A 70,963-nucleotide genomic window follows, 5' to 3' on the forward strand; every position below is an offset into this window, starting at 1 on the left:
TTAACTATAAAAATTTCCTTATTACTTTTGTCCATTGAACAATAAATACTAGGAAATTTATTATCCATTGGGTAATAAGGTTAGTCTTTCAAACTAAGTACTAGGGTTTAATAAACAAGTCATTTTCTAAATCCCCATGTGATGTTGTACCTATATTATATTATGTATGTACTTATTGGATTTAAAGCCTAAGATCTACTAGGTACCTTGGTATTATTTTTATATTGGGGTTTTGTATCCAATTGGATTAATTTAATGGGGAGTTGATTTACCTAGATTACATTAGAACCTATGTAAATATAATATATGTACTTGGATGACTAAAGAAATGACTTAGTACACATGTGTTAATTAAATTATTTAATAGGAAAATCTTAGCCTTTAAAATCTCCTTGACTCAAGTACCGAAAGTACCTATTATTTTATGTGTTCTTGTACATTATATGTATATATGTGTGTGTGTGTGTGTGTGTGTGTGTGTGTATACTAGTGCAAGGGAGAGAGAGGAAGAGAGAGATGACGGCCGAGAGAGAGTGGGCTGAGAGGGAGAGAGAGAGAGAGAGGAGGAGAAAGAGGGGAGATTTGGTTGTACCTTGACTTGATCACCATGATCTTCTTACATCCTTTCAAATCCTTGGTTGTATATTCTTCCAAGCAAAAATCTAACCTCCATTGTCCTATTTTGTACATTTATCAATTTTAAACTATGTACAAACTCTCCTTTCTTACACAAATCTTCCAAGATCAAATCCAAGGACTAAACCTAGCCATGCAACCCTAGAAACTAGACTTTGATCTTCCAAGAAAGCTTGATTTTTGGAATAAAAAAATGAGATATGGAGAGAGAGAGGGGGCCGGCCTTGAGAGGGAGAGGGTGAGCCTTGCCTATAAATAGCGAGCTCACTTCAAGCTTGAACTCACACCTTCATACTTTGCTCCAACTTCTCTCTAGAAATTCTAAGTGTTCTTGGTTCAAAGTTCTAGTTTTCTTAAGTTTCTTGAGAGTTCTTGAGAGAAACCACCAAACCACTTCCAAAACCACCACTAGATATCTAAAAGTAGCTTAGTTTAGTTAGCAAGTTGTTTCTAGGAAGAGAAAAGTCCATCTCTCTTCCTTTCGAAGCAATCCGGAGCCGTTACGCCGCCGAATCACAAAATCGACAACCAATTCACCGTAGCTGACCACCGCCAAGAAGGAAGGTAGGAATCCTAGTCCACCAACTCTATGTATTGTATAAGATCGTATGTTGGAGAATAGAACGTCATTAAGAAGTAAACTTTGATCATTCTTTCTAAAGTAGATAAGGTTATCTTAAAATGTTAGAAATGCATGATTTATGTTCGCTCATGGTGATTTAAGCATGCTAAGTAGTTTGGAGTTGGATGATCTTGTTAGAATAGTTTTGAATGCTTGTTTATGTGGAAGTCCTACCGCGAAAGTCTATGCATGAAAACGAGACACCTAAACCAAGAAAGTTAGAGACATGACGCTTAGGGTGAGGTTAACGAGGAAGAAAATGTGTTTTCCGAGGAAGGAAATATTTTTGAAACTACATAATGACCATTTCGAGGGCATTATGTGAGATGTGTGTGAGTGTGCCAATGGGAATCCGGCGCGGCGGAACCATTGTGAGGATACTCGGGAGACTGGCGCGGCGGAACCGAGGTTGGGTGTGTGGCTTGGTTATCCATGGAGAGGAGCCAATGCAATCGTGTGCCAATGGGAATCCGGTGCGGCGGAACCATTGTGAGGTTACTTGGGAACCGAGGTTGGGTGAGTTAGAAAGGTGTTTTGGAAAAAGAAAAGTGGAAATAACGACACGGTCTACGATGAGTCAGAAAAGTCAACACTAACGTTAGTTTGAATAAGGAATGTGGATTTGATTAACCGTTCGTCAATATGCATGATTTATCTAGAATCGTTGTTATTATGATCTCTTGTTCATAAGTTAAGGGTTAGTAAGTAGGATTATACTATTGAGCCTTTATAGCTCATGGTGTTACCTTTTGGTGCCCCTGACATATTATATGGGTGACGACGCCGGTATAATATGTCAGATCTGATAGATGAACAGGGCGAAATCTTCACTTTGGAGGCGTTCGGAGCCGAAGAACTCGCTAGGATGGAGGATCAAGCGGAACAGTAGTTAGAAACCCTAGTTTCCTATTTTGTGTTTAAAATACTCTTACGAGAGTTAGTTGTAATAATGAGCAGTGACTCTCTATAAGTTCTGTAATAAATTATCACTTTAACGTACCTAAAATTAGGAGCGTTACACATTGGGAGTATGATGCTCCCATTCCACTTGGGAGCATCACAGAATTTTTGTATTTAGAGAGAAAAATACACATGTGAGTCTCACAATCACCCGCCCCCCCGCCCCCCCCCCCCTTTCACTTGTAAGTTGTACCCTAACAAAGTTTGACTAATTTCATATTCCAAAATCACAATTCTTTTCCTCATTTGTTCTTGTTCGGTTTCTGATTCGTCTAAACTAAACCCTAAAAACTGATTTCAATCATGTTTCACCCAAATTTCAAGAATTGGTAGTTGACCCGGGCTTTGTTTGAAACTTATGGAAAGAAAAGGAAAAGAAAAAATATTAAAAAAATTTCCCTTTCATTGTTTGGTTGGAAGAGAAAGAAAAAAATAAAATAAAAATTTTAAGTTCGGTGAATAGTAAATTTTTCCTCCTATTTTTCTCCTTTTTTCTTTTTTTTTTCTTTTCTATAAATTCCAAACAGAGCTTAAGAGATGGGTTGTTGAATTTGGTGTGAATCCTTATATAATAGGTTTAGTTTGGACCATTTATTGGGTACCAAGATTGGTGGCTCTAACTTTCACAGCTCCGGCCGCCGCCAGTGCGGCCGATCTCCTTAGCTATGCAAAGACTTCCAATGTCACACCCCAAAATGAGAAGTGACCGGCCGTGAACCACAAGGCCAATTCATGGAACACACAGCGTAAAATAAAATAAGTCGTCGAACAATAAATATATATTTTTTTTTGTTATTAAATAAATCCCAATCATAAGCATGGGGCACAAACATCCCATGAATCAAACAATCTCAAAAAGATCCAAACACCTGACAAAATGTTTCAATTGCGGAAGCGATACATAAAATACTAAATTATGATGAGACACCCTAAGGAGGTCAAACAAAAGAACACCCCGAGATACTGCCAGAGTCCTCCTAACTGCCCAACTTGCCTGAAAAAGAAGTTTGAATAATTCCGTCAGCTGACGAGCTCAGTGAGTAGCAAAGCATGTATATTAAATACAGTTCTAAAACAGGGATCAAAATAATTTACCATGACAATATAAATTTGGCATAGAGGTGAACAATAAAATAATCAATTAATCCAACAAACGATTCATCCGATAAATCTTAATGGTGTTCTCAATCCAATCTCCAACAACAATGGGGAACCACAACCAAAATCAATAGTACCAAGTGCCAGTGAATAAATATCTCAAAATTGGATCCAATATCGAATCTTAGGGTCACCACGAGTAGGCAGCCCGTGGAACTTTTCCCAAAGAACGATCCGGTCAATAACAACCGTTGAGCATAGGGTCACCGGCCTAATCCGGTCTCTTCCCAGATGGCCAGAGTCACCCGCACACAGAGGATTAATTTCCCTGGACTTCAAAAATATGTTCCCATCGAATTCCACCAAGTTCTCACCAAAAGATTATTCGAACAACAAATGGTTTCACCAATACCGCATGCCAATTTAATATAATCAAACATAAACAATTGTGTGTTTCCGATTTCAATCATAAATTTTCCAAAACAACAATTTAAGGGACGCGGGGAAGTTTGAAAGTACATAACATGCTTAACCACTCACCTGGATCCAAAAGTAATGCAATCGAACACGCAAAAGAACGCTAACCTGAACAAAAGAGCAAAGCACGAAATGACTAACTATGCAAACACACGCTGAGTAAATACAGAATACCAATTTCTCTCCTATTAAAATTAACCTAACCTAATCCTAATTACTACCACCAGTAACCACCAACAATACAAAACCCAACTCATGCCTCCAATTCCACGTGCAATTCATCACCCGAACCATATAACCTAGGCTTGAATAATATTAATTAGGTTTTATATACTATATACATTATAATAAGCAATACAAAATCCACCACCACAACAACACCCTTACTCTCTCGGCCATTCCCACCAAAATCTCCCTTCCCCACACTCACGCACAAACCGACACGGCACCCGTACGACCATCTTCCCTCTCGCCTTGCCACAATCCAACACATCCAATAATTTTACGAGAAGCAGAACTAGGTGTAGACTAAAACATATAAGTAGATTAGGAGGCAACCAAATCAATATAAGGAGTACAGTACCTATTTTAGGGAAATCAAGAGCACCAATTGGAGAATTCTTGAACTCGAAGACCTTCGAAGCTGCCCCTTTTTTCTTTCCTCAGAACAATACGTCTAACCTAATAGAAACCCTACTCAACTTATAACTATAGCCTTAGGTAGTTCCCACTAATAACGAACACCCACAATTATAGCCATCTAGTTTAACAAAATATCTAATATTCTAACTGAGATAAAAACTAAATTATTATGGTTAATTAAACTCATACCCTTGTAGTTATAATAACGACAATTGTATCCGTTGTGTACGCAAAAATAATTAATCAAGACCCAATCATAACACTCAATTAAATAATGGCCAAAATGATTAATAAAATAAATTAAAATTCTAGGCCATAACATCCAATATAAGAGTTTGTCCACGCGGGTGTTGGAAGGGTTCTTGTAGTCTCAGATTTCAGAATTTGAAAATGTGAATGAAAAAATAGAAAATTGAATCAAGCACCTATACATATCGGATTGAACTAATTGAGCTCAAAGCCTACTCAATTTTTTTTTAAATTATTAAACAGCTCAGATCATCCGTGCAAAACCAAAAGTGGGCCATGGCCGCCATTGGTTCCCACCGTCGGTCTCCGTAGCAAGTTTGAAAGGGTGAAGTGATTCTATCTATCAGTGCAACCGGAAGGCCTCAGCTTATGCCATGTGGCCCATGCCAATGGCAATGGCAAATAAAGGCTTTGACATTGTTTGTTTGGTAACTTTGGGTATTTAATAGTGGGTGGAGAGAGAAATATGGTAATGATGGGAGGAAAGGTAATGAGTGGAGAGAGATAGAGAGAGAAATGAAATTAATAATTTGAGAAATAGGGTAATTATTAGAAAAATATCTAGGATAATGATTGGAGAAAAATATAGGGTAATGATTGAAAAACAAAGCAAATATGAGAAACGAACAAGGCCAAAGTTCCTTTCGCATTTTAACTTTGTTTTACTTTTATTTTCTAATCATTAGTCTATTACTTTCTCTAATTACTTATCTTATTTTTCGAATTGTTACTTTCATTTATTTTTCTATCTCTCTTTACTCGTTACTTCTCTCTCCAATTATTACCATATTTCCTTTTCCACCCCGTTACCAAAACTATAATCCCCAAAACTAGCAAATGGACATGGCCAAAACCTCTTTAACAGTCAGGCATCACCGTTAATGTCCATGTTACCATTTTCCATTTTCAATTCAATTCCACGGAAGTGGACGACGGAGGTTAATTTAATAACGGAAGCGTAGTTTGGGAGTATAGATATCTGCAAAGCTTAGGAGATATTTGAATTTTGCCCTATTGTTAATGCGATTGAGGACTTGGTCGTTGCCAACTACTACAAGCAGGACCACATATTTGCGGTAAGAACTACACCCTTTGATCTCTGGTCTTCTCTCTTGCTGATTTTCCACCAAATCGTTTCTGTTCAGCCCCAATTCAGTTTTTAGACAGAAAAACATGGCTGCAAGTTCTGCAGCTGCCATCCTGATCCCTGCTGCTCAGACAATCCTGGGTGGCTTGATTCCACTTGTAACCCAGCAGATTAACCTGGCATGGGGTTTCAAAGAAGACCTCAGAAAGCTCCAAAGAAGATTGGAGAACATCGAAGCTCTGCTGCGTGATGCTGAGAAAGGGAGAATACCATCAGAAGCCCTGAAAAAGTGGCTGAAAAGTCTCAAGTCGGTAACCTGCGATGTGGAGAATGTGCTGGGTGAGTTTGCGTACGAAGCTCTTCGAAAGAAATTGGAGGTAGGAAGCCGGAAGAGGCACAAGGTACGCAACTTCTTCTCGCCCTCTAATCCGCTGGCATTTCGTCTCAAGATGGCCAATAGGGTGAACAATATCAATTTTCAATTGGACGAGATTTGTAAGGAAGCACGTGATATGGGTCTTAGACCTGCGGAGCAACTCATGAGTGCTTCTGTTCGGCCTAGTGAGCATAGGCCAACTACACCTTTTGTAGACAAATCACATTGCGTGGGGAGGGATGGTGATGTGGTAGTAGTAAGAGACATGTTACTTGGCTCTAAAGATGATTTATCTGTCATTGCTATCGTAGGAATGCCTGGGCTTGGGAAAACAACACTGGCCCAGTTAGTTTACCATGATAAGAAGGTTGTGGAGTTTTTTGGTGATAACAGAATATGGATTTGTGTGTCTAATGATTTCACAGAAGAAAGGTTATTGAATGAGATGGGGCAATATCTTTTTGGGATGGAATCTAAGATAACAAATATTGGAGCAATAGTAAAAAAGCTTGGAGAAAAACTGAAGGAAAAGAAATACTTACTCGTACTAGACGATGTTTGGAATAGGATTCCAGAAATATGGGAAGAATTTAGAAGTTCTTTGACAGGTATAGAGGGCTCCAACGAAAGCAAAATTATAGTTACTACCCGTAGTGTGGATGTGGTATACGCAATGCGGGTGCCCCAATCTCTTACCCATGCTTTGCAAAAACTGTCAGCTAATGATAGTTGGACCATGTTTAGGGAAAGGGCATTTGCAAGTGGAGGACCGATAGATACTCAAACTCTAGTAGAAATTGGTGGAAGAATGGTAGAAAAGTGTATGGGTGTGCCTTTGGCAATAAAGTCATTAGGAGGTTTATTGTATGACAAGAAATCTCTAACAGAATGGGAGTTCATTGAGGAGAGTGAAATATGGAGAAGTGAGGGTGCAATTCTTCCAGCATTAAGGCTTAGTTTCTACCATTTACCCTTCCCAAGTTTGAAACAATGTTTTGCTTATTGTTCTATTTTTCCAAAGGACCAATTGCTGAAAAAGGATGTCCTGATTCAGCTTTGGGCGAGTCTAGGTTATCTTCAGTCTCCTCCAAACAGAAATTTGGAAATGGAAGATGTAGGCCATGAATATTTTGATATCTTGTTGCGCAATTCATTATTTCAAGATGTTGTGTTGGATGAGAATAAGGATATTATTGCTTGCAAGATGCATGATCTCGTACATGATCTTGCTCTAGATGTTTCAGAGGGTAGTTTTTTGACTTTGGAAGCTAGTGAGGTTAAAGACCATCCCGAGGTTCAACATTTGTCATTGTGTCTCAAGGAAGAATCAAGGTTAGAATTTTCAAACGGAACTATTGGGAAACTGAGGTCACTATTTGTAACTGGAAATCTCCCCCCAAATAATGGAGATCTCAAATCTATCCGTGCCCTGAGTATAGTAGAATCTGATGGCAAAGAGTTGCCGAGTTCTATATGCAAGTTCATACATCTAAAATATCTTGACCTCTCAAAGTCTTCTTTTGAAAAAGTGCCCAATTCTATCACCAAGCTCTATAATTTGGAAACACTGAGGTTGCCACCGTCTTCAAATATTTTAGAAGAGATTCAAACAGAATTTCATAAGTTGGTTAGCTTGAGACATCTTTGCATGAAAGATGGACAAGCTAGCAGGAAAATTATTCCAAGCATGATAGGCCGTTTGACTTCTTTGCAGACATTACCATTCTTTTTTGTGGGTGAGGACAACGGCCATAAAATTGAAGAGCTGGGAAGCTTAAGCAAGCTAAGAGGTAGATTACGTGTCTATGATCTCCAACATGTGAAAGACAAGGAAGAAGCAGAAAGAGCTAAAATGTCTGAAAAATCAAAAGTTACAGAGTTGGAATTTCATTGGGATAGGAACCCTGGAATGTCGGACATGAACTACGGGGATGTGTTGGAAGGACTTAAACCTCACAAGAATCTTAAGAGTTTAATTCTCAGAGATTTCAGAGGAAGAAGATTGGCATCATGGATGAGGAGTAGAGATGATCAGTTGCTTCATAATTTAGTGAAGATCGAATTAATTGGCTGCAAATCATGTGAAGATATCCCAATACTCGGACACCTTCCGAACCTTGAAGTCGTTGTAATGGAAAAATTGGATAACGTGGAGATCATTGGTCCTGAATTCTATGGATTGGATGAACGAATTGTTGGTGGTAGTAGTAGTAGTAGTACTGTGGCTGCACCAGCACCAGCAGTATTTCCGGCATTGAAAAAACTCACTATTTGTGGTATGCGGAAGCTAAAAGAGTGGTCAGATGTATCGTCATTGCCTCCTGCTACCACAAGTATAATAGACTTCTTTCCTCGTCTCGAGGAGTTGCATATCTGGGAATGCCCTAACTTGATCACCATTCCAGGTCATGTGTTATGCATTCAAAATTTAGGTATTGGTACGGAAAGGATCTCCTTTGATTTTGTGAAAATTGTGAATGGACTCACTATGACCATAGTGGTAGATCCGGATTCGAAAAATGTCACTACTCTGATTGAACATTTGCTAGAAACAAGCAGCAAGTCCCTAAGAAGTCTGGGAATAGCGGATTTGAAGGAGTTGTGTTATTTACCAAAGCAACTACTAAAAGCTTCCCTTGAGTTTTTAGAAATAATTGTGTGCCCTAAACTGATGTACATAGGCGAAGAAACAGGAGGGGAATTCAAGAGCTGCCTAACATCCCTTGAAGAGCTTTCAATTCGAACGTGCATTCAGTTGAGATGCTTGCCAAAGGGGTTGCTACAACCAACCCTTGTAAGATTACACCTATGTTGGTCTTCCAATTTATTGGAGGCCAGCCCAGATGAATTGTGCAACCTCACGTCCCTTCAGGATCTGGAATTGGTCAGCTGTAACTCACGATGGGTGAGGTGTTGGGAGGAGGGGCAATTCTGTTTGACCAGTCTTCGTATGTTGGATATAGGTACCTTCTCAGAAGAGCTGGGTTATTTCCCCTGGCCAAAGGTTGAGTTGGCCAAAGCTCAAAAGCCGCAACATTACCCATTCATGTTCCTAGAATCTCTTAAGTTAAGGGGATGGCCAAAGCTCAAGTGCCTTCCCGATCAACTTCGGCTCCTCACTTCCTTAAGAAAGTTGGTAGTTGATAAATTTGGTGGGTTGGAAGCTCTACCGGAGTGGTTGGGTAACTTTTCATCTCTTGAATCATTGAAGCTCCTGGAATGCCCTAATCTGACAAGGTTACCCTCACTGGGAAATTTTCAACTTCTCAAGAATTTACAATCTCTGAAGATATACTATTGTTCCCTTCTAACAGAAAGGTGCAAAGAAGGGGGAGAAGAGTGGCACAAGATTGCTCATATTCAGAAGCTCGTGATACGCGGTAACTTCTCCAATTGCTCATTTTCGTGATTTTCTTCTCTCTTTCTCTATCCCTTTCTCTCAGTTTTGGATTTGTACTAGTCATTTTTCATGTGGATTTTTGGAAAATACACGGAAATGTCATCTAACCTGACTTAGTGGTCACGAAATCAGAGCTAATATTAAACGACATTTGTTTGGATTCACTGAATATGTTAGGGTTCCCAAAAACACAGTTTGGTAGCTGGATCAAAAAAGGAAAAAGATCTGGTCTTTCTCAATCTCACTCTCTCGCGTGATACAGACTCGCAACGCCTTCAACGAATCTTCACCTTGAATCTCCTCTGTTGACCAGCTTGGCTAGTTAGGTTTTTGTGTGTAATGTTTGTGGTTGTTCATCCATTAACATTCCTTAACACCTTCTTCTCAATCTATTATTGTCTCAGAGCCCTGGAGAATACTCGGTTATGGACTTGGTTTCTCAATCAGAAACCAATCTTCATCGTAAATTGGAGCTTGATTAGAAATTTCCCCTATTTTATTCATCTACTAGTTAAATTAGGTTTTCTTCTTTGCTGCGAAGGTATATAGAAGTCAAGCCAGGTTGATATGAGCAAAAGTCTTGGGTTAAATTCCTACACACACCCCAACAGAACCCATATAGTCCCTAATCATTGGGGGTATGGGCGGGAGAGGAATGGAGACAAACCTAACCTTCGGCAATATGCACAAAGTGGCTGCTCTCGGAATAACACTGAAACAGTTGCCCCCTATACCTGTTTTGTTGCGGAACCATGCCCCCAAATCAAAGCCAAATGGCATCAATAAGAGAGGGCAAGCTTAGAGACCCAATTCAATTTCTATGCACATTCTCATGCTTCCTTTATTGATAGTCCAAAGCATTGGTATGCACAATGGAAACAAAAATGTCTGGGCAAAAAACTTAGCTGGCTGATTTGTAATCAAAATGCATGCGTGAGTGTATGTGTGTGTTGTGGTTGCAGATTATGAGTTTCTTATAGCCTGAACCTTCCTTAAGTTGTCTTAAAACTCAAGGGTTTCCACTCTTAATTAATTGCCATTGTTTTGTAGATGATTAAATGCCTATCTAATATTTGACAAAATGCCTCATTATATCTTGTGTTTATATCCTATTAAATATCAATGTTAGTCATTATGCAAAATCCGTTGCTTTACTCATCTTAGTTTTTGTTTTTCCCATATTAACCCAATGCATTTATTTGTGTTTTTGTTGCTCCATTAATTAAACATGTGGATCCATTAGCTAGATTAACACTATAGGATTCTATGCTTGTTTATTTGTATCTGCTTTGATATTTAGTCATGCTTGGTTTCCAAATCAGGACTTTAGTTCATGGATAATGTCTGACGATTAGCTAGGTATATAGGGGTATATATAATCCTGGAGGATGTCGATGATTTACCCAATAGCTTGGAGAGAGAGCATTTGTGGAACTTTGATATACATCATTGCTTTACACTTTAGTTCTTTCAAATTATTGCTGTATGCAATTAGTAACTTGCATTTTGTACCTTGTTTTACAGATTCTGATTCAGATTGATTGGTTTAATCATGGCTCCTGGGAAAAAGGCAATGACATCAGTTAGGAGATCCTCTACCCTTTCACCATCACAATCGAGCCCAACATAAATTGCTGCACCATCTCAACCCCAGGATCTTCCACCACAGAATACTGATGCTTTGGGTGATGCATCATTTTCTGCACAGTCTAATGGCACAGGTAAGCTTCGACTGGCTTAGAAAGCTAGTCTATTTAGTCATACCAATTAACTTGAGATGTGCATTCTGTTTATTATGCAGTTTCTAATGTGCAATATGTAGTCTGTAAATGCACTCTGCTTATGGGTTCTGCAATATGGACTTTGTTTAAGCTATCATAAATAGTCCATCATTAACTCATGGGAGGGGGTGTGTCTGGTTCTGTTTATTTTTTGGTTGGGCCCTTGTTATTTGGTTCTTCCAAGTTGGGTTGGACTTTGGGGTTTTTTGTTTGGTTATTGGTCTTTTGGTAATCTCTGGTGACAGTTTCTACTGCTGCTCATCATGCTTTGGTGCCTTTTCAAGTTTTGCATGCATTGTGCCTGCTTTTCTTGTTAAGTTGCGAGTTGGATGTTCAGTTTTTTTGCTCTTTCGTTGTCCTTCCTGATCTAGTTTCTGGCCTTGTATTGTACCTTTTTTCCTATTTTTGTTTTGGTTTGGATCTAGTTCAGAGGAATTGTATGTTTGGTTATTTACACAATTGCAGGTAGAGATGCTGCATGTGTGAGGAAAATCTTCTCAGTCCGGTGTGCCAGTTGACGGTGGAGGAGATGTCTAGAGAGGTGCTTGGGAAGAGGAGGGAAACAAACAAACACATACTTCATTTATCCATCGTGGCAGATACATATCTTTGACGGTTGGTCGACTCTCTCGTGGTAAGTATGCTTACCTACTTATTGTTGTGGTATCGCATTGCACCCATCAGATTAGAAGTGAAAACAGATATAGCTCACAACATTTTGCATGATTTATACCTAAATACCATCAAGTATCGAGATGTCCCTACTGTACACTAATGGTTTTCAAGTATGGCACAGCATGCCTTGAGAATTTGGCAGGTCCCTTTGTTTTTATTGTTTGGTCAGATCCTGTAAGATTTTTCTGGACTGAACCCTTTTGTTGTTTTTTGCTGATGTATGGGACTATTTTTTCCAATAAAGCCAAACAAATCGCAAAAAGATGGTGAGTTTGACTGCTTAATTTTCCGGAAAAAATAATTTTATAGGCCCTATGGGCTTATTTTATGTTTTGGCTATGCGCAAGCATCTGACTTGTTATTCCTTTCATTTTCCTAGATGGTGATGTATGGCCTCCTTTTTTTTTCTCTCTATGGTACGTTGTGTTACCACTTCCGTAATGCTAGATTACTATCTCTCTCTCTCTCTCTCTCTCTCTCTCTCTCTCTCCAATTAGTCAGTGGGTTGAATATCTACGAAGTTATTCCTCATTGGAGATTCCCACTGTTTTACTACACTACTGCTTACACGTTAGGTCTCCTTACATATCTGCAGAAGAAAAACTTGTTCTCTTTGTCAGAATTGATCAAGAGGCTCAGAATTGATCAAGAGGCTCCCAATGGGATAAAATGGCTTCCATAATTGTCCAGTGGCACATGTTCAGCAGGTAAGAGGTTATTGGCACGTACTACATTTTATCATTTACACCGGAAACCTATGTAAGTAGATGAAAGACCATACTTTGTACCTTTTCTCTCTCACATCTTCCAGGATCTTTGCCTTGTCCTTTTCTCCCATGAATGTTCTGTAATTTTTTGGCTCGTTTTGGACTTCTCGGCCTCCATGGTCCGGACTAGCGCTTGTAGGCAGTTTCTGGAGCGATCTAATTTTTTGGTCCGGACCAGCGCACACTTGGTCCGGACCAGCATGCACGTTTCAGCCGATTTTGGTTATATTATGGACTTCCTAAAGAATGATTTTGGAGTTTCTTTTTTGGTTTTAGTCTCTATATGCAAAGGAAATATAATCTGGCAAGGATTCTGGCTTTAGGAAGCAATCTGTGGCTATAAATATAGCTTTGCTCTCTCATTAGGATTTGGACTTCTTGAGTGAATCCCTTTGAGAGGCCCCTAGGGGGTCTCATCGGTAGAACCTTAGGGTTCGTCTGGAAGATCTTCATCTGTTTCTGGTTGCCCCTTCTTTGGTGGGTTCTGTAGGTCTCCGGCCGTCTGGAAGATCATCTGTTTCGGCGATTCTTTCTGGTTGAAACCGTAGGGTTTCTTGAGAATCACTTGTTTCTGTGTGGCATCCGGTCACATCTGTGGAACTTTGTTCCGTCTGTGTCTCTTGGTTAAAAAACCTAGGGGTTTTGTGAGACTTGATGAGAGAGAATCTATATTTGGTGAGAGATTCTAATCTGGTTTTTTATTTGGTGAAAGAACTTGTATTTTGGAGTTGGAATCGTCTCTCGTTCGCTTGCCCGTGGAGTAGGTTTACAGCCGTAAACCGAACCACGTATACCCTGGTCTCTCTTATTTGTTTTTTTTTTTGTTTGGTTTGGTTTCTCTGTTGATTTTCGCATATGTTTTGTTTGGTTATTTTCAATATCATAAACATCAATAATCGTCGGGTTGCGGTTGGGTTCAAGGGGGGCTCGCTGCACAACAAACTGGTATCAGAGCTTAGGTTCTGACCTAGGCATCCGTTTCGTTCCGCTGCTAAGTTTTGGTAGATTATTGGTGGTTTATGGATATTTGGGAGAAGTTGGTTTCGGTGGAGAAACTTGGAGATGAAGATTCTTGGTTTTATGTTTTTGGGCTCATCATCAGTCTGCCGTTCAAATGAACGGATTGGAATTTTGGGATTTGACTATGAAGATGTTCTTATGGGTACTGGCCAGGCTTATGAGATGTTGGAGATAGGAAAATTCTTTTGGAGTTGGATGATGCAACCGTCCGTGTTCGATGATTATCGGACTTGGTGGAGAATCTCATCAATTTGGAAGGTAATTTGGTTTATTCGTTTTGGATTTATCTCTTTGGTTATTAGTTTTGGAAATTTGCACGGGCTTGTGAATTTGGTGGAGATAAATCACTTGGATATGTTTTTTGGTACTGCTGATAGTTTAGTAATTAGTTTGAGCGCCTTGGGCGTTTTGTGGCATCCTTTCAAAGACGATTTGGTTTCATTACTTTTGGGTGTCTTGGGTTTGCTGTCTGGATTGTTGGGTTTTGGGCATCTTGTAGTATCACTCGAAGATGTTTTGGAATTAGATTATATGACTGGAACTTGTCTGCCACTTTCGAATTTGGTTGCGCACTTATTTTTGGGATTGGTTTGTATTTTGAAGTTTGCTCGATTCTTCAAAATTTGACTCTTTTAGGTTAAACTGAAGTTATGTTCCAGTACTTCAGAATTTGGTTAGAGCTTGTTTGATCAGCAGTTAATCTGGTTTGGTTTGTAGAGAGCTTGATTAGGGTTTTTTGGCTCGCTCTCTAGCCCGTGGTTTGTTTTGGTTGGAAGCTCGGTTCATGATTTTGTTCGCTCTCTAAGTTTGGGTATTTGTTTGGCTCTTTCTGTGTGACTCGAGCTTTGGATGAAGAGCACTCTGTTTGGTTGGTAGAATCTGGTTTTGGCTCGATATATCTCAAGCGTTTGTTTGTTTGGTGAAAGCTTGGTTGCTTCCGTATCTGAAGATTGGTTTGGGTTGGCTCGATGCATCTTGGGCATTGGATTTGAGTACTTGACTTTGGTTTGATATGTCTCAAGCATTCGGCTTGGGTTGTGTGGATTGGTTCATGTGACTCGATCACTTGGTTGTTTTGCAATTCACTTGTCTTCGGTTAATCGGCTTTGTTGGAGCTTAGAGTTTGATTATCGAGCATTTGTTTCGCGTGCAATTTGTTGGTATTGTTTTGGATTCGCATGGGGATTGGACATCTTGCCAAGGTGGAGATTTGTGGGATTTCGATTGGTATGCTATTATTGGTACGGTACCTGGATATCTCGCCAAGGTGGAGATTTGTAATTTTTTGGCTCGTCTTGGACTTCTCGGCCTCCATGGTCCGGACCAGCGCTTGTAGGCGGTTTCTGGAGCGATCTAATTTTTTGGTCCGGACCAGCATGCGCATTTAAGCCGATTTTGGTTATATTATGGACTTCCTAAAGAATGATTTTGGAGTTTCCTTTTTGGTTTTAGTCTCTATATGCAAAGGAAATATAATCTGGCAAGGATTCTGGCTTTAGGAAGCAATCTGTGGCTATAAATATAGTCTTGCTCTCTCATTAGGATTTGGACTTCTTGAGTGAATCCCTTTGAGAGGCCCCTAGGGGGTCTCATCTGTAGAACCTTAGGGTTCGTCTGGAAGATCTTCATATGTTTCTGGTTGCCCCTTCTTTGGTGGGTTCTGTAGGTCTCTAGCCGTCTGGAAGATCATCTGTTACGGCGATTCTTTCTGGTTGAAACTGTAGGGTTTCTTAAGAATCATTTGTTTCTGTGTGGCATCCGGTCACATCTGTGGACCTTTGTTCCGTCTGTCTCTTGGTTAAAAAACCGAGGGGTTTTGTGAGACTTAATGAGAGAGAATCTGTATTTGGTGAGAGATTCCAATCGGGTATTTTATTTGGTGAGAGAACTTGTATTTTGGAGTTGGAATCGCTTCTCGTTCGCTTGCCCGTGGAGCAGGTTTATAGCCGTAAACCGAACCACGTATATCCTGGTCTGTCTTTTTTTTTTTTGTTTGGTTTGGTTTCTTTGTTGATTTTCGCATATGTTTTGTTTGGTTATTTTCAATATCATGAACATCAATAATCGTCAGGTTGCGGTTGGGTCCTAGGGGGGCTTGCCGCACAACATGTTCTGGTTTTCTTTGAATGACTATTTGCATTCGATGTCATTTGTAGGCTCAATAAATTCTTGTTGTGCTGCCATACATGTTTCCTGAGCTTGAAGCTCCGGTTCCAGGCAGCATCGCAGATTGCAATTGTAGGGCAATCCAAGCCATCTTCCAAATTAACTAGGAAGCAATCCATATTCTAATATCATTGATTGCTGTGGTCAATAATGAAATCCACGCGTTTCAATTTTCCGTATCTTCCCAATTGTTGTGATCACCAAGGGTGCAATAACCTGACAAGGGTTCTCTGTTTATATTCTCGTGTCCAAAGAAACGATGCAAAGAAGAAAGGGAAAAAGAGTGGTACGAGATTGCTCACATTCCATCGCTCAAAATATCCGGTAACTTATCCAATTGCCCATTTTCATGATTTTCTTCTTCTACTACTTCTTGCTCTCTCTCTCTCTCTCTCTCTCTCTCTCTCACACACACACACACACACACACACACACACACATGTTTGAGTTTCCATTTGTGTCATTTTTCATGTATACAGATAAATGTCAACACATGATGCGTTGGGCTTTCAGATCTCGCTACCTGTGCAACGGTTCCCTCCCTCTGCAACTCTGTTGTGTCAAGATAACCGTTAAAAGCGTCCTGCCAACCATGTAATCACTCACTTTCTGCATTTTCTTTATTTTGCAGTTTTTGATTAATATCCCTGGCCAATATAAATAATTAGTTTGATAAACTCGTTGAAATTCCATATCCAGCTGTTTGATTTATGGCACATCTGATGACAATGGAAGGAAAATGGTTCTGAAACCACGTGAAATAACTCCGTCAAAGAAAAAGGTATGTGAATGGTAGTCTGTTTATCGATCTCTTTAAATACTTGAAGTGGTCTATACTTGAGAATGTGTCTTCTGTTGACACTCAGTGTACAAACTGGAAAGGATAAGGTTCAATGCACGATGGCAAGTACGAAATTAGATTGCAGTTGCTCCTCTTTGCATAATTTATAAGACTGGCCAACTAACTCAATGTGCACCATTTTTGTTTTCTGTTTTGAACCCTTTCCAAAGCGTTTTTTTTTTTGCAGAATGTTTGGAATGCAAAGCTAAAAATGTGGAATTCACGACATCATTTAGGTTCTCAAAAGGCTTGGTCTACATTTTTCTGCGCAAAGATTTTTCGTTAGCCCTGAATTCCATCCCGGCTTGGTTCAAATTGTTTAGCAGTTTTTCCCTTCTGCTTTACTTTAAATTTTCCAGAGATAATAATCTTGCAACGTCAGTGTGCAGTTGTTTGCTCAACTGGAAGTTGATCAGAAACGATTTTGCAAAAAGGTAGAGATTTTGGTCCAGGACTTCAATGTCTAATCTCCCCCTAATGAGGCAGCGAATATTGCATTATAGCAGGTTTTTGGTTCCAGTTCCAACTAATTTGTGTTTATTCTTGTTCCTTATATGAATGCTCGTCTTCATTCATGACATAAATATAATTTATATATGGTTATGTCTTATTACTTGCACATTTACTCGGAAACAACCTCTTCGCATGCAGGGATAAAGGACCCATACATCTGAAGTTAACATTGCAGAGGAGCCTACGGACTCTCACATGTTAGGCTTTGAAAGCTTTCATAGAGATTATGAAGCAAAACCTGGCAACTCAGCTTCATATCATTCAAGAGTCCAGAAGATATTTCGGATAGCCTAAGGAAACTTGATTGGTTGATAGAGAAAAGCAGCGGCTACAGATTTTTCTGTTTCCAGCTTGCTTACGCACCGTACTTTACTCCTTTCCCCACAACAAGCAGAATCGGGGAATTATCAGGGGATTACAACCATAGCACCTCAGAAATAGAGTTGAGTCATGTGTACATCCTAGCATTTTGTTTTCGATCGGAAACCTTTAACGTGGTAGAGATCTTGTACGTGCACCAGTTACATTTTCTTTTGGGTGGAATTTCTCTCTCAATTTAGCATTCTCAAATTCTGTCCATACAAAACACTTTCGATGTACACATTGTATTCGCTGAATAGGGCTCCAAGTGCATTTTTTGAGTATCGCTGGTATACCGTTATTTTAACGTAATCGCAATAAACCAAAAACCAGGAAGGGACTTGTTCAGATACGGATGACCACCCTAACCGGGAAGAGAGTCATCAGTTAAATAAAATGAAAGAGATTAATTTGGTCTGAATGAAAACAGTAGAATATTTCAAGTTCCAACCATATTACTCTATCTAAAACTACACCTGAGTATTTGTGGCCAAATTGTTAAACCACTTTTAAAGCAAACAAGGTAAAAGAAATGATTACATGTCTGCATCAGGTTTGCAAGTGTGGAACCGAGAGTTTTTCTTGCAATGACGCAAATGAACATTACTGTATCGGTGTCGGATTCATGAGTGTATGATATGATATCTCTTAGGTTTATGACGGTATGATGTCACTATGATCCGTTACCATCACTCTCTCTGGGCCGAGACATTAAGGCTTTCTGTGCGAAATACAGTCCAGTTACCATCCAAGATACTAAGCAAAAGGTACAAAATAGAGCTAAGGGATGTCCATCTACCGTTATCTCAGGCTGCTTTTCTAAGCATAACCAAAGCCAGCACTTGACGCGGATGTTTGACCGCAACGCAATGGCGCTGGCTGAGAAGGCGCCGTGTACTACTCCCCTCTTTTTGTTCTCGAATCCAATCCCGTGTGAAAATGATCACTTGGTGACATCTCTTTTCCATAGATTGAAAAGTGCTTCTAGTCGTCGAAGAGGAAATTACAAGTGGAGGAAAGTTCGTAAAAAGTCACCCGCGTATAAATAAATGATTAAAATCCTTCCATTTATTTTACTAACTTATTCAGTAGGAGCAAATCTAGCAAAGGCCACAATATCATTACAATTTACAAACCCATGTCTAACGGCATACACATGAATTTAAAGCTTTCATAGACATTATGAAGCTGGCAACTCAGCTTCGTATCATTCGAGAGTCCAGAAGATATTTCGTATAGCCTAAGTAAACTTGATCGGTTGATAGAGAAAAGCGGCGGGCTACAGATTCTTCAGTTTCCAGCTTGCTTGTGGACTGTACTTTTAAACGTTTCTCCACAACAAACAGAGGCAGCATTGCAGAATGCAGTTGCAGAGCAATTCAAGCCATCTTCTAAGTCATCTTGCAAGAATCGAGGAATTATCAGGGGAATACAACCATAGTTCTTCAGAAATAGAGTTGAGTCATATGTACATCCTAGCAGCATTTTGTTTTAAGATCAGAAACCTTTAATGTGGTAGAGATCTTGTACATGCACTATTTACATTTTCTTTGGGGTGGAATTTCTCTCACAATTTAGCATTCTCATCCATACGCATTTTATTCGCTGAATAGGGCTCCAAGTGCATTTTGTGAATATAGCTGGTATACCGTTATTTTAATGGAATCGCATTAAACCAAAATCCAGGAAGAGACTTGTTCAGATACGGATGGCCATCGAAACCAGGAAGAGAGTCATCAGTTAAATAAAAAAAAGAGATAATTTGGTGTGAAAACTGCGAATGAAAAATGTAGCAAGGTAGATCAAAACAAAATAGAAGAATATTTCAAGTTCCAACCGTATTATTGTGGTAAACCACTTTTAAAGCGAACAAAGGTAAAAGAAATGATTACATGTCTGTATCAGGTGTGCAAGTGAGGAACTGAGAGTTCTTCTTTCAGAGACAGACTCATGAGTGTATGATCTGATATCTCGTAGGTTTATAACGGTATCCATTACCATCACTCTCTTTGGGCCTAGACAGTAAGGCTTTCTGAGTGAAATACAGCCCTGTGACCATCCAAGTTCTAAGCAAAAGGTACAAAATAGAGCCAAGGGGTGTTATCTCAGGCTGCTTTTCTAAGCATAACCAAAGCCAGCACTTTACGGCAGATGCTTGATCGCCACGCAATGGCGCTGGCGGAGAAGGCGCGTGAACTACTACGTACCCCATTACGTGAATTTCCTGCAATCAATGTGTTCCACGAAACAAGATGTCTCTTTGGCATGATTTCAAAAACTTTTCTAATATCCAATGTGCAAAGCCCCGTTTTCTCCATTCCTTCTCGATACTTCACTACTCATCCCTCCTGAATAACCAAAATCCTCTGCTTGTGAGTTACTTTGACGTGATGACGCGGAACATAGATCATTTTCTTTGAGTAACCCATAAGGTCACCACCCGCGTTGCGTTTTTCGAATTTATGGATCAATAAGTTCTTCCAACTAGTACTACCATAACTCTCACCACTAGGTGCTTCTCTCTCCGAATTCCTACCAAATTCCATCAGTTGTAACCTCGTAACGCATGTCATTGCCAACAATTTCGTTATCATCCAGCAAACAATTCCTACATTGAACAGTTTTTGTTAGTTCAGTCATATATTTAATGAAACAATTGACCAGCAAAACCACTCAACCCACCATTTCCACCCAAACTTCCCAACTTCAAGTACATGGCCATGAATGCATTGCCCATGTTCAAATCCGAATTGACACCAACCTAGAAATTTGTATGATTGACAGAATATGGAGAAAATAGAGTATTTCATTTAATGATATATTTTGAAATTTTGAAGGGGCATTTTTTCAAACAAAAGGGCATAACATTCCATTCATAATGACATGCCCAAAAGGAACAACAATGTTGTTTTATACCTATCTTTTTCTTCAATTGATTTGCCAATATCCAGATTTCAAATAAGATTTGGAGAAAAACCGACGCTGGATCGCAATCTATCTAGTTGGTTTTTTCTATTTGGAATAGGGCATCTCATCCATTTTAGAGACAGACTCATGAGTGCATGAACTGATATCTCGTAGGTTTATAACGGTATATATCCATTACCATCACTCTCTTTGGGCCAAGACAGTAAGAATTTCTGAGCGAAATACAGCCCTGTTACAATCCAAGATGGAGTACTAAGCAAAAGGTACAAAATAGAGCTAAGGGGTGTTCATCTACCGTTATCTCACCTCAGGCTGCTTTTCTAAGCATAACCAAAGCCAGCACTCAACGGCGGATGCTTGATCGCCACGCATTGGCGCTGGCTGAGAAGTCACGTGTACGACTACACCATTATGTGAATTTCCTGCAATCAATGTGTTCCATGAAACAAGATGTCTCTTTGGCATGATTTCAAAAACATTTTAAGACATCATATAGAGGCTTACAATTAATGACAAGTATGGAAACGCCTCGCTCTTTCTCAGCATTTTATTCACAGAAAAAGCAGTGCAATAAAAGCTACGAAAGGTGGTTGAGGAAGACTTGCCATGATGCAATATCATTTTAGCAAAGACAGCTTTTGCAATAGGTGGCAGAAAAGGGATTTTATAAAGAAAATTTTATATCAAGATGAGGAATTTTTTTTCAAAAATAAGATTATAAAACAGAAAGATCGAAAAAATAAAAAAGTAAAAGGCCTTGTATGACTCCACAATAACTGGGACACGTGGCTTCCAGACCTAAAGCATAAAATCTAGATTCCGTTACAATAGTTTCCTGTTTAAAGCTCCAGTACGCCAGTATGAGGTAGAACTCCAGAATCTCCTTATGCTTTTTCTATTCTTTTCCTCCACTTCTCTTCATTATAGAGATTAATGAAAATTTTTTGCCTTTCAAAAAAAAAGTTTCTTTCCGAAGAATAATACAACAGAGTTGATAAATCTAGTTGTAGCTATTTTACCTAGCCAAAATGCATGTTCTCCAACAACATCAATAGAGGCTAGATAAAATACAGTACCTCTCCAAATAATATGCGTAGTTACTATTCGCAAGGCATTGTTTTTCTATTACTTTCTTCGAAGAAAAATAAAAAGTAAGAACGAGAAAATGCAAAAGAAAAAAAAGAAACAAAAACAATACATAGTTTAATATAGAGAATAACTTCTTCTTTTTTTGTAATGATAGAGAATAACTTATTCACAGATGAAACAACGGTTGAGATATGTTTTTAAATTTTAACCGGCAATAAATATTTCTAACCGATAATAATTCGTTTTTAATTCAGATCGTTCAAAACACTTTTGAACACACGATATTGAACTTCGTAAAACTTAATTTACGAAGCCTTCGTAATAAGTTTTTCTCTTTAATATATAATAGATGATAGGTAAAATATAGCAGTAATTGTTGGAGTTTGGAAAATAAAAAATGTGACTAGTTAAGCCCCCTTCTGCATCTTGTTCAAATGGGTGACTAATTAAACTTTAAAAAAGCATTTTTTTGACTACTAAAAATACCGCGTAGTCAAAGTAGTCAAAGTCTCTGTAGTAGTTGGCAACGACCAAGACCTCAATAATCACATTAAGATTAGAATTGGAAAATTTCAAGATGCCGCCCAAACTTTACACTCAATGTTTGATATACTCTCAAACTTTAACAAACTTTAATTTTACTCCCAAACCACGCTTCCGTTATTCAATTAATTCCCAGCCGTCCACTTCTATCAAATTGAAAGCGGAAAATGGAGACATGAACATTAAAGGTGAAGGAGAACTGTTAGATGACATATTTGGATAGGAAATTACACCTTTGAGTGAGTGTTAGGGTTGTAAATGAATCGAGCAGCTCGCGAACTCGGCTCGTTAAGGCTCGGTTCGACTCGGTTCGTTTAGTAAACGAGCTGAACTCGAGCTCCAGTATTCGGCTTGTTTACTAAACGAGCCAAGTAGAGCTCGGCTCGTTGAGAGAGACTCAACTCAATTAAAGAGACTTGTTTAGTAAATAACTAAGATCGGCTCGTTAAAACTCAAGCTCGAGCTTTTGACTCGTTAAATAAACAAGCCGAAGCTCGGTTAGGCTCGACTCGTTTACACCCCTACAACAGTGAGTCTCACACCCCACACTTTTCACTTGTACCCCAACAAAGTTTAACTAGTAACTTCATATTCCACCATCAGAATTCTTTTCCTCATTTCTTCTTGTTCGGTTTATGATACCTCTAAACTAAACCCTAAAATCTGATTTCAATTGTGTTTCACCCTGATTTCAAGAGCTGACAGTTGACCCCTAAGAGATGGGATGTTGAATCTAGTGTGGATCCTTATAATTGGTTTAGTTTGGACCATTTATTGGGTACCAAGATCGGAGGCTCCACCTTTGGCAGCTCCGGCCGCCGCCACAGTGCGGCTGATCTCCTTGGCTATGCCAAAACTTTCAATACAAGAGTTGTTGTCCACGTGAGTGTCGAGATGGTTCTTGTAGCCTTAGATTCGGCTCATGCCATGTGACCATTTTCCGTTTTTTAAAAGTCGGGTATCACCATTAATGTTCATGTCATCATTTTCTGTTTTCAATTTAACAGGAGTGGATGACAGAGGTTAATTGAATAACGGAAGTGTAGTTTGAGAATAAAATTGAAGTTTGTTAAAGTTTAAAAATCTATTAGATATTGAATGCAAAATTTGAGAGGTATTTTGAAATTTTCCCTATTCATAATGTGATTGAGGTCTTGGTCGTTGCCAGCTACTACAAGCAGGACCACATGTATTTGTAGTAGTGTCCTCTTTCTCATTCTGTGGTAACTGGTAAGCACTACACCCTTCTCTTCTCTTGTCTTCCACCATTTCATTTCTGTTTAGCCCCAAATTCAGTTTTTAGACGGAAAAACATGGCTGAGAGTCTTGCAGCTGCCATCCTGATCCCTGCTGCTCAGACAATCCTGGATGCCTTGATTCCACTTGTAACCCAGCAGATTAACCTGGCATGGACTTTCAAACAAGACCTCCGAAAGCTCCAAAGAAGATTGGAGAACATCGAAGCTCTACTGCGTGATGCTGAGAAAGGGAAAATACCATCAGAAGCCCTGAAAAAGTGGCTAAAGAGTCTCAAGTCGGTGACCTGCGATGCGGAGAATGTGCTGGGTGAGTTTGCATATGAAGCTCTTCGAAAGAAGTTGGAGGTAGGAAACCGGATGAGGCACAAGGTACGCAACTTCTTCTCGCCCTCTAATCCGTTGGCATTTCGTATCAAGATGGCTAATAGGGTGAACAATATCAATGGATTATTGGACGAGATTAGTAAAGAAGCACGTGATATGGGTCTTACACCTGCGGACCAGCTCACCGGTGCTTTTGTTCCGCCTAGTGAGCATAGGCCAACTACACCTTTTGTAGACAAATCACGTTGTGTGGGGAGGGATCATGATGTCGTAGTAGTAAGAAACATGTTACTTGGCTCTAAAGATGATTTATCTGTCATTGCTATTGTAGGAATGCCTGGGCTTGGGAAAACAACACTGGCCCAGTTAGTTTACCATGATAAGGAGGTTGTGGGGCATTTTAGCGGTTACAAAATGTGGATTTGTGTCTCTGATGATTTCAGGGTTGAAAGGTTATTGAATGAGATGGTGGAATGTCTTTTTAAGGGGGAATCCAAGATGTCAAATATTGGAGCAATAGTAGAAAAGCTTGGAGAAAAACTGAAAGGAAAGAGATACTTACTCGTGTTAGACGATGTTTGGAATACGAATACACAAATATGGGAACAATTGATAAGTTCTTTGAAAGGTATAGAGGGCACCAACGGGGGCAAAATTATAGTTACAACTCGTACTGAGGAGGTGGTAAACGCAATGAGGGTGCCCCAATCTCTTACCCATCCTTTGCATAAACTGTCAGATAAAGATAGTTGGACCATGTTTAGGGAAAGAGCATTTGCAAATAGAGAACCAAGAGAAATTCAAACTCTAGAAGAAATTGGTAGAAGAATGGTAGAAAAGTGTAAGGGTGTGCCATTGGCGATAAAGTCATTAGGAGGCTTATTGTACGACAAGAAACTTCTATCAGAGTGGGAGTCCATTGAGGAGAGTGAATTATGGAGAGTTAAGGGTGAAATTCTTCCAGCGTTAAGGCTTAGTTTCCATCACCTACCCTTCCCAAGTTTGAAACAATGTTTTGCTTATTGTTCAATTTTTCCAAAGGACCAATTACTGATAAAGGATGTCCTGATTCAGCTTTGGATGAGTCTAGGTTATCTTCAGTCTCTTCCAGGGAAAAATATGGAAATGGAAGATGTAGGCAATGAATATTTTGATATCTTGTTGCGCAATTCACTATTACAAGATGCTGTCTTGGATGAGAATAACGATATTATTGCTTGCAAGATGCATGATCTCGTACATGATCTTGCTCTTGATGTCTCAGAGGGTAGTTGTTTGACTTTGGAAGCTAGTAAGGTTAAAGACCATCCCGAGGTTCAACACTTGTCATTGTGTCTCAACGAAGAAACAAGGTTAGAATTTTCAGACAGAACTGTTGGGAAGCTAAGGTCAGTATTTTTAACTGGAAATCTCCCCCAAAATATTGAACATGTCAAATCTATCCGTGCCTTGAGTATAGTAGAATATGATGGGAAAGAGTTGTCGAGTTCTATATGCAAGTTCATACATCTAAAATATCTTGACCTCTCGAAGTCTTCTTTTGAAAAAGTGCCCAATTCTATCACCCAGCTCTACAATTTGGAAACACTGAGGTTGCCACCGTTTTCAAATATTTTAGAAGAGATTCAGACAGAGTTCCATAAGTTGGTTAGCTTGAGACATATTTGTGTGGAAGATACAGAAAATAGTAGCAAAATGATTCCAACCATGATAGGGCATTTGACTTCTTTGCAAACATTACCATTCTTTTTTGTGGGTAAGGATCAAGGCCATAAAATTGAAGAGCTGGGAAGTTTAAGCAACCTAAGAGGTAGATTAATTGTTTACGATCTCCAGCACGTGAAAGACCAGGAAGAAGCAAATAGAGCCAACATGTCCGGAAAAACAAAAATTACAGAGTTGAGATTTCATTGGGATACGGACTATGAAAACTCGAACATTGAGTACAATGATGTCTTGGAAGGACTTAAACCTCACAAGAATCTTAGGCGTTTAATGGTTAAAGATTTCGGAGGGCGAAGATTGGCATCATGGATGAGGAGTAGAGATGATCAGTCGCTTCAAAATTTGGTGAAGATTGAACTAATTGGCTGCAAAGTTTGTGAAGATATCCCAATACTTGGACACCTTCCGCACCTTGAAGTTGTTGAAATGGTAGAATTGGATAATGTGGAAATCATTGGTCCTGATTTCTATGGATTTGATGAACGAACTGTTGCTGGTAGAAGTACTACTGTGGCTGCACCAACACAAGTAGTATTTCCGGCATTGAGGAAACTCACTATTCGTGGTATGCAGAAGCTAAAAGAGTGGTCGGATGTATCGTCATTGTCTCTTGCAACCACGAGTATGATGGAGTTCTTCCCTCGTCTCGAGGATTTGTATATCTCTGAATGCCCTAACTTGATTACCATTCCAGGTCATTTGTTATGCATTCAAGATTTACATATTGTTTCGGACGAGGGGTTTTCAGATTTAAGGGCAAGGGTCTATAAGTATAGACCCGGTTCGACCATAGTGGTAGATCGGGATGCGAAAAATATTGGAACTCTAATTGAACATTTGCTGGGAAAGAGCAGCAAGTTCCTAAGACATCTGGTAATAGCGGAATTGAAGGAGTTGTGTTGTTTACCAAAACAACTACTAAACCTAGCTTCCCTTGAGCTTTTAAAAATAACACGGTGCCCCAATCTGATGTACATAGGCGAAGAAGAAACAGGAGCGGAATTCAACAGCTGCCTAACGTCCCTTCAAGAGCTTTCAATTAGGTCGTGCTCAAAGTTGAGATACTTGCCAAAGGGGTTGCTACAACCGACCCTCGTAAGATTGGATATGTATGCGTGTCACAATTTAATGGAGGCCAGCCCTGATGAATTGCACAACCTCACGTCCCTTGAGGAGCTGGACTTGAAAAACTGTAACTCACGGTGGGAGAGGTGTTGGGGTGAGGGGCAGTTCTGTTTGACCAGCCTTCGAAAGTTGGATATTGGTTACTTCTCAGAGCAGCTAGATTATTTCCCCTGGCCAGAGGTTGAGATAGCCAAAGCTCAAAACCCGCAACATTACCCATTCATGTTCCTAGAATCTCTGGAGATATGGGGATGGCGAAAGCTCAAGTTCCTTCCCGATCATCTTCAGCACCTCACTTCCTTAAGAAAGCTGCGAATTTGTGGTTTCGATGGGTTGAAAGCTCTACCAGAGTGGTTGGGTAACTTTTCATCTCTTCAATCATTGACTCTCCAGTGGTGCAGTAAACTGAAGAGTTTGCCCTCACTGGGAAAATTTCGGCTTCTCAAGAATTTAAAATCTCTGACTATATTCGGTTGTCCCCTCCTAAAGGAAAGATGCAAAGAAGGGGGAGAAGAGTATTGCAAAATTGCTAGTATTCCATCGCTCAAAGTAGACTAGCTACGGTAACCTCTCTCTCTCTCTCTCTCTCTCTCTCTCTCTCTCTCTCTCTCTCTCTCTCTTGTGTTTCTATCTGTGTGATTCTGGTGCATGTGGAAAATACAGAGAAGCGTTATCTAACCTAAATTTTTGGGCATGATGTGTTGGGTTTTCAGGTTATTAGCCAGACCACATTTAACGGTTCCCTCTGCAATTCTATTCCATCAATATAAACCATTGAAAGTCCCCTGCCAACCATGTAATTCCTTGCTTTCTGCTTTTTCTTTAGTTTGCAGTTTTATTAACATCTCTGGCCAATGCGAATAATTTGCTCAATGAACTTATTGATAGTTCAAATCCAGCTGTTTGGTTTATGGGACGTCCGGTGACAATGGAAGAACAGCGGTGATGACACCACGTGAAATAACGCCATTGAAGAAAAAGGTATGTGAACGGTAGTCTGCTTATCATTTAAATCCTTGAATTGAACTGGACTCGAGAACATGTCTTCCATTCAAATAGTGCTCAGTGCACAAACTGAAAAGCAAGAGGTCCAAGGGACGATGGCAAGTGTAAAATTAACATTGCAATCGTACCTTCTTGGAGAATCTCTAAGATTAGGCAACAAACTAAATGTGCTCTTTGTTTGTTTCTTGTTCAAAAAATTTCTTAAGCATTCTTTCTGTTTTGCAGAATGCTTGGAAGTTGGAATGCCATATGCTAGATATGTGGAAATTCAAGGCATCATTTAGGTTTTGTTCTCAAAAGTCTCATTCAAAAACTTTTTTGCACAAAGTTTTGTCTTTAGCAGTGAAATTTGTGCCGGATTGGTTCAAATTGTTCAGTAGTTTTTCCTAGCTGCTTAACTGTTTGTCCAGAGATAATAATCTTGCAACGTCAGCAGTTTTTTTTTTTGATAAGTTGCAATTTCCGCAGTTGTTTTTCTCTGCTGGAAGGTTATCGGAAAGGATTTTTGTAAAGGTAGCTTAAGGTGAAGATTTCGGTCCAAGACTCCAATGTCTGACCTCCCACTAAAGAAGCAAGCAAATATTGCATTAGCAGGCAATAGTTTTCCTTGAATTCTTATTTACATTTGATGTTATCTGTAGGCTCGATAACCTATTGGTGTCTGCCAGAATGTTTCCCAATAGCGTGATATTTTGGTGCCAAGCAGGATTGCAGAATACAGTTGCAGAGCAATCCACCCATCTTCTAAGTCATCTTGCAAGAATCAAGGAATTTATCAGGGGAATAGAACCATAGTTCTTGAGAAATAGAGTTGAGTCATCTGTACATCATAGCATCTTGTTTTCGATCAGAAACCATTAACGTGGTAGTGATCTTGTACATGCACCGGTTTCATTCGCTTTTAGGCAGAATTTCTCTGTATTTAGCATTCTCAAATTCCTTTTCGGGAAATTGTCATTCTCCTCGAAAGTCCCTGTTCCATTCCTTTTTGGGTAAAAAAGGGTTAATTGTATCGCTTGTATTGATCGATATCGGACCATTTCCATTGCTTTTATGGCTCTCTCACGATATTCCGATTTCATAGAATTTTGGCTTTTTCATTAAGAATGACGAAGAAACCATTGTATTGGCGTCTTTTTCAGCATTCTTTGCAATTTTTCTTTGACACCTGTTTCTAATAAATGGATGTGGTCACTTCACTATTTTAGGGAATTCTTTTACAAGTTCTCTAACAAATTTACTGAGGATCCAAATTTGCATTGTTTTCTTCTTCATAAATTTGGAACGCTGTTGTGCCTCTTTCAATCGAAGTTTTAATGTGTCTTTGGATTTTAGAGTCTCATTGACTAATGACATCTGTCAGAAGGAGAACTAACCACAATCTTCATCTTCAATGCTGTATCCTGTCGATCGTTTGTTTCTACGTTTCTCTTTTCGCTACGACACCTCTAGGCATTGGCTATTCAATTGCTGGATTCGTGTTGGACAACAAGAATAGTTTTTGCCTTTTCCTTTTTTTTTTCTCAAAAATTGAGGATCAACTTTTGGGGCTTTCCTGAAGTGAAGCCAATACCAGAAAGAGATTCAAAAGTTTAAGGAATACCATGAATACCAAAAACCAGGAAGAGACTTTTTCAGGTATGGAGGAACAACGAAACCGGAAAGAGAGTCGTTAGTTAAAAAAAAAAAACCCACAAATTTGGTGTGAATGAAAACGTAGTTAGGTAGATTAAACAAAAAAATGGATAGAATCAGTCAAGTTCCAAATTTAAATAACCTGCACTAGGGAATTCTTTTATAAACGTCCTCCTCTGACAAATTTATTGATGTTCCAAATTTGTGTAGTTTTCTTCTTCATAAATTTGGAACGCTGTTGTGCCTCTTACAATCGAAACTTTAAGGTGTTCTTTGGCTTTTAGAGTCTCAACGACTAATGGCATATCTCAAAAGGAGAACTAGTCACAATCTTCGGCTTTTAGAGTCTCATTCACTAATGATGACATATCTCAAAAGGAGAACTAGCCACAATCTTCGTCCCCAGTGTTGTATCATGTCAATAGTCTTTAGATCGTATGTTTCTGCATCTGACTTTTAGGTACGACGCCTTTGGGCATTGGCAATTTCAATTGGTGGACTGGAATAGAGTCATCAGTTTGACAAAAAACAAATGGTGTGAATGAAAATGTAGTTAGGTAGTTAAACAAAAAATGGATAGAATAATTCAATTTCCAACAGTATTAGTTTACCTAAAACTATAGATGAATATTTTGGCCAAATTGTAAAACCGCTTTTAAAGAAACGAAGTAAAATAAAATGATTACATATCTGTATCGGTGAGGTGTGCAGGTGTGAACTGAGTTTTTCTTGCAGTGACTCAAATGAACATTTTCTGAAACTATATCAGGGACGGATTCATGAGTGAATAGGTTTATGACGGTATCCGAACTGAGAGTTTTTCATGCAGTGACGCAAATGAACATTTTCTGAAACTATATCAGGGACAGATTCATGAGTGTACAGGTTTATGACGGTATCTATTACCATCTCTCTCTCTCTCTCTCTAGGCCAAGACAAGCACAGCTTTCTGTGCGAACACAGCCCTGTTACTATCAAAGATACTAATCAACAGGTACAAAAATAGAGCAAGGGGTGTTCAGCTAGTGTTATCTCAGGCTGCTTTTCTAAGCATAACCAATGCCAGCACTTGATAACGGATGCTTGATCGCCACGTAATGGGGCTGGCTAAGAAGGTGCATGTGCTACTCCCACTTTTCCTCCTTGAATCCAATCCCATCTGAAAATGATCACTTGGTGACGTCTCTATAGCATACATTGAAAAGGCTTCCAGTCCTCGAAGAGGAAATTATAAATGGAGGAAAGTGCATGAAAAGTCACACGAGTATAAAAGTATAAATAAACGATGACAATTCTTCTACCTTTTTTTCACTTCATTCATTAGGAGCAAATCTAGCAAAGGCCACAATATCATTAAAAAAAGAGCAGCTATATAAACCCAAGTCCCTCAAGGAGTACATGACTACACGAGTGAAAGACCGAGGTTCCAATTACACCACAAAGTTAAGCTTATGACGCAGGACTATTAAAGGAGAATGATTGGATAACAACATAGAACCGTAGGAATCTGCACCTAAAGAACCCTAAAATCCACATCTTGTGATTTTATAGGCATTCAAAACAATTTTCAATTTCATTTATGATTTAGATAAAAAAAAATGATTCCTCCAAACAACATGATGATAGAGATGAAACTAACCTAAAGAAATTCAGACATTGATACAATTGGAGGCTCGAGCGATCTAGAGCAACACTTGGTATTCTAGACTAACCCCTATGATGCATGGACACCGATACAAACACGGACACGGCGGGGGACACGCCACGTGTACATTTTTAAAATTTTTTTCCAAGTTTAAATGGCAAAATGTGGACAAAACGGAACATCCATAGTTCCAATACCATTCAAACAAAACAAGATTAATGTTTGTCAAGATTAATGTTAAATATCCTTGGAGACCGTTGAAATGTGTATCTTGCAAAGTCTTTGGCCACACCGATTGTAGTCAGCAAGTTAAGGATCCATTGCAGGTAGATACTGTGGTTCGAGTTCAGGTTCCAATGAAGCCCAAAGTCTGGGTTGTGAAGAGTGGAAGGCCTGAGGTTGGTATTAGTGTTGTTCCTGAAAGTTCAGGGGTTCCGGTTGCTTCTAAGGTGCCTGAGGTGGATGTTCCCTGTGCTAACCAATTTTTGACCTTGCAAAACATGGAGGTTCTGGTTTCTGAAGTTGATAGCACAGAGCAAGGGCTGCCTGCTGATCTTGAAAGTTCCTCTTCAGGTAGAGGAGGTAATCTGGTTACCAACACAAGCAGCTATGAAGGGCAATCTCCTGCCCCTCCTTCTATTGTTGATGAACAAACTCCTAAGGCCTTGGGCTCGAGCAGATTTGGTAAGGGTACTGCAGTCCCTGTTGACTTTGATTTCCTCCCAGATGGTCTTGGTGTTGGTATAAAGGACCCTGAAGCAGTGTTCAAAGCCTTAAATGTTATGGGCTCTTTGACGAAGGCTAGTGGGGGGAATAACCCTGGGGCAAGGAAGAGGGGCAGGAAACCTAAGAAACGATGATCAAGCTGGCTTCTTGGAATGTTAGGGGCTTGAATAACCCCATTAAGCAGGCTGAAATTAGAAAATTTATTCATGCAAATAGTTTATCTCTTATAGGGATTGTTGAGTCAAAAATTAGAAAGGAAAATATGGATCTCTCTATGAAGCATTGTATTCCTGATGGTTGGGATTATGTTCACAATGGGAATATAGGGTCTGTCGCTAGGATTGTTGTAGCTTGGAGGAAGCAAGGTGCTGTGGTAAGTAAGTTGTTTACATCAGATCAAATGATCCTCCTCTCTGTTGATATAGATATGAAGTCTTTTTTTGTCTCAGTTGTCTATGGTTCTAATCAAGTCAGTTCTAGGAAGCAGCTCTGGATTGATTTGAGGAGCTGTTTTGGTTTAGTAGGCTCCAATCCTTGGATCCTAGTTGGTGATTTCAATACTGTCCGAAGACAAACTGAAAAATCTGATCCCAGTCACTTTGATGCAAGTGCAGCTTCTGACTTCAACAGTTGCCTTGAGGACATCGAAATGGAAGATCTTAACTCTAAAGGACTTTGGTTAACATGGTCAAACAAGAGAACAGGTCACGATCATTGCAGTAGTAGACTGGATAAGGCTCTTGTCAATTCTCACTGGAAAGATTTGTACACAGAATCTGAGGCTGCTTTCCTTGTTCCAGGTATATCTGATCATAGCCCTTTGGTTGTTTCAGTTCTCCCTTACCGAGGTGGGAGGAAACCATTCAAATTCTTTAATTTCTGGATGAATCATAAGGGATTTGTTCCCCTTCTCCATCATTCTTGGGAGCAACCTGTCGAAAAACTTCGATCACCCATGCTGATGCTTTATAAAAAGTTGCGTAGACTAAAACCTTGTTTGAGATCTTTCAATAAGGAATTTTATGGAGACATTCAAAAAAGGGTCTTGCATGCTAGGGATGAGCTCCTCACTATTCAAACTCGTATTGCTAATTCCTCAGGAGATCCAATTCTTTTAGCTTATGAAAGGTTATGCTTGCTTAATTTCAATGAGCTTAGTGTAGCTGAAGAGGCCTGGTGCAGACAGAAATCTAGAGTGACGTGGCTTGAGTTGGGTGATAATAACACAAGTTTTTTTCACAAAAAAGTTGCTAGTCACAGAATGAGGAACAAAATTTTATCAATCTGCAATGAGGCTGGTACTAGATTGGAGGATCCTAATGATGTTAAACGAGCAATTTTGGGGTTCTATCAGAAGTTGTTGGGTACTAGCTTTGATCACAAGATGCAAGGGGAGAGATTAGTCTTCACCAATACTGTTCCTCCATCCTTCCAAGATCAGCTAGTATTGCCTGTAACTCCTGAAGAAGTGAAAGTGGCTATTTTTTCTATTAACGGTGATAAATCACATGGTCCGGATGGATTCAATGCCAGTTTCTTTCAAAGGAATTGGAGTTTGGTTGGCCAAGAGGTAACTGATTCTGTCATTCATTTTTTTCGATCAGGTTATCTTCTTAAAGATGTCAATGCCACTGCCCTTGCGTTAATTCCTGAGACCAGCTGCCCCCATTACAATGAAAGACTACAGACCTATTGCTTGTTGCAATGTCCTGTATAAGACTATCACTAAGATCTTAGCTAACAGACTTCAGCCCATTCTACCTCTTATTATCAACAAAGCTCAGGCTGCTTTTGTTAAGGGCAGATCAATATCAGACAACATTTTACTAATGCAAGAGCTTGTTAGAAATTATCAAAGAGATTGTGGTCTTCCTAGATGTGCAATAAAGATAGACTTAATGAAAACCTATGATTCAGTAGACTGGGAATTTTTGTTTGAAGTTATGGTAGCAATGGAGTTTCCTGCTCAGTTTATTTCCTGGATTAGGATATGCATCTCTACTGCTATGTATTCAGTGGTTATTAATGGGGAACTTGAGGGCTTCTTCAAAGGGGAAAAGGGGCTAAGGCAAGGAGACCCTATTTCTCCTTTATCTTTTTTTGTTGGTTATGGAAGGCTTGTATGCTATCTTGCAAAGGAAAATTTCTCAGGGGCAGTTTACATTCCATCCCAAATGTAGTGAACTCTCCATTTCCTACTTGGCATTTGCTGACGACTTATTTCTCTTGTCTGGAGCTGATTGCTCCTCTATTGGTATTATCAAGGAAGTCTTGGATGAGTTTTTTCATTCTTCTGGGTTGAAGCCAAATTTACAGAAGAGTCTTATATTCTTTTCTGGTGTTAGTAATGAGGTTAAGGATGACATTCTTCGATTACTTCCCATCCCAGAGGGCTTATTGCCTGTGAAGTATCTTGGAGTGCCTCTTATTTCTACTAGATTGAAGTATGAAGACTCTGTGCAATTAAAGGAGAACACCAAGCAAAGAATAGAAAGCTGGACAAATAGATCTCTTTCTTTTGGGGGCAGAGCTTTGCTAATCCAGTCTCATCTTTTCAGCATGCAAACATATTGGTGCTCATTGTTTGTCCTACCACAGAAAATTGAGGAAGAGGTGGAAGCAATGCTTAGAGCATTTCTTTGGTCTGGGCTTAATCTAAAGAAGACAGGGGCTAAAGTGCAGTGGCTGGATGTTTGTTCTCCAAAATCTGAAGGTGGTTTGGGTTTCAAATCCTTGAAATTGTGGAATAAAGCATCCATGATGAGGCACCTTTGGGCTCTAAGTAAAAGGAGAACACTCTGTGGGTTCAATGGGTTCATACCTATATTATAAAAGGCGGCAACTTCTGGTACATGCCCATTCCTTATGACTGTTCTTGGACAGTTAGAAAGCTCATGAAGTTAAGAGATTTGGGGCATAAATTTGTAAAGCACACAATAGGCAATGGGAAGGCCACTTTCTTGTGGTTGGACAATTGGCATCCAAATGGCCCTCTTTACAAACTCTTTGATGACAGAACTTTATCCAGGCTGGGCCTTTCTCTTTATGATAAAGTCAGCTCTATTATTGCTAACGGTGCTTGGCATTGGCCTAGACCTCGTAATAGGATTATTCAGCAGATTCAAAATTCTATTCCTGACTCTTTCATCCCACATGACGATAGGGAGGATGTGATTACTTGGATCATCTCCCGTATTGGCAGTTATTCATCTAAGCACACTTGGGAAACTCAGAGAAATAGGAGACCCAAGGTGTGTTGGTCTTCACTTGTTTGGTTCTCCAAAAACGTCCCCAAGTGGGCATTTATTTTGTGGATTGCTTGCTTGAGAAAGCTTGCCACTAAAGATAGACTTAGAAGGTGGGGACCGCCTATTGACCCCCTCTGTAGTCTTTGTTCTTAGCATGATGAATCAGCCAATCATTTATTCTTTCAATGTAATTTCTCAAGACAGGTTTGGCGTTCAGTTCTAAGCCAATTTGAAGTTCACAGAAGGCTAGGAAATTGGGAGACGAACTTATATGGGCTATGGGTTACTGTAAAGGTAATAGCACTCCTCTTCAAGCTGTCTTTAGCTGCAAGGGTGTATTATATTTGGCTTGAGAGAAACTCTAGGGTGTTTGGGGGAAGGCCAATGAATTCCGATGTGATTTTTGCTCGCATAGAAGACAATTTGAGACTTCGGGTCAGCTCTTGGAAACATATTCCTAATTCAACGGAAAACCAAAGATTTTGTCATCTTTGGAATATCTCTCCTCGAATTCTAGGTATTACCACTTGTTAAGAGTGGTTTGATTCTTTTGTAGTTTGTAATAGGTTTTTCTTTGTACAGTTTTTTCCTGTGTAGTGGGGTTATCCTTGTAGTTTTTGGATGGTTGGTTATAAAATGCATCATTTACCCCAAAAAAAAAAAAGTTCAATACAACCCAATTGAAAACAAAAATTACAATTTGACCCGCGAAATTTTCTAAAAAATCACAATTTGGCCCCCAAAATTTTTGTAAAAAATTACAATTTGACCCCACCGTGTCCTTATCGGTGTCCCCCATGTCCCCCTAAAAAATTTAAAATAAATTATTGGACACATCATGTGGCATGTCAAACACGTGTCCGTGTTTAGACACTGCGATACGTCAATCTCTAGAGACGTCGGTGCTTCATAGACTAACCCTAACGAGAAGAAACTAAGATAACAATTATATTTGCTACATAATGTCCAAATGGCTAATATAAATATTAATAAAACCAACTTCCTCTAGGATCACATACAAATAGCCCGTGGGCGTGGGGTGATGATGCTTCCCATTCATCGGATAGCTCTGGCGGAAACTGTAATATAATTTGGTTCCCTTTCATAGATCACAACCCTTCCCCCCCAACCTGTTTAGGAAATCCTGGTTTCGTCCCTAACGGCATCACACTTGATTTCCCTGAAACATGTAAATGCAGAAAAAGTCACTTTCCCTCTTTTTAGCAATAAAACTAGATACAACAACAACAAAACCCATGTAGTCCCCAATCATTAGGGGTATGGACGGGGGAAGATTGGAGATAGACCTAACCTTTTGGCAATATCCACAAAGTGGCTGCTTTCAGAATACCACTGAAATAGTGGCCCCACTATACCTATTTTGCTGTGAAACCATGCCCCCAAATCAAAGTCAAATGGCATCAAAGAGGACAGGCCTAGAGACCCAATTCAATTTCTGTGCATATTACGATGCTTCCTTCATTGATAGTCCAGAGCAATAAAACCAGATAAGAAACATAAAAGTGCTTCCAACAAGACAAGTACCAAGCAACTACCCTCAACCTTTGAATGCAGTTATGTTCATGGATGGACTCAATACATAGGCTCTGACGATGCATATATTCACGAGTGCATCAATCTGGCTGAGATTCCCCGTATGCTCTTGAATTTAACCCATTTCTAGTGCTTTCAGGTTTCATTAGTCTCCATGTTCCTTCTCACCAATAATCTCCGCAAGAACACTTCCCATCTCTAAAATGGTGAAACCGGCCGCTGTCCATCACAATGATCTCTCTCCCCATAATCTTAGCAATAAACTTGTTTGCTACGTGGCAGTCATCACACTCGAAGATTCTTTGTCACGAGGATTGTAATCCCTACCGGAGTAGAAATGATACCAAATGCTATAGCAAGTCTCTCACTGTGTGCTGTTCAAAAAAATGTCTCTCACTGTGGCTACGCAATAACTCTCTTTTGCTCCTCCTCAACATCATGCAGCACCTCATTTGTGTCCACGACATAACCTTCCCTTTCCATTACCTCTAGAAGAAATGTCATTACCTCATTTATCTTGTCATAATACGGGTGGGATTTGTCTCCAGCAACAAAAGCATGTACCTTGTTATTAACTTCAATCCAACTACAAGCAGGTTTCTTCCTCATACCCTTATCCCTCACGATAGTTCTCAATTTTTCTGCTTCTTTCCACCTCCCAGCAGCTGAATATGTGTTTGACAGAAGGACATAAGCTACCACGTTATTAGGATCAAGTGTAAATATTTTCTCTGCAACCTTTTCTGCCACTTCAGTATTTTTGTGAACTCTACAAGAAGCTAACAATGTCAACCAAACACTCCCTTCCGGTTTAGTATGCATCCTAGAAATGAACCCATAGGCTTCCTCCAATTTTCCTGCTCGACCAAGAAGGTCTGCAACTGAAGCATAGTGTTCTAAGCCAGGAGAAATACCATAATCATGGATCATACTGTTGAAATATTGCAAACCTTCTTCAACCAGTTTGGCATGACTACAAGCGGCCAAAACAGCAACAAATGCCACAGAGTTAGGTTTCACACCTCCCATCTCCATCTGCTTGAACAAGGAGATTGCCTCATCGGCATGCCCATGTAAAGCACATCCCATAATCATTGCTGTCCATGACACAATATCAATTTGCTCCATGTTATTGAAAATCCACCTCGCGGTCTTAATGTTTCCACATCTAGCATACATGTCCACAAGCGAGCTAGCTATAAACACGTTGTCATCAAATCCACCTCTAATTATACAACCATGGAGTTGTTTTCCAAGATGTACCGTCGTCAAGTGAGCACAAGCCGGCATTATGCTTGAAAAGGTAACATTCACAGGTTTAATCTTAGCCAACAACATCTTCCGAAACAATTTCAGGCCTTCATCAAAAGCACCATTTTGCACACACCCTGCAATAACAGAACTCCAAGAGACAATATCGCCTTGAGGCAACAGGTTAAATACTTTACATGAATCTTCCACCCGTGTGCAGTTTGCATACATGTCAATCAAGCTACTTCCAATAAATCCATTTGTATCCAACCCATGTCTAATGGCATACCCATGAATTTCCTTTCCCTTCATTACGCCCACATATTCTGCAAAGATAGGGAGGACACTAGATAAAGTGAATGGATCTGGCTGCAAATTGGCTTTACCCATCTCCCTGACCATGTATAGAGCTTCCTTGTACAACCCATTTTGTGCATTTCCTGCAATCAGTGTATTCCATGAAACAAGATCTCTTTTTGGCATCATTTCAAAAACTTTTCTAACACTATCCAAGCGTAAAGCCTCCTTTTCTCCGTTCCTCCTCGACACTTCATAACTCATCCCTAAACGATCAAAACCTGCTGTTTGTTTGTTACTTGGAGGCAATGCATAGTTCATTTTCTTTGAGCAACCCATAATATCATCACCCGAAACACATTTTTCCAATTCATTGCCCAATAATTCATTTGAATTACTACCAAAACTCTCACAGCTCGGTAAATCTCTTTCCAAATTTCTCCTGAAATATGGCATATTTCCATCGCTAGTAACCTCAAAATGCACATCATTGCCAACCATCTTCCCTAGTTTAGGCATTTTATCAAACACTTGACCAGCAACATCACCCAACCCACCAATTCTACCGAAAGTTTCCAACTTTGAATACATGTTCATGAGTGCATTCCCCGTGAACAAATCAAAATCAATACCAAGACGGATAGAGCACCCGTGAACCGACTCACCAAACCTCAAATCCACCAAATGGGTGCATGATTTTATGACAGAAGGGAATACATTGTGATCTGGGTACACACCGGAATCCCACATTTTAACAAAAGCGGTTAGGGTTTGGAGGAAAAGACCATTGGAAGTGTAATACCTGATGATAGACTTCCAAGCTCCAAGAGAGGGGGGTGAAGAAGGGTGAAGGGTGTTGAACACAATGAGTGATTCGTGATTGAGGTTCAAGTGTGTGGTGGCGTTGGTTTTGACGATTTGGGCGTGGAGCTGTTGGGCTAGGGATTTTGTTTTGATGGAGGATGGGTTTTTCAGAACGGTTTTGGGGAGAGATTGAATTGAACTCATCAGGGTCTGCCTCCTCTGTTTTTTGGTGAAGAGAATTGAATCCTGTCTGTCCAGCTTTTGGTAGGTGGACGATAATAATAATATACTTTTGGTATTTTTCTTTCGGTATTATGTTTTTTTTTTTTTTTTTTCTAAATTTTTGCTCTTGTTTTTTAACTTCAATTTTTTTTATTTATTTATCCGCATCTTTAAAATGTTTTATTTTTTTGGATCAATACCCAGTCTCGACAAGAGAAGTTAAAAGTAAAGACCAAAAGCAGCAAAATAATTTACTAAAAACAGAAAAATACCTAAAAGTTAACGTTATATAGTAAAACTCCACGGAAACCCCTTCATCTATGTATGTTTTCCACGGAGATCCCCTAATGTTTAAAATCTCCTATACAGATCTACTCATCTATAACCGTTAACCAATTAATTTCTTTCTTTCAAATGACAGTTAAGTATCAACAAACATACATAGATACTCCTCTACCCATCCCCCCAACCCCCAAAGTGCATGCGCTTACCATTGTTTTAAAACACCCATCTCAGTCAAATCAAACCAAGTTTTTTATTTCTTTAATCCCCCAACAAATTAAAACAGTCTTTCAAACACTTCATAAGCACCCAAATACAGTATTGACATCAATCGCCAATAAATCAAAGTAAAATTTTTAATTGAGTTTTCACCTCAAAATCAAACAAGCTTGATTGGAATGAGACGAAATGGTATTGGTGTTGCTTTGGGGTTGGCTATGAAGAAGTTTTAGGGCAAGGGACGGAGAAAGTAGCAATCGCTTAAATCTATTTTTCAATTCATAGGTGACCCTACAATATAATTGTGATTTGAGGAGAGAGAGAGAGGAGGAAACTGGAAACTTTCCCATTTTGTTAAAAACGAACAGAGAGAGAGAGAGAGAGAGAGAGAGAGAGAGAGAGGGGGGGGATAGATTTGTTTTTAATTTTGATGTATGAATGGGGTGGCACAGGATTTCATTCATTCTTTTTTCTTTTTGTTTTGATCGGCGGTTTCATTCCATTATGCGCTTCCTCCCTATAGAACATTTCATGTAGACAATATCATTCCATTATGCTCTTCCTCACTATAAAACATTTCATGTAGACGATATCGCCAACTCTACCACAGCAAAAAGGTAATTCTCCTCTTGTAAAATTTGCATTTTGCATTTTTCTGAAAAAAATAAAAATGAAAAAAATATTACATGGGTCATCACGAGTAGTACGGCTTTATGTAGCAAGATGAATGATTCGAGAAACAAAGAAAAATTGCAGACATTTGCAAACAATTACCTTCTGTCTTACCAAATAAACTATCAATGAAAACTCATTATCTATCATAGAGCCAGAGAATTTCTGCACAAGCCAATGCAACAAACGACGGTGCTGTTATCATATCATAGACGCCCTTAAAAAAAACATCATATCGCAGACATGCAAATTTCAGCAGAAAACATAATCCATCTAACAGGCTTGGTTCCATATAAATACTGAAGTTTCTACTAACAAGTACAAACAATAAGCAAACTATGATCTCCAAACTCAGCTAAAAGACGACGAGAATTAGCAAATAAAACTCAGATTCATTTAGCTGTGTAACAGGGGCGACGCCATGGCAAGCTGTGTAATGATATACATCCCTCGACAGAGAGAAAGCACATACAAGGACATCAACTGAAGTTGTAGGCTCACAGTGGAGTGATCAATCGCCCAAACAACAAAAATCACAATAGGAGAAACAAAACTCGAAGATCAAAGCTCTTAAATTAAATTTTGGGGTTGTTATCATGAATCCTGGTTTTGAGATAGTAAACATGAGAAACAACAATGGGTATTGCACACATTTTTTTCTGATGCTTGACAAAGGGGGAAGAAATACACACCAACTATAAAAAGTAAAAGAATATTCTATATACTGTGATATACTAATTTACAAGACCAAGGTACAAGTTAACCGATGGGTATATCCTCACACGCTTGAATGTGCCAAATTGCAAGCAGCAGTGAAACAAAAAGCTGTCCAGTTGAAGAGATGAATGACTCTGGCCCGTCGGGTTCATACACAATTAAGTGAGGCTTACACAGGTTCACTTTGTTTTGAAACGTCTAGTCGCGGAGGCAAGAGGTTGAGAAAGCTTCCTTGAGCTGGTTGGTTCATAGCAGTCTCTGAGTCATTATCTGTGAAAATGTTACCCAAGCCATTAAATCAAAGTTCATCCCAAAAATCAAGCCAAAAAAGAAAACTACATCTTGAACATTGAAAGGTTCATTCTGCGAGTTTCATCTTTTTCTAATTATCCTACATCGTTCCATTTTACGCTCAGTTCATGTAGAAATGCTCAGTGTAGCCTGTATAACTAGAATATTGTAATACCAAGTCGTTATTCGCATGTCATTCTAAAAATCATGTAGTCATGAAGCAACAAAACGATTGAGAGAGAGAGAGAAAGAGAGTACCAAAAAGGGATTTTACTGTGGGCCTCTTAGGTTTGTTGCTCTTCTTCTTCAATTCAGCTGAAAATAGGACACACGTCATAAAACCCATCACAAGGAGGTCAGAAATATTGGGCCAAATTAAGAAAAGCTTCTTTTTGAGCATGCCATAAGAAAATCAGAGATGCTCTTCTTTTTTTCATCTTTCCTAAAGCAAATGGTCAGTCATGTGGTTAACCATCTTTTATCAACTTCTTGTGGTCAAACACCATTGTTTCAGAAGAAATGTGGCCGGACTAATTGCGAAAAGTAGTCACTTGCAATGAGAACTTAACGCATTGAAATGACTATATACGACACATCATAGAAAGGTTGATGCATCCTTTAAGCATTTTCAACCATGGTTAGCTTTATCCCCCAGTAAGAATAACAAAATGGAGGGGAACAAAGCAAAAACAAATAAAATTGGAAAGAATGCACAGGCCACAACAATAACAATCTTCATGCCTTCATCTTCTCGTGATATGCACTTTTATGGCAGGACAAAATTCAGATAAAGGAGGAAAACACAAATGTATGTAGGATTGTGTCAAACGACGAGGTAAATACCGATGCCAGGTACTTCATGATCATTTACAATTTCAAAGTTCTTATAGGTGTAGCCCACAAAATTGACGTCCTTAGAGGAGAGCATCTGCGGCAGAAGAGAAGTATAGAGTAAGAAAACATATTAATATGTAGATGTCATAAAGACTTGTCAACAACAAAATCTATAATGAGAGGATGACTTTGCCATGCTTTTCCACAATTTGTACATCAACAATGAAAGCCAATACAATGAGTACCCTAGGTATAGATTCACTATTAAACTAAATAAAGTTGCATCAGATTCCAAGACCAATCCATTACCAGTGACAAATGTTTAGTCTCGTTAAAGAGGTCACTACAGTTTCTGGGTGCTATCCACCAAATAAGGCCATCATAAAAATAGTTGCCCTCCCTCGCTCTCGGTCCCCGCCTAGGCGCTAGGCTGTGGTCCGACGCCTAGATTAGACAGCCGACTAGTCGGGCGCCTAGTCCCCGCCTAGGTGCTAGGCGCCCCTTTTCCGCCCAACTAGTGCCTAGCGAGTTTTAGAACATTGGCTTTTACTAAACAGAACGACGCCGGAATGTAGAACATACTAACGCTGGAGATGGTGTAGGCAGTGTAGCAACTGAATTGAAGCCTAAAAAACCGGTGTGTTTCTATACCGGACGGGATCTGAAAAACCACCGGAATGCCTGAAACAGAGCAGTATTTCAGCCGGAATAGAACATTTCCTGAGTGTCCCGTTTTATTGCTGGTACTGCTACAGTATATCTCGGCGGGTACTGTACGAGATTGATAACTTTGGTCATAAAACAAAAATTTTTGGGACACATTATAGCCCAAAAGGCCCACACCTCTATCAACGCATCCCAAAAGTAAAAGTTGCTAATTCACAATGAAATCTTAACCCCTCACTAAAATAAAATAAAAAAAGAAACAAAAAGAAAAAAAAAGAAAAAAAAAATACTAGCAATAGAAGTTTTGATAATAATAGTAATAACAGTAATAAAACAAAAACAACACAAAACAAGGTTTTTTTCCCCCTTTTCCAGAAAGAGGAACTATTATTTTTTTTTTTTTGATCAATAGCAAATTTCATTTCAAGAAGCCCAACGGCACTTACATGAAATAATCAAAACAGTCGGAAAGAGCTAAATCTACTGAAAGCTAGGAAACGAGCAAACCACAAAGGGCATACAAGCTCATAGACGCATTACTGCAAAAGCAGACCAACACGATGCGGCGTAGGGTCCATCCTAGCAACGGTAGATGAGCAACCCAGAGCTCAAACCATTAGAACGGTCCTTTAATGGCTAATGTTGGCTTTCACGGCGAGAGGGACGAATTCCTCACAGCTGCAAAGGGAAGCTCCAAAGCGAGTTTCTGCTGGCACTTTGAAACTCCGGGCGCGGTAGCAGACCAGACAACCCACAACAAGCCAGACCTCCTTGCAAGCACACAAACCGGGATCTGGAATCCAGACCGGACAGAAACCAACCACCAAAACTCATTCAACAGCTACAGCACCGGAGGCAGCCGAAACCAGACGGTATACACCGACAACAGCCGACCACATCACAACACCACTACCGAAAAGTGAGATCCAGCAGCCGCCACCACACAGAAAAATTATTACCCACCACCGGCACCCACCGGATCTAGGAATACCAGACCGGGACAAAAATCCAGACGGAGGAGGACCTCGCCGGAGAAGAAAAGGCACAAAAAAACGGCCCAAAACAGACTAAACCTCCACAAACCCTAATTATTACCTGCCAACAGAAGACCAACAGAGCCCCACTGCCTCCGAAGCCCCATGAACCAGATCCGAGCTCGCTTTGGAAAACACCACGGCACACGAGCCGCCAGAGCTGAGCTGCGTCGCCGGGGTCGCCTGGGCTGAAGACAGTGAAGCTGGAAAAGAGGAGGGAAAGCAGAACTGAGATCTGCGGCGCCGGAAGGAGGACGAGGGGGGAGGAGAAGGAGGGAGCGGGGGGTGGAGGCGGAAGCCCCACCCCCCAAAACGAAACCCTTGAAAACCCTTGCTCTAGTCCTCTGGAAAGTGTAGAGAGAGAGAAAGCGGAGAAAGTTTGAAGTATAAGATTGATCAAGAAAGAGGAACTAGAACATCTGATCTGTGTGGCTTATGGGCTAAACTACACTCATTGACCTCATACAAGTCTTGGATTAGAGTCACTCCACAATTGCAGGTGGGGGACGTGTGATTTTCAATTTTTCAGCCTATATACTGGTCGTGGGAGTCTCCCCCTTGCGTCATGTAACAGGTATCGATTGCCTCCTCCCCATCCTACCCTTCTGTACTTGGCCAAGCATAAAAACGAAAAAGAGGTACTTGCATGCTAGTGTTTCTATTATGGCATAATAATTTCTAGAAACTGACCAGCTGTGACAATTCACCAAACATGGTTGCCAAAAGGATGTTTTGTCTCATCGGTTTCCAACAGACAAGAGCTAATAAATCTTACCAGTTACCAAACCGGGAAAAGAAGACAGGTAATCATCCATAAAGGCGTTTCAACAGAAGGATTGATTTTCTAAACCTTATTTAAACAATATTGCAATGCACATAGTTGATACTTAATAGTTAATACACAAACCTTCCTCCATGGACCTGATCTTGCCGAAGTTGGAACTTGGTTATCCACCTGAGCATTGTCACAACAAGCATTACAACAACCAAAATGAGTAAAAGAAAAGGAGCACAACAACATCTCCAAAAATGAAGAAACTCCTGCACCTCTTCAAATTTCTCAAAGTTCTGAGTGTCCAACTCATCATTGACTTCGGGAATAAATGCAGCTTTCATCTGATATAATTTCTCCCATTCGATACCTTTGAACCATGAGTGAGCCTGAAAATCACAAGCCAAACTGGATGATTCACAATTTCGGTATACAGTTAGTATAGTGCATTGATGAACATATAAATGGAACACACCACACAACACCTTTATTTCATATGCGCCTTTTGTTCCAAGCCTTTGATCAACATTACATAATAGTTTACTAATAAGATCCTTTGCTTCAGGAGAAAGCTTTGCCTCTTCAGGAAATTTTAAATGAGTTCTCCAGTTCACTATCTGCAAGTGTCAAAAAGAGAATCATATGAGCAATGACGGAAAGAGAGCCAGAAATAAGAAAATCCTAATCCTTATAGATAAACATAGAGTAAGGCATGTTAGAAGTATTTTTGATAAACCTCATACATTTCAAGTTTCAACAGTTTTGAGTTTCTCTCATTTCCCCGGGAAAAAAAAAATTCAATATTACCCATCCAAATGACAAACCACATTAGAATTCTAAACAACCAATGACAGAAGAACTTCAAGTTTAAAAGACAATATGAACTTGGTTCTTTTATGAGTATTTTTATCAAGAGCACAAGTATTGAACGAGAGTCTCTTCCAGTGATGTCATTTAACATTCTGACTCGGTAACACCGCCTCAAGTACATCAGATTTGATTCAGGAGCATATGATCTGGTTCAGAAGAGGTTTAAAGTAATATCCATCAACAACCATTCTATTTGGACCAAGGCTTTTCTGTCCAAAATCAATCCTGTAACTATCCAAGATTCACCACAAAATGCCCAACTTGGAGTCTTCCCATAACACAAATTCAAAAGCGTTGATGCCCTCGAGGAGGAAGTAACATACAGAGGACTTTATATGCCCATTCCTACAAGATGTACAGACGATTAAACCTTCTGTTCTACCAACTAGACTAATTTAGCACCAATTCTATTGAAGGCCACACATAACCATCATAATTAGAGGATCCAAACAAGCCAAAGGCCCTCATGGAGTATATGACTGAACAGTTGTACTAAAAAGCAGAAAATTCTTCAATGTAAAGAGTCACAATAAAGTTGCCATTATTTCCTAATTTTCTCTTTCTCCAAAGTCATCCCATGGTAGTCATTATGTGGTAAACTCAACTGGAATCACAGGTAATAAATGCAAGATAGCACAACATAGAATACTTCTGCAATATGTTCCCAATATTTACCTTTCGACAAGTGGACATGGGTTCATCTGAATAAAAAGGTGGATATCCCACAAGCATTTCATACATGATAGCACCAAGAGACCACCTGTGGGAAGATAAACAGAATCTCATTGGGACAAAGAACTTCAGGAAGTATCATGTAGTAATAAATAAATATGCTAGATACGAACCAATCGCATTCCATTCCATATCCTTTCTTCAGTAAAACTTCTGGAGCAATATAATCAGGTGTACCAACAGTAGAATAAGCCTACAGAATTCGAGTGAGAAGTTTAAAACAACATTAATCCACATAAGACAGACACTGAAAGAGCCTCCTAAAATAAACTTAATAAAAGACAGATATGAAACTCAAGTATCTCATATGTTTCTTAGGCCTGCATAAGGTGATGGTAGTTTCCTTTCACAAACGAAGTTTGGTTATTCACTAGAGCTGCACATTTTTGTTGTAGAAATTAGATTCATCAGCAGTTTTCAAACCACTGACATGACAGTCTATACACAGATATTACAAAGCACGTGACTCCAACCTTATCACACGCATAAATTGCCAAAGAAGCCCAGTTGTGTGAAAGATTCAAATTAAATACAGCACATGCACCCTCCATGACAAAATAGAAACACGGGTATAAAGAACATGACTACGTGAAATTGCAATTTTTATTCATTGACGCAGAAATAAAGAAATAAAGAAATTTAAGTCAGGTGATAGCAGGATTTACAAGCATCCTTCTGTTCCTTTGCCAATGCTGCAGTTGCTCTTGTTGAGTGCGCTTTGGAGCAGCAGGACGCCCATCACTTTGAAGAGCACCACTGAGGTTGCTTCCCACAGAAAAATCCTTCTCATGTAGATTACTGCAGTCCAGAGGCTTACATAGTCCGAAATCTGACAATTTCATATGGCCATATCTATCAAGCAGCAAGTTGTCAGGCTTGATATCTCTGAAATGTATAAACGCAGAAAGTTAGACTCCCTTGTAAATATAAAGCGATATAATAAAAGGATGCACAGCATCAAAGTGGTTCAAATTAGAATATTACTCAAAACCTACACACAAACCTATGAATGTAATTATGCTTATGGATTGACTCAATAGCAAGTACTGTTTCCCCTACGTAAAACCTAGCCTCGTCTTCAGTAAGTGTATCCTTCCGCATCAACAAAGTCATCATGTCTCCCCCAGGTAAGTATTCCATAATCAGATAAAGATACTCTTCATCTTGGAAGGAGCAGTAAAGTTTGACAATGCAATTGCTGTCAACTTCCGCAAGTAGATTTCTTTCTGCTTTCACATGTTCAACCTACATGAGTGCAATAAAAAAAGTAGCATAAGCACAACAAGAAACCATCAATACCATTGGCAGGCCTCAGCAGATGCAAACCTGGCCTCTGCGAAGCATTTCTGACTTTTTAAGCTTTTTCATAGCATATACATGGCCAGTTTTCTTTTCTTTGCATACTCTAACCTGCAAAAAGTAAATTATGAATCATGGTTAACAGCGACATTATTACGGTCAAGATGCCCAACAGCAGAAATTAAAAAACCTGTCTTACTATGCATAGAAGGGTCAAAAAGTTACTTATGCCTCTTTCATCTATGGTTCAATACGCAGTTTCTAAGAGGTAATTGTAAATTTACTTGGTGAGCCAAAAAATGCCACCATAATGATGCAACGTATTTCAGTTGCAACACCATTTTTGTGCAGTTCTGATCAAAAAAATAAAGAACTGTATTGGAAGTATGACGTGTGGTCCTAATGCGTGTGTAAAGGTACAGATACACAGCCCCTGATGACTTGCCTGTTTGTTTATAATAACATAAATGCAAAAACATACATCTTTGAGCTCACAGTATATAAAAAAGGTCTTCTTCGAAACACATTGCACTAATATAAATACCATAGGTCCATAACAAATGGAAAGCACAGGCCTAAGCACCAAGGTTGTCAATACCGTTCCGTACCAGCAGGTACATACCTGTTTGGTGAGAAAACAGTACTCTAACCCTACAATACCGTCCCGGCCTCAATACCGGGCCTTGCCGGTTGGTACTAGCATTTCCAGACAATACCGGGCAAGAGGGTATTTCCGGCAATTTTGGCCGGTATTTTGCTGGACTGAAAACAGGAGAAATAGAAGAAAAATAGAGAGAAAGGGGAAGAAGACTAAAGCCACAACCGATTAGTTTTGGTCTTTGCCGGCATATGGAGAACAGAGGGAAGATGAAAAGTATTTCTGGAACCGATTTCTGTTCAGATCTAGTCTTCTAGAGACGTTCCGATGAAGTTCTCAGTCGTCTTCTTCACGCCTCAGTCGGTTCAGAGCTTCACGTCAATTCCAGATCTGAGAGAAGGGAAGACTGAAAGTCGAAAGGCTTTTGGAGTGTGCACCAGCCTTTTTGGAGATTATTCAGAGTATCTGATACATCATAATACAGTAGCTTACATCCATTGTATTAATTTACTACTGTTTTCCTTTTATTTAAGTTGTCAGTTTTTTTTTTTAAACTTTTCAGCATTAATATTGTTTGTTTATAAATGAAGGTTACTATTATGATAAATATATTGAGTTTTTAATATATATATATATATATATATATATATTTATAATGCTAAATCCGAAATGGTAACCGGTATTGTACCAGTACCGGTACACTATGTAGCACGGACACGAATACGGATACGGACACGGAACACGGCAATTCTAAAAAAATGGGGATACGGACACGGCGGGGGACACGCCACGTGTATAAAAAAAAAATAATAAACATATGTACATATATATAAAAAAAATTATGAACCATTGTATATGAATAATTTCACAAATTGTATAAAAAAATTTCAAAGGAAAAATTACAGTTTAACACTTTAACCCAAATGTTTTGAATAATTTCATTAACCCCCAAAAATTTAAAAAATATTACATTTTGACCCCTAGCCGTGTCCCCGGCGTGTCCCCGCGGTGTTCCCTATCAAAAAATAATAAAAATTATTGGACACGCCACGTGGTGTGTTCAATACGTGTCCCCGCCGTGTCCCCGTGTCCAATACGTGGACACGGCTCCCTTTTGGAGTGTCGGTGCTACATAGCCGGTACATACCGTGCCAGTGACAAAAACGGTACCATGTCTAGTACAGTATTCAGAACCTTGCTTAGTTCAATTAGTATTTTTCTACACCAAACCAAATTGATATAAATACAACAAACTTTACTCAAAGATTCTGAACTTGAGGGCCCTGGGGTCCTCTAATACCACCATTAACCTGCCATATTATAGGACCAAAGAGAGGTGGGAGAGGAAGTGGGATGGAAAAGAAAAGGGGGTGGTGGAAGTTAACTTCAGAAGCTAACTTCAATAGGGAATTCCCAGCTGTGTAATTTTCAAATACAGAATAATCTAGAGAACTTGTACATTTACCCAAAGGATAGAAGGGGAGAAAAGTCATACCTCCCCAAATGCACCCTTTCCTATCATTGTCAATGGTTCAAAATCGTCAGCACCCATTTTATGCCTCTGAATGCGCATATACTCTGTTTCCTTCTTCTCCAAATACTTAAGTAAATTGTTTTGTTCTTCCTCAGAGACCTCAGCATCAGCCAATTTCTTTTCAAGCATATTACGCCTGCATGAAAACGAAAGTAAGAATGCAATCATTCGCGTACCACAGATTGATAACAAGAAGAAAACCAGATTTTTCGGTAATGGAAAGGGGGTAATTATACTCCTGCTCATTATTTGACTGATAGGACGAGAAAATGAACTAAAATTGCCATGCGAAATGAAAACCAACAGATGGACAAAAATGGGAATAAGGATTCTGTCCGTATTAATGCCCAATTGCAGTAACAATTGCAAGAGTGGGAATCTCTTTCCAGTTCCAACCATTGGTCAACAAGAAGACATTTGGAGGTATTTACAGAAAACGAGAAACCGGCTGTTACGCGTTCATGTTCGCTATGACCAACATGAGGCTTGAGTGGGTTATAACAGAGGTTAATTGAGCACCATGCTTACTTTCCTGGGATTCGTTATTGGGCATGCAACAGCATGGTATTGGGCATGCAACAACATGGTATTGAGCATGCAATCGCGGTGAAAGTGGGGATCTCAATCCCATGAATAATAGTGGTATTACCATTCCTGTCAAGCCAATTGGTCAGAGTCTGTTTTTATCCTCTTCCTAAACCCCAAAAGAATAAAAATAGAATAACAATCAAAACCGTACACTTGTATTTATTTCTCCATCTTGAACATGGTCTAAATTATAGCTGTTGAATATCATATTGGCCATCATGTTAATCGGATTTTGGGGCTGCTTTACTGTTTACCATAGCACCTTTATAAGTGCTGCAACCACTATCTTTCTGTACACTCACTAGTATGAAGTTTTAACATACTCAAAAAAATATGTTAATAAATTCTGTATACTCACTAGTATGAAGTTTTAACATACTCAAAAAATAGTATGTTAATAAATTATGACAAATAGACACGTCCATCGGCCTCAGTACAGGTTGCACATGAACACGTTCAGACATGCTATGCACGTGTCGGATGTGACGATATATATCTTTGATGCATTTATGTTTTTTTTTTAAATCGAGCACACTAGGATACAACAGGACATGTTGGAAGGTTAGAATAAACCTTAATAGCACGAAGCGGGAGCGGAGGTGGGGGCGGGGGCGAGAACGGGAGCGGATGCAGGGGAGCGGAGGCACCTAGAAGCTCCTAAGGTTGGGAGTGCCTAAGGAGCGTATATAGATTATATATTTATACGTACATAAAATATCTTTAAATACATAACCTTTGAAGGAGAATTTCCCGATCTTAAATGGTAATTATTGGAAATTCCCGATCTTACGAACGTCCAACGAGGTTGGCGTTTCTGGTATGGTTCTTCGTTCCTCTGTCTTTTCCTTCTCCACTCTTTTTTCCCGACCCCCTACCCTCATTGTCGTTTGTCCCCCCTTTCTTAGTCGTTTCTCCTCAGCCCCGAAGGTAACAAGAAGCGGGCTAAAGCCACAAAAGGGGGGCAAGATTCATCGATTAGGTGGCAGCAAGGTTTGTGACTCTTTGATAGTTTGATCTATCGGTTGACTTTGTCTTTCGTTTCTCGGTTGGATTTCTATTGGGTTTTCCGATCTTGGCCTAACGGTATGGGTTTCTAATGGGCTTGGGTGGCGTGGTTGGCGTGGCTCCTGCCATGGTCATTGTTGGATGGCCCAGTACTCGCCTAATGACAAGGTTGAGTTTCCGCGGCAGGTTGGTCTGTTTGGGCTCTGGGATGCATCTCCGTTGGGGTGGCTAGGTGGTTATCGGTGGTGGCTGACCGGTGGTGGTGGATGCTCTGTCTAATCGGTGGGTGACGATGTTGCACTTTTAGGGTTAGGTTTTGGGTTTTCTTTGGGTTGGGCTTTAATTGTTTGATCTGGATTTTTTAGGCATTTTGGGTTGTTTGAGCTGTATATTGTTTTAATATGGGCACTTTAGCCCCTCAGGTTTTATTTTGGGTTTTACCCCTCTGGCTGTAATTTTCAATTTTTGGTTGGAATCCCTACCCCTTTCCCTAATAAAATGTTACTTTTGCCGATAAAAAAACTATTGGAAGTAAGAGAATAATTGCCTTAATGGCCCAATAAGCCCCATCTTAGATAGGAGCAAGCTCCCGTCTCAAGGGGAGTAGGCTCCCGTCAAGCTCCCATCTTGGGAGCCTCGATTCAAGCTCCCATCTTGGGAGCGCACCCATTTTAGAAGGATCCTACTACTAAGGAATATAAACATGAAAAAGTTAGGATAAAGTTTTGAATAGATGCCTAGCACTTGAATACTTATTTAGTCTATTGTTATTTTCATCTCTAATGCGATTAGTATTTTTATCTCCTAATTCATACAAAAGAATGTTAATAGTTATATAGGAACTTACGTACATACCAATAATATGATGTAATTCTATAGGAAATCCATAGAACATTATTCCTTCAAATGTGTCCCCAATGTGTCAATATCATAATTTATATTTCTGAAGAAATGTTGTGTCTATGTTGCTGTGTCGTGCGATGCATGTCCCATGTCCATGCTTCTTAGTTCATGAATGCTTACATATAAAGAAACTAATTTGGACGACGTGCAAAAAGTTATGTTCCTACTTCCTTTAATCTTTGTTAGACATAAAAGACAATATCACGAGTTATAATTTAAGCTAGCGAAAATCTTCTAATCTTCCACAAACACAATAACATGTATACTTTTACCATCTTATTTTTTTTCCTCAACCAGTTCTTCATTCTCATACTTTTGCAAGTGTCAATCCTTATTTACTTATTCCATAATAATCCCTCCATCACAAATTGTTTCTCTTTTCACTGTTTCGAACCTTTGAAAGCACTGTCTATATTTTTAAATTTAGTAACATTTTTTATATGGAACATGGATCTTGTTTGATAGATCTTAATTAGTTTTATTGCACAAAGTGTTCAAAATATAAAGATTTAAAGATTCTTAAATATAGGCAAAGGGGCGAGCAACTTAGGACGGAGGGAGTACTATTTTGTAGGTTTAATATCAAAACTACAAATTTTCAAATGATAAACTACTATTTTAAAGTTAAGACCCTCAATGCATTTTCTTTCTATATATGGTATATAGTAGTATGCTATATACGACCTTGAAGTAGCAACTAATGGTGGGAATAGTGCATTAATAGTTGTACTACAATTCTACCAAAACTTATTGACTTATCTTTGCCTTATTTAACAAGGTAAACAATCCAATCTAATGATTCCAGCTATTGAAGTTACCTTGCAAGACAAAATTCTCCACCTTTTTTCGCCCTCAAAGCCAGTGTTCTAAAAGTCCCCGCCTAGGGCCAATTAGTCCCTGCCTAAGCGCTAGGCGGGAGTCCAACACCTAGGCAATGAGTCGATTAAGCAGCCGACCAGTCCCCCGCCTAGATGCTAGGTGGCCGATTAGTACCCGCCTAGGTGCTAGGCGGTACCCGGCCAACTTGGGAGCGCCTAGCGCTTTTTAGAACCTTGCTCAAAGCTAACATAACATGCTCACCAATTACCCTCAGTGTTCATCAAGCTTAAGTATATCGTAGGGACGGGTTTCTACTTCCATTACGGATTGGCATGATATTGTCTTCTAAATATCAACATTACAATGTGTTGAGGTTTGAAGGTACCAAATATCCTCGATATGGAAATTCACAGGCATCTAAATGCACCATTACACCTTACTGCTTCACGCATTGTTTTTCCCTCTTTTCCTTTAATATCGCTTTTGACACTGATTCTCTCCCAACTTGCATCACATTTCTTGTGAATTCTGAAGATTAAAGCTTGAAGCTTGATTCTTTGACCAAAGAGACTTCCTTTGGCAAGGCAATCAATTATGGTTCTATTCGGTATATGAGGGCCTTATATCGATCGGTTTTAAAAAGAGCATCGAATTGGTTTGATTGGAATTTGGCAGCATGTAATATGTGGGTATATAATATTACAAGAAATAACTGGATTTGGTGAGTCACTTATCTAATATACTATCTCATTTTTGTGGGAAAAAACTTACTCCACACAATATCATGGAAGAGGTAAGCTGTTATATGTTTACTTGGGTGTCAAAGAATTTTAATTAACCACCACGACAAACGTACTATCTGTAACAATTATGTTTAGAGCACGCTTATAAATGCATTTTATGCCCTTTACTGTAGCTCAATTCACAAGTTTGGTTATTAATCCCCATTTACATATTGGCTGATAATCCCAACGCCCGCTATGTGCGACAACAATAATTACGGCGGCCATAGACTCATACAACTCCTGATTCATATCGTTCGATTCAATACGATGTTGTTGGACATCGATACTAATCGGTGGATCGTTTGAATTGGTGAATTCGATTTTGGAATTTTTTGGGCATTTATTTTGTCGGGAAAAGGGAACTTTTCTAACATCTTCAGATTATTCATTATTATATGCCATCTTTTATCTCTGATTCTCCCTGCCCTCAAAAATAAATTACTCCCTTTGTAAACTATTTTACGTAAATAGAGAGAATTTATTTTGAGAGTTAACGGGAAAATTACAACACAAGATGACAAATAATAACCCTAACACCTTTGAAAGGTTTTTTTGAGCTTTTAACTTTTTTCGTAAAAAAAAGGCCATACTAGAATTCATGAATCCTCATGTCTTGCACCGTTGTACGTTGCAATTGAAGCAAGTGGCTTACCTAAAAGACCACAAGATTTTAATTTGTACTATGTATTGCTGTCGTCCAAATGTATAAATATACCTTTCCATGTATTTGAGAAATCATGACCTAATCAGAGCAACTCACGATTTGACAACTACCATTTCGGCATCAGATTTCATCCCTATGAGAGTATACAGGATTGGTAAGTGTAATTGTACTACGGCAGTGGTATCAAAACAGTGCTAGCTAGTAGTAGTGTAGTATTGGCAAAAGAATGGTGCAAGGTGACAGGTACACGGGGAGGTAACCAAATGGATGGTGCTGACATGCTATTGAAGGATGGAGAAGACTCCAATGACCTCTTCCCAGCAGTATAGCTGCTAGGCTAAATAAATTGATAATAGTGAGTCCAAAAGGCTAGATGTTGGCCAAAAGATGGCATTGGTAGTGCTATTGTTGTCAATTTGGTTTTCTACTCAAATTATAATCAATGTTGCATATGGCAAACCCTAAACAACTTAGTTAATATCTTTCGATCAAATCGAAAGGTAAATAGAATATTACATGTTTACATGAATATTGTTCACGTTCAAATGATGAGATTGATAGAAAGCATTGCAAGTCGCATCCCACTCCCGACTCCATATCATAGACAAACTCATGTTCTTTACAACAACAACAACAGCAGCAGGGAATGGGAGCTTTCTTCTTTCCTTTAGTAGCGCTATGTCACCATAGGTCCTTCAATTGAAATGACCTTCTCCGGAGTCACGTAGCTTGTTGCTTTCAGGTTTATAGCAGTACGTACTGAATTAAAAGGAATTAGCTCGATGGTTGATCATTCTTATAGTCTTTGACTCCTATTATTTAAGAATATATGGAAACCTGTCCAATGACCAATCGATGCTTCATACATACTAGTTGGGCTAGACTAACTAATACTATCAAGCTAAGAAACACGGATATGAATACAGACACAAGACACGAACATCATTATTTTTTAAAAATAAAAACACCAATACAATGGGGCACGTTGATGATAGAAAATATAGCATAGGTGTATATTACAAATTCTTGAACCCATCAAAACCATTGCTTCAAACAACCTGGAGACAAAAATGTGAAAATCAAAATACCCAAACAACAGTTACGGAATGAGAATAGAAATACTAAGCATCCAATTTTGACCTTTCCCCAGCTTTTAAAATTGCATTCACGTCCTTACATGTTCCATGCATCCTAGTATGTACGTGTGTCCCTGACTAAGATAACAGAGTTAAAAGTCAAAATATATTTGGGAGTGTCTCCACACAAATATTCGAGAAACTACGTTCTATTATCCCATCAAAATAAACAAATGCATATATTAAAACTTAAAAGTCTAAATATGAGATGCGGCTTCTAAACTTCCAATTTTATTTCCCAAATGCATGCGCAAAAAATGCCTATACTAGATATGTAAGGCATCATTGCCTAAAGGCAATCACATGGGTTGTTGACTAGGATTATCCTTGCACAACTATCTGCAACCCAATGCTTCTTCATATTCTCCAGTCAAGCATTCATGCTATTGCTAATCTAAAAGATAGTTAGCCTCACTTCTACTTGGAAGACTGTATACTCATTCTGCATGCATTTTAACTTGACTTGTATACAATGGCTTAGCTATACAAGATTGTCGTTGATATCAGACCACACAATAGGATTGGGGTCACCAAGACAGCAACCACCATAATAGTCTGAAAATACCGCTACAATTGATAAAATATCTCACAAGTTTAAAGAGATAAGCCGCAGTGATATTGGGATGTCAGCTGGCCTGTAGCCAGTGTAGTGCAAACCTACTAAAAAGGAGGTTGAACAACTACTTCACTTGCCAGGGAGTGATCTTTACTTCATGGGAGGAAGACATTATGCAGTGGTGCTACTGCTGCATGAAATTGCATGACAGGTAAAATATGAAAAAATTTACGCAGACAAATGCTTTTTTGGATGAATGAATGAGCAAGCAAAAAACTTCCACCTTCTAACCACGAGAAATCCATAGAGGTGCCTCAAGAAATATAAAAGGCAAATTGATCCTAGGTCAGATATGATTTATAGATTATTGTCTGGAATTTGTATATCAGAAGTCATACCGCTCCTTCCTCTCCTCCAAGCTCTTCATCTGCTCCTTGTAATGCTTTTCTATATACTGCTTAGCAGCTGCAACCTTTTGCTTGGTAGCATTTGAAGGAGCTTCCTCGGATGTTGTTGCCTTTGAGCCTTCTCTCCCATTGCTTGTAAACTCTTTCTTCGAAGACTTATGTTTATCTTTTGAACGGAACTTGCAAAACAAGCGCCTCAGTGACTCCATTTCTCCTCAAATTCAACTATCACATCTGTTATTTTATACTACTCTCTGAACGGTCCACATAACAAACTCTCGGTTCAACAACTAAAAACTGACAAGCATGAATGCTTCCGCAGCTCCAAAAGGACCCAATTTCATGTGCTCTGTTCATGAGAAAGACAATACAATTACCAAACCTTAATATGACTTGCAATACATCTATCTTCCAAAATTAAAATATTCACCAGTCTTTACAGCAAAGATTCATTAATTTATCTCCAATAAATTAGAACCATTACTTAATTGACCCCAACATGATTTATAATACACCCATCTTCCAAAATTAATGCTTCCAACAGTCTATAGAGCAAGAATCAATAATTTCACCTCACCAAGAAAGTGCCATATGTATAAATAATCCCAATAGAAAAATCACCTAAAACAATTTAAATATACCAAAATTCAAACCCATAATCCAATTTTCACCTAGAAAACTCACATTCTTGAAAATCGCATTTGGAACCAGTCTCACAAGCAAATTCACTCCAAGAAAGTGCCATACGAATAAATAATCCCAATGGAAGAATCACACACAACAATTCAAAAATATCCAAATACAAACCCATAATCCAATTTTCACACAATAAAAAAAAAAAAACCCTTAAGTTCTTGAAAATCTCATTTATCACCGCGCAACAAAGATCAACTATTTCCCTCAAAACAGAAAACAAAAAAGAACTCATTTTTCCAAATTGCACACATTTACTAGTACTGAATATAAATAATGCCAATGGAAGAATAACACACGCCAACTTTAAAATATCAAAATTCAAACCCATAATCCAATTTTCACACAGAAAAACCTCAAATTCTTGAAAATCACATTCAACACCGCGCAACAAAGATCAACGATTTCCCTCAAAACAGAAAACAAAAAGAACCCATTTTTTCCAAATTGGACACACTAACTAGGACTGAATACAAAGAGAGTCCACAATGTATCCAAATTCAAAACCAATTCCATCATATCAATCCCTCTGAATCAAGTTAAAACCCATGTTACAAAACACCAAATCCAGTTCGAAGACAGTTCTTTGAGAGTGCTCAGTGGCTTAAGAACGAAATCGGAGAGAGAGAGAGTACCGAGTGAATTGCTTTATGCGGGGAAGTGAAGGGATTGGAAACCCTAACGGCGATTGAGGAGCAGCGAAAAGGAAGCGAAATGCTTGATGGTAGTGGTGAGACTGCTTTTGTGTGTGTGTGAGTTTACGCGTGAATGTGATCATCCAACATTATGCTCTTCCTTTTTTCTTCCCAATTGGAGCTTTTCTAAACTTTTGAACAAAAGCTTTGCTGTCAACGTATTTTACTCTCTCTCTCTCTCTCTCTCTCTCTCTCTCTCTTCTCTCTCTCCCCATATATACCAGTAGTATATCTACTACTCCTGTCGGAGAAATTTTTCGGTGCCGAGCGGGTATATCTTACATGGTGCCCGCTCGATACATTTGAGTCATCTAATACATTTTTGGACGGTCCAAATTGAAACCTCCTCTCTCCTATCACCCCATCACTTTCTCTCTCTTTGTCACCCTTCAAATTCAAGCCGTCCAAAACTGCAATGGACGGCCCGAATGTGCATGGCTGGCACCACATGGTACCCATCTGGCACTAAAAAATTCTTCATACTATCTACATATATACATATGGAAATGATGATTTTGTCGCTTCTTTTTTTATTTTTTGCTTATTCAAGAAAAAAATACATAAGGAAATGATTTTGTCACTCTTTTTTATTATTTTTTGCTAATCCAAAAAAAATTACATAGAAAAATAATTTTGTTACTCTCCTTTTCTCTAACAAAGCACTCTTTTTCTCACATAACAAATCACCTAATAAACAAATAAAGAGGTGTGCCGTTAGAGAAAAAATGAGTGGTAAAATCACTTCTCTATACATATTTATATCTACCGATATGTATGTTAGGCATTCGGGTACATGCAATCTATGTGAAATTACACGTGAAAATAGAAAAGAGAATAGAAGAAAATTATGGTTGTAGTTTTTTTGTCTTTTTCTCACATTTCTTTGGTAAATTGCTTCCCCCCCGACACACACCCCCCGACCCCACGCCCATCTTCCGAAAATACCCCCGCATCTACATCCGAGGCCCAGAAACACCCAACACCATTTTCTGTTACTTCTCTATTATTTCCTTAATAATCTTTATACTATCTTTTTTCTCTTTTATTTATTTAATATTATTTAAATGTTCCGATTTTCAATCCGGTTGAATCGGTGCAAAGATTTTGTTTTTTTTATCATTTTATCTTCAATGGTTATAATGAAATTTTGACTTTAAGGTCTTTCAACGAATACACTAAGGCTTCTTATTTAGTTTCAGATTTCTCTTAGGATGCTAATTCAAAGGCCTTAAAGCCAACAATTCATTATGATCATTTAGGATGAAATGATAAGAAAAATAAGATCTTCGCACTAGTTCAAACGAATAGAAAATTGGAATATTTATTTTTTTATATAGTTTATATATAAAAAAACGGGCAGTTCCGGAGACCCCTAAAAAAACCTTCCAAAGTTTCAGATAGAATTTTGATGATCTGAGCCGCTCAATGTAATTAAAACGTGATTTTAAAGGTACTCGCGAGAAATCAGCAAAAAAAATGATCAGAAAGGGCTTCATCTAAATAATTTTTTATTGAACTTTATTGAACGGTTCAATAAAAAACTGCTCAAATCAAGCCCTTCTCTTTTTTTTTTTGCCAATTTCTCGCGGGCACCCTTAAAATCACGTTCTTATTTATTTAATTATTTATTTTTCTCTTTTTCTGTATATCTTTTTCCTCTTTTATTTATTTAATATTTTTTTAATATATTTTCTCTTTTATTTATCCGAAATACCCCTCCCTTTTAACTAAATTCTTTTTTCATTTAATTTCTTAATTCTTTTTTCTTATCTATTTAATATTGTTCATGCAATTTCATTTCTTATTTATTTCCTTGTTTATCTATTTATCTCTTTCTATCTATTTATTTTTTTCTCTTCAACCTCACTATTGTAATGTGCGCGCCGATATGAGAAAATTGACATATCTCGGGACTTGATCGGACAACGTTGATAATTTTGGGCAGTCTAAAATGTGTTCAGGACAATTATAGTACTGCAAAGATCAGTCCATTTAATCACCGAATTTGAAAAGATGAAAATGTTGATCTATGTGCCAATTAATAAATGTGGCCTATTATTAGTTCAAAAAACAAAGACCAGATAGAATGGAACAAAAATGTTAATTTGTGTGTCAAAAAAATGTTAATTTATGTGTCAACACTTTATATATTAAAAAATTAAATATTTCAATTTTTAATCTATTTGAACCGGTGCAAAGATCTTATTTTTCTGATACTTTTATCTTAAAAATAGTCATAATGAATTTTTAGCTCTAAGGCTTTCAACGAGCTCCCTAAGAGACCCCTAGAACCAAATATAAAAAGTTTGAAAAAATATTATGTAATTTTCGGTGAAAATTAACGAACAGATTTTGAAACATGCATCGGATGAAGATACAGGATGGACTGGTAGTTATGGAACACGTTTGAGTTTGTGGTACGAAGTAATGGGTATAAGCGCGCCGGGAGCAGCATTTGGAGGAAATATTGATTAGAATTTGTGTTTTTATGTATTTTCATGTTTTGACAATATGTACTCAATTATAATAAAATGAAATTTTGTTTAAATTTATTATTGTTCATTACAAGTTATTTTTATTATTCATTGTTAAGACAAATTAATTCACTAATTAAAATAATATAAATTTATTAAGTATAAAGTATAAAGTATAAAGTCAATTTTAATTGAAAATAGAATTTGAGTTTAAAAAAAAGCAAGGAGGTAAATGGAAAAAGAAACAAAATAATTGAAAATTACAAAAAGGAAAAAAAATTCAAACCGGAAAGAAAGAAAAGGAAATAAAGGGGAAAAAAATCTAACTGGAAAGAAAGATAAGGAAATAAAGAGGAAAAAAAATTCTAACCGGAAGAAAGAAAAAGAAATAAAAAGAAGAAAAAAAGAAGAAGCAAACTGGAAACAAAAAAGTGGGAGGGGGAGAGGGAGGGGGGTAATAGTGGAAATGGGGTGTGGGGTCAGGGGGGGTGGGGTGTCGGGGGGGTGGGAAAAGCAGGTCTCTTTTCTTTGGATAGTTGAAGCCTTGAAGGGCTGTTTTGAGAAATTAGGAGAGTGTGAGAGCCAGCTTGATAACCGCAGTTCACATCAAGATTTTTTTTTTTAATAATAATAGTAATAGATAAATATAAACATGTCTCAAAACGGATGTACTTTTGTATATTTACATACATCCTCACGGACCTCAAATGGACTAGACATTCATTTTAAAGCGGATTGTGAATTTTTTTGAGCTTACAACAATGATCCAAGCACTTCTTTTTTTTTTAAGTACTTTTTTGGGGCATCAATCATGTCAAAATCAACTAATATTCATTGAAAGTAATTTTTGGCAGGGTTATTATCGTTATTAGATTTTAAAAAATGACCGATTTTGATCATCGAAGTAAGTCCGAAAACAATTCACAATTGCTTTAAAAACGACCGATTATATTGAATTGGAGAAGATCTAGTTTTCTTGCCTTTAGATTACAACTCCTTCTGTCTCAATCTGGTTGTCTCTCTTTATGACCTATAAGTGAATAAGAAATCGTTAGTACTTTTATTCAATATCACTTTTACATTCAATGTGATGTTGTTTGATAGTAAATCTCAATTACTTATTTTAAGCTAGATTTTCAGAATACATAGAATATTACAATTTAAAAAATACTTTATAGAATATAAGCAACTTAAAAATGATTAACAAAGTAAGAGGGAGAATTGACATTATTTCGTTAGCTCTAACTCAAATTTTCACCCCACAATGTGGTACTAAACGAATAAATGACTTGGTCGTATATGGATGTCTTCATAGTCTTCTCTCTGTTTTTAGTCATTTTTACAAAGTAAAACTTAATTAAAAGGCTGTTTTTCTCTTTGTAATATTAAAAGGGATAATTTTGTGAATCGTTTTATTGTTTGACTTTCTAGAAAAACAACATGGGTTAAGGTCCCGTTCCGCTGAGGAAATAAGTGCTTATTTTTTAAATTTAATATAGTATATTATGAGAGAATAATATATTTCATAAAGCGTAAAATAAGTACTTAAAAAATAAAAACCATAGAGGAACAGGCAAGTGGCCTTTCGACTGTTTTAGGTACTTTTTATATCAAAATAAAGGATGTGTTTCTTGTTTGTAGATGAATTCGTAATTTCACTTTTTCATTAAAGGATGGCATGAGCTAGCGTAGGACATCTGAGAAATCTAGTCTGCTGTTTGTTTATTTTGGGACCATGTTCCTGTTTTTTATATTTTCGTGCTTGTTTTTTTCGAACTTGGTTTGAACTTGTGGAGTACAAAAAAAAAAACAAAAAACAAAAGCGAAAATTTAAAGTAGTGGTACAAACTAAAGGTCACTTTCTCTCTCTTTCAATTTGTAATTCAAACCGCGTTTGAGTTTTTCCTTTTCTTTTTCTTTTTTCCCAATGGAGACAGAAGATAGGAGTATCATGGGAGAGTTCATAAAACTACCAAATCCGACAACTCAATCAATACGAGATTCGAACTCCAAACCTCCAAATGAGACGCAAAAGTCATGACCGACTGAATTAGCCCCAGTTGGTCGCGTTGAATTTGTTGCCTTTTTGTTTTTTCTACTATTTAGAATTTTGGATCAAAACGGCGTTGATTGTTGCTGGAAGTTTCGTAAAAGTCCAACATAAAAGGTTATATTGGCGCCAACTCGGCATCGAAGACGGTGAACGTAACGCTTCACCCACTCTATTGCTGTTCAATTTTTTTTTTTTAATTCAATCAATAAAAAAGATCATTTACATTATATTATTACATGAAGCGTAAAGTACAAATTTGAGACGCTACATCAATTATGAGAATCTACGAAATAACTAAGCCAATAACGACTCAACTAATACCAGAAATAAGCCAGTCATAGGGAAAAAACAAAGAAAGAAAAAAAAAACCTTCAAGGGAAAAACACCCACACGCAAGTGCGGGGATTCAAATTCCCGAACTCCTAGTAAAATATAAGAATCTTGCCCAATTGAGCTATGTCCCAGTTGATTGTTCAAATTATTCTTCAACGGACTGTAATTTTATTTTTTTCCTTTTGTAATTCTGATCGACAAACCGGTCCAATTTGCACACAACTCAGATTAGTCTCTATAGTTCCTACCACAATCTTCCACGCATGCAAATCTCAAGACACGACCATCAGACCAACCCCTTGGGTTAGCGCACTGTTCAACAGACTGTTTTGTTGTTTGGGTTTCTTTCATGGAGTAATAAAGTAATCATTAATTCCCAACTGATTTCCTTAAACGGTTTTGTCAGCTTTCCTACTTAACACCAATACTACTCTGTCGTGACGGGACAACGAAAACTATCATCACAACGTGGAATGATTTTTACCCACCTTTAGACGAATGAGGATTCTCTTGTGTGATAATACTCTCACGTGATGCTCCTTTCATGTGAGGCAAATTAAAACCCACGGTAGTCTTATTTGATGATCGGTGATGTTCATTTTGGTAATTTGAGGTGTGAATCGTTTATGCTAAAAATTAAGCAAATCATCAATGAATATTTGGTCTTAGAGAATTGGAAAGTTAGATTCAGGAAGTTAATGCTCCAGTTCTTAAAAAAAAAAAAAAAAACGTTCAAATGGCTAGGTACCAAAGATTAGGTTATCCACCTCAGCATAATCCGTCATCAATTTAACGGATTTAGACGACATGAGCCTAATTGAATAACAGCTCAATAGTCTAGGGGTTTAACAAAATTAATTTGGGTGTCTATTAGAAATATAGTTCAAAGCTTCAGAGGTATTTAAAATTTTTTCCCTTAATTAATGAAGAATCTGGCTTCGCCACAGCTAATATAAGCACACACACAAAAAAGAGTGCAAATATAAAAAAAGACCGAAAATCATTGCCCTATCGAAAAAGCAAAAGGGCTGGGCTTACATAAAGCGGGAACAGTTCGCAAGCCTTCATACACCAGGTCTTCATATCTCTCTTCAAAAAATATACTTTGAAAGTCTAGTTTAATTAGAGTCAACTACGAGAACTTGAAATGTTCATCCCCAAAAATTCAAAGAGGAATAAAATTACAAAAACTTAACTTGATCGGACATTGAAAGGCATGAACGAATGATATTTTAGCAGATAAATTCAGTTTGACGTTACCATGTATTTTAAACAAGAAGAAACAATTTTACAAAATGTCGATTGATGTCCGATCAAGACCTTTTCTTTAATGCAGGAGACTTAAGAGATAAATACTTGGATTGTCATTATATAGACATAATAAGATGAACCCACAAAATGAAACTTTGAAGTTGTTGATACCGGTCAGGGACAGAACCAAAATTTTGTAAGTGCGGAGGCCAAACTATGAACAACAAGATTTTGAAAATTCAAAGTTCGGGAATCTAATAGTTTGTTTGGTTTAGATTTTGAGGTAGGTTTTTTGGATAATAAGTGGAGAAAAATAGAAAGAGAAATGAGATTAATTAAGAAAGGAAAAACTTATGGAAAACGGTGTGTTGAGAAAAATTGGATTTTGGGGAGAAAAAAAAAAACGAACACATTCTAGGTGTTCTTAACAAAAAAATAACCAATTTTAATATTAAAATTTCAAAAAAAAAAAATCCCCAAAATGACGCGGGAACCGTGGCCCCTATACGCCCATACATGGATCCGTCTCTGATAGGCGGTGGACACCGTATTCTTTTTTCTTTGAGTTTTAGCGGTAATAGTTTTTATTTAGATTTTATTTGAACACTCCGGCAATACTTTTTGAACACCCCTCAATCTGTGTGATCCATATTTGAATGAGCTTTATTATTTCACAAAATACTAAATAAAACTTTGACTTTTAGCACGTTTAGTAGACTTTAGGTTTGACTTTTATCACTCAAGCTTTTAGGTTTGACTCCCATCTCTGATAAAAAATTATAAGACCACTAGCGATTTACCTGTTTATTAATCTTATGAGGGTAAACTGATCTACACATAGGGCTGCAAATGAGCCGCTCGCAGCACGGTTCGTTAGTGGCTCGTTCAATCTCGGCTCGAAAGTTAAACGAACGAGCTCGAGCCGATTTTTTCAGCTCATTTTATAAACGAGCTGAGCTCGAGCTAGGATAAGCTTGGCTCGAGTTGGCTCGCGAGCCGGGGTATATATACTTAAGTTTAGGATTTTTATTGTTATTTCATAATTTGTTCTTTCTGTTTCACTTTATAGTCAACCAAGGGAAGCGAGAGTACACTCATATCAGTACACCCCTGCTCCATAGGAAAATGAAAAATATATACCTTCACAATCAAAATATTTTTGGTTGTATTAGGCTTATGCGATGATACATATACATTTTTCGTTGGTTCGTTAAGGCTCGTGAACAAGCTCGAGCTCAAGTCAAGCCAAGGCCTGCCCGGCTCGAGCTCGACTAGTTAAGTTTTCACTGAGCTCGAGCTCGTGTTCGTTAAAAACTTAATAAACAAGCTTGAACACCATAAAATTCGACTCGACTCGACTCGTTTGCAGTCCTGTCTACGCAAATCTACACACATGATTATAACGAAAACAATACATAATCTGTATTTCGCAAATCCCAAGTACGACCAATAAAGTCCTAAAGAGGCACAAGGTTAGGAGAGAACAGACCCCACAATTTTGACAACATGAGTGGGGTGGTGGCCTGTTCCCTCAAATTAGGGGCATAATTGGGGACCCATGTTTCAAGCCAATTTTGGGGTCGACAAAGAAAGGGAAAGGTTTCGTAAAAGCTAGTCGGAGTGCTAATCAAATCACTTTTCCTCTCATTTAATTACTCAAATCACTTTGTGTGTATCCCTAATGTGGTACTCTCTTTCGTAATCTAATTTGATATTTCGCTTGACCCAAAAAAAAAAAAAAATTACTCAAGTACTGGATTGCACTACTTCGTGTGATTCTAGTTGGCTTTAAACCACAACACTGCATTGCATACGTTGCATATAATGGTAGACGCAGAATTTGAGTACTAGCAACGGCTCGAATCACGTGAATTTTTATGTGAATAATATAAGCTATATCTACATGCAAACACAGAATTTGAGCCTAGTAGAGGCCCGAATCACGTGTATTTTTATATGGGCAATAAAAATTATATTTTAGAAGTATGTATTACTACTTGCAAAGTCCGAAGAAGAAACGGTATTGTATGTATGTGGATAACCACAGTTTTATTTTACCAACACCTATAGAAATTTTAGGAAGTTAATTTTTTTTTCACCGAAGAGACTGCAAAAGCCAATCCCATAAATTTTTTCTTAATTAACATAAAAATTTGTATAGTACTCGAAAATGTTTGGAATTGTGGAGGGACCCGGATCCCTCCTTGCACCCCCTATTGCATATTCTCGCTTGATGTGGATCCTTAGCGGTCAAATCCAAGTACCACTTTTTCCAAGATCACGAGTAGTATTAATTGTTTGTTAGGAAGCCAGCTTCTTTGTGATTGAACGTAGACAAGTTTCTACAATTGCGTTTCGATCGTTTATTTCGGTAATTAATGATGAGATTTTAGAAAGATCCTTTCGGAAAAATAGACTCTTTTCGGAAATAGTCTTCAGCAAAATCTGAACTATTAAAGATACTTTGGAACAGTTAAAATTACATGGGCGGTAGGAGACTAGTGCAACCTCAAACTTGATTCTATTTTGTTTATTTTGGAAGGCAAAAAAGGTTGGAAGGAGCGACGGTGAACAACCATCTTTATTGCACAATGACGAGTGATATATGCACATATCATGGGAACATTTTATTACAAACATCAAAACCAACGAATATACTAATCAAAATGAAGAGTAGATGTAGATTTGGCAATGGATCTTATTAATCTATGTTACCTAGAAAGTTAATCATGAAAGTACGAGGAATAAGAGGGACCATAGAATGTTTCCCTTTCTAAATTATGGTAATCGATGCTACAATGGTGGCAATGCACTTTATGATTAAGCAATACATATTTTAGAAAACCATCAGTTTTTTTGTCCTTTTCTTTTCAATGCATTAATGTAAGACCCATTTTTGGGATGACGATTTGCATCTTGGAACAGAGATGTGTTATCTTTCAAACGTGCTTCAAAATGCGATTCGCTAGCATTTTCTATAACAAAGAAAAGTGATCAATCGTCAACGTTATGTAAAATAGCGTCACTATTCCATTAGATATATGTTCCTATTATTGTGGTACCGGACAAATAGCTACCAAGCTGAGTTTAATTCATAGTTTCTTAAAAAAAGTAAAACTAAGTCTCATAGTAAATTGAATTCTTAAAAATGTTGAAATTAACTGACGAAATTCTTGTTTAGAGCTCTACGGTAGAAACTCACGAAGCAAAATAGGGAATGGAGGGATATACCTATGGAGAGGAGATTATTTGATGGACATGCCAGAGGTGGAATGGAACTTGCTGTTGCCTGTTGCCATTGATCATTTTGTGCTGGGAGCTAGTGTTGAGTTCGGTGATTGGACTCGGACCTGGGTCTAGGCATAGCCGGAGTTAGGTCCAGGCTAGACAGACTAAGGCCCGGGTCTAGGCATAGGCTCATTAGGCCATTTATCTTATCTAGATAGTAGATCCCACAAAATAAGCCCAAACCAAGGTCCCATATTAAACTCTGGTTTTATGCTGTGCAGGAAAAATGGCTCAACTAGAATACAGAAGTACAAAACATGAGGCTAAAGCCCATTTTGGCCCAAAACTCCTTTTAGTGACCTTGTAAATTTGTACCATTAAAACTAGGGAAAATGACGGCCCATGGCGTGTTTAAATAATTAATACCCACCAAAGACAAACTAAGAATATTTGTTAATACTGAAAATATCATTCACGAGTATTAATTATCAAAACAAGTCCTTAACCGTCATTTTTCCCTTAAAACTAAAAGGGACCAACGCCCACTGGCCATTACAGGAATAATTCTATAATTACACTCATTTTTACGCATTCAAATACACACACACTCGCATTAGTGTTGGGGCTCTGGATACTCTGTTGGGGTTTCACACACATTATTGTGTGGGCCCAACACTTATGTAAGTGTGTATAAAATGAATGTAGAAGTAGAATGATTGGCTGGTACAAATGGTTAGGGCCATTTAGTTCAACTTTAAAAAGCAAAGGCTTGAACACTTCTTTTATATATATATATATATATATCCACACACACAAGTAAAGGAAACTCTTCCTTTCATTATTAATTTTTGGTTAAAGGAAAATTTCATTATTATAAAGCAAGAAAATAAAATCGAGAACAATAAGAAAAGATATCATTGAGAGAGCTTTTGAAGTCTAGGTATACTACACTAAACCACTACATCATCCACTATATTTTTTGTGGGGCTTATTTCGGATTCCAAAAAAAATGCCCATAAATTTTAAAATAATGTTTTATGGGGTCTTGTAAAAAATCAGCTCTAACGAATATTAGTAAGTATTATTTATACATTCGTAGAGGCGAAGCGGATTTTTCTATATTTTTGTGGGACCCAGAATGGCTCCCACAAAAATGTAGTGGATGATTTAGTTATTTGTTGTAGTGTATGTAGCTTCTTTCTAAAAAAAAAAATTCTAAAAGTTGACAAGATAGAACAACGAGGAGAAAAAATGCGAAATTTATGGGTACCGGGTGGGTATATCCCACGTGATACCCGCTCGGCACATTCGGACAATCCAACACATTTTTGGATGGTTCAGATTGAAATCCTCTCTCTCCTTTCTCCCCAACACTTTCTCTCTCATTTTTTTCTCTTCAAATCCGAGCCGTCCAAAAATGCAATGAATGTCTCGATCTGATGCGTCGAGCGGGCACCACGTGGTACCCACCCGGCACTGAAAAAATTCCCGAAAACAAGACAGTTGTGTTGGAGTGCATTGTGCTGCCAAAACTTGTTAAGGAATTGAATTTCACATTGCTTGGGAGTGGAATGGGTGATCACTTAATAACATCTGGCATCTCTCCACTCATTGCCAATTGGCTTTGAGATGGATATAAAGTTTCCATATGGTATCAGAGTGGGGCCCGTTCCACTCCACATTTTATAAAATTCACAATCCACACCCCTCGATGACAGACTAGCGAAAAGGCTGCACGATGATAGGACCCAAAAGTGGCCACACGTGACAGATCTCAAACGCGGCAGCACGTGAGGGGGATGTTAAGGAATTGAATCCCACATTGCTTGGGAGTGGAATGGGTGATCAGTTAATAACATCTGGGACCTCTCCACTCATTGCCAATTGTCAATTGATTTTGAGATGGATATAAAATTTTCACAAAACTGACTTTCCTCTTCTGAGATGGATATAAAATTTTCACAAAACTGACTTTCCTCTTCTGAGATGGATATAAAATTTTCACAAAACTGACTTTCCTCCTCCGCGCCAGATTTGAAGCACCAGTTGGAGTTGCTAATTAATTGGCAGTCAAAACATAGAAAGTTCAAAATTTGACATTTCAAACGGCCGGCCGTGGGGAATAAGCAAACCGTGATCCAGAAAATAAAAAATTCAAATCCACCGCTTGTGTTCTTTAATCAGCTAGCTAGTATACATCACAAGATCACGAAAAACAAACGAGGCAAAAACATGAGTGGGGATATCGCACACAGAAGAGTCCACACGAATGGGATATGGATCCATTTCGCAGAGAAAGGGAAGTGCAAAGAAGGCCCTCTCGTTCTCCTCATTCATGGCTTCCCTCAGCTCTGGTCCTCCTGGAAGTTCCAGATGGACCGTCTCGTGGAAACAGGTTATCGGGTCGTTGCGCCCGACATGCGGGGCTACGGGGACTCGGATTGCCCCCCTGACCCCGCGTCCTATACCGTTTTTCATCTGGTCGGAGACTTGATTGGCCTTCTTGACAACCTTGGAGAAAAACAGGTAACACTCAATTCCTTCGATCAGCCACTAAATGTTTGAATATGAAACTATGAATTATTCGGGTTTTTTTTAATATGTATATATCGACTTTACTGTTGTGAAGTTTTGATCAATTCGTTAATTGTGTTGATCACTTGAAATTTACGTTCTTTTTTTTTTTTTTTAGTTTTAGTAATTTTGTATTATGTAAGGGTATTTTTTCCTGACATGAGAGAAACCGAAATAGTTACGTATAGTATGTATAGACCAGATGATCATTCATCGGGACCTAAGCCACATATTTCGTGTGCACGTGTGTGAGCAGGAACGCAAGCGTAAAAGCGTGAAATTTACCATTTTTTTTTTTTTGAGTTTTAGTAATTTTGTATATGTAAGGGTATTTTTTCCCGACATGAGAGAAACCGAAAGAGTTACATATAGTATGTATAGACCAGATGATTATTTGTCAGGACCTAAGCCACATATTTCGTGTGCACGTGCGTGAGCCGGAACGCAAACGTAAAAGTGTATTTGAAACACATGCATCTCAAGCTTCTAAATAACGGTACTTCTTTTTTTTTTTTGAGAATGTTAATAAATTTCATTCATAGTTAGGGAATATCTAACCTCCTACAATGAGCAATCTTACACACGTACATATGATGTTCATTTGTTGCTTAAAAAAACACAGGCATTTGTGGTAGGGCATGACTGGGGAGCTCAAGTTGCATGGTACCTTTGCCTCTTCAGGCCAGACAGAGTCAAAGCACTAGTTAACATGGGGGTTCCTTACAGACCTCAGTCCCCTGTCAAACCAGTTGATTTCATGACCAAAATATATGGAGAAGGATTCTACGTTTCTCAATTTCAGGTATCGAAATCGAGATCCCGTGTCTCAACTATTGTTGTAAATGATCAGCCAATTCCATAACATGTTCTGCTGTTTCTGTTTTCTTTCCGGTACAGGAACCGGGAAGGGCAGAAAGGTCATTTTCCAAGTACGACTGCCTGACGATACTTAAAAAGTTTCTGCTCATCGACAGTCCTGATCTTCTTGCTGCTCCTCCGGGTACTGAGATCATAGATTTTCTCGAAACACCGTCTTCTTTACCGGCCTGGATCACAGAGGAAGAACTTAAAACCTGCGCTGCCAAATTCGAAAAAACAGGATTCACAGGGGCCTTGAACTACTACCGTGCTATGAACTTGTAAGATAACTTTTTAATAGCGTTTGGTTACATTTCTTCGAGTAAATCTCATGATTCATTTTCGAACTTCGCTAACTTCTGATGAGGTAT

At 38.5% G+C, this 70,963-nt stretch overlaps 5 protein-coding genes and 2 non-coding genes across 26 annotated transcripts in view; 3 read left to right on the plus strand and 4 right to left on the minus strand.

Moving 5' to 3' along the window:
* The first annotated feature begins 5,680 nt into the window (after positions 1 to 5,680).
* LOC131322157 (putative disease resistance protein RGA4) lies at positions 5,681 to 17,951 on the plus strand. 16 transcript variants are annotated; one of them, XM_058353373.1, is made up of 11 exons: positions 5,692 to 9,527; positions 11,072 to 11,268; positions 11,794 to 11,962; positions 12,383 to 12,419; positions 12,599 to 12,710; positions 16,211 to 16,280; positions 16,470 to 16,550; positions 16,656 to 16,737; positions 16,985 to 17,033; positions 17,187 to 17,303; positions 17,449 to 17,951. In XM_058353373.1, exons 1-2 carry the CDS (start codon positions 5,858 to 5,860, stop codon positions 11,086 to 11,088), a joined length of 3,687 nt encoding a protein of 1,228 aa, XP_058209356.1. In that variant the 5' UTR covers positions 5,692 to 5,857; the 3' UTR covers positions 11,089 to 11,268; positions 11,794 to 11,962; positions 12,383 to 12,419; positions 12,599 to 12,710; positions 16,211 to 16,280; positions 16,470 to 16,550; positions 16,656 to 16,737; positions 16,985 to 17,033; positions 17,187 to 17,303; positions 17,449 to 17,951. The 16 variants fall into 16 exon arrangements, with proteins under 16 accessions (XP_058209357.1, XP_058209356.1, XP_058209371.1 ...); XM_058353388.1 differs by having other exon boundaries at positions 11,794 to 12,269; positions 12,383 to 12,710; positions 16,436 to 16,550; XM_058353376.1 differs by adding an exon at positions 12,248 to 12,269 and having other exon boundaries at positions 16,436 to 16,550; positions 16,985 to 17,951.
* On the minus strand, positions 10,283 to 10,394 carry LOC131324953 (small nucleolar RNA snoR100). The gene has a single exon (XR_009199534.1). It is a non-coding gene; the product is annotated as a small nucleolar RNA snoR100 (small nucleolar RNA).
* Positions 17,952 to 19,222: 1,271 nt separating the features above from the next.
* LOC131322163 (uncharacterized) lies at positions 19,223 to 58,023 on the minus strand. Of its 4 annotated transcripts, XM_058353396.1 has the most exons (14): positions 57,762 to 58,023; positions 56,425 to 56,782; positions 49,532 to 49,706; positions 47,466 to 47,549; positions 47,143 to 47,384; positions 46,805 to 47,024; positions 46,253 to 46,332; positions 46,083 to 46,167; positions 45,023 to 45,154; positions 44,813 to 44,926; positions 44,673 to 44,720; positions 42,075 to 42,159; positions 41,490 to 41,546; positions 40,774 to 41,210 (listed from the first exon to the last, which is right to left on the minus strand). In XM_058353396.1, the coding sequence occupies exons 2-14, from the start codon at positions 56,640 to 56,642 to the stop codon at positions 41,110 to 41,112; spliced, it is 1,641 nt and encodes a 546-aa protein (XP_058209379.1). In that variant the 5' UTR covers positions 56,643 to 56,782; positions 57,762 to 58,023; the 3' UTR covers positions 40,774 to 41,109. The 4 variants fall into 4 exon arrangements, with proteins under 4 accessions (XP_058209381.1, XP_058209380.1, XP_058209382.1 ...); XM_058353398.1 differs by lacking the exons at positions 40,774 to 41,210; positions 41,490 to 41,546 and adding an exon at positions 19,223 to 19,250 and having other exon boundaries at positions 42,077 to 42,159; positions 57,762 to 58,009; XM_058353397.1 differs by lacking the exons at positions 40,774 to 41,210; positions 41,490 to 41,546 and adding an exon at positions 34,195 to 34,234 and having other exon boundaries at positions 42,077 to 42,159; positions 57,762 to 58,009.
* On the plus strand, positions 23,441 to 28,722 carry LOC131322158 (disease resistance protein RGA2-like). Its single transcript, XM_058353389.1, has 3 exons — positions 23,441 to 27,226; positions 27,377 to 27,459; positions 27,563 to 28,722. Exon 1 carries the CDS (start codon positions 23,544 to 23,546, stop codon positions 27,219 to 27,221), a length of 3,678 nt encoding a protein of 1,225 aa, XP_058209372.1. The 5' UTR covers positions 23,441 to 23,543; the 3' UTR covers positions 27,222 to 27,226; positions 27,377 to 27,459; positions 27,563 to 28,722.
* LOC131322162 (putative pentatricopeptide repeat-containing protein At3g23330) lies at positions 35,883 to 39,114 on the minus strand. Of its 2 annotated transcripts, none has more exons than XM_058353394.1 (2): positions 36,235 to 39,114; positions 35,883 to 36,102 (listed from the first exon to the last, which is right to left on the minus strand). In XM_058353394.1, exon 1 carries the CDS (start codon positions 39,030 to 39,032, stop codon positions 36,879 to 36,881), a length of 2,154 nt encoding a protein of 717 aa, XP_058209377.1. In that variant the 5' UTR covers positions 39,033 to 39,114; the 3' UTR covers positions 35,883 to 36,102; positions 36,235 to 36,878. The 2 variants fall into 2 exon arrangements, with proteins under 2 accessions (XP_058209377.1, XP_058209378.1); XM_058353395.1 differs by having other exon boundaries at positions 36,069 to 36,714; positions 36,752 to 39,114.
* LOC131324916 (small nucleolar RNA snoR100) lies at positions 36,300 to 36,407 on the minus strand. Its single transcript, XR_009199501.1, has one exon. It is a non-coding gene; the product is annotated as a small nucleolar RNA snoR100 (small nucleolar RNA).
* Positions 58,024 to 69,269: 11,246 nt separating the features above from the next.
* LOC131322171 (uncharacterized) overlaps positions 69,270 to 70,963 on the plus strand; it is a 2,262-nt gene continuing 568 nt past the window's right edge. The window contains exons 1-3 of the mRNA XM_058353407.1: positions 69,270 to 69,686; positions 70,357 to 70,536; positions 70,632 to 70,873. Coding sequence (XP_058209390.1) covers positions 69,393 to 69,686; positions 70,357 to 70,536; positions 70,632 to 70,873 — 716 coding nt within the window. The 5' untranslated portion in view covers positions 69,270 to 69,392. The remainder of the gene's footprint in view (positions 69,687 to 70,356; positions 70,537 to 70,631; positions 70,874 to 70,963) is intronic.

The sequence above is a fragment of the Rhododendron vialii genome, chromosome 4a, assembly GCF_030253575.1.
Source record: "Rhododendron vialii isolate Sample 1 chromosome 4a, ASM3025357v1".
Taxonomy (NCBI): Eukaryota; Viridiplantae; Streptophyta; class Magnoliopsida; order Ericales; family Ericaceae; genus Rhododendron; species Rhododendron vialii.

Bases quoted from the DNA above. Each gene is read 5' to 3' on its own strand.
- LOC131322157 (XM_058353374.1), top strand. From the start codon at position 5,858: ATGGCTGCAAGTTCTGCAGCTGCCATCCTGATCCCTGCTGCTCAGACA.
- LOC131322158 (XM_058353389.1), top strand. From the start codon at position 23,544: ATGGCTGAGAGTCTTGCAGCTGCCATCCTGATCCCTGCTGCTCAGACA.
- LOC131322162 (XM_058353394.1), bottom strand. From the start codon at position 39,032: ATGAGTTCAATTCAATCTCTCCCCAAAACCGTTCTGAAAAACCCATCC.
- LOC131322163 (XM_058353396.1), bottom strand. From the start codon at position 56,642: ATGGAGTCACTGAGGCGCTTGTTTTGCAAGTTCCGTTCAAAAGATAAA. The intron at 42,160-44,672 runs GTTTGTGTATTA...CTTCTGCCGCAG, and splicing joins GATCAGGTCCATGGAGGAAG to ATGCTCTCCTCTAAGGACGT. The intron at 41,547-42,074 runs GTATTTACCTCG...TCCTATTTTCAG, and splicing joins TCATGAAGTACCTGGCATCG to CTGAATTGAAGAAGAAGAGC.